At 34.4% G+C, this 62,348-nt stretch overlaps 5 protein-coding genes and 2 long non-coding RNA genes across 16 annotated transcripts; 5 read left to right on the top strand and 2 right to left on the bottom strand.

Annotated features, from left to right (window-relative positions):
* The first annotated feature begins 399 nt into the window (after positions 1 to 399).
* LOC132618143 (uncharacterized) lies at positions 400 to 3,805 on the top strand. Of its 2 annotated transcripts, XR_009574001.1 has the most exons (6): positions 400 to 628; positions 1,188 to 1,317; positions 1,452 to 1,608; positions 1,995 to 2,064; positions 2,635 to 3,102; positions 3,197 to 3,804. It is a non-coding gene; the product is annotated as an uncharacterized LOC132618143 (long non-coding RNA). The 2 variants fall into 2 exon arrangements; XR_009574000.1 differs by having other exon boundaries at positions 2,635 to 3,805.
* Positions 3,806 to 4,944: 1,139 nt separating this feature from the next.
* LOC132616640 (scarecrow-like protein 21) lies at positions 4,945 to 8,161 on the top strand. Of its 2 annotated transcripts, none has more exons than XM_060331187.1 (3): positions 4,945 to 5,213; positions 5,989 to 6,975; positions 7,317 to 8,161. In XM_060331187.1, the coding sequence occupies exons 2-3, from the start codon at positions 6,117 to 6,119 to the stop codon at positions 8,003 to 8,005; spliced, it is 1,548 nt and encodes a 515-aa protein (XP_060187170.1). In that variant the 5' UTR covers positions 4,945 to 5,213; positions 5,989 to 6,116; the 3' UTR covers positions 8,006 to 8,161. The 2 variants fall into 2 exon arrangements, with proteins under 2 accessions (XP_060187170.1, XP_060187171.1); XM_060331188.1 differs by having other exon boundaries at positions 5,994 to 6,975.
* Positions 8,162 to 19,716: 11,555 nt separating this feature from the next.
* Positions 19,717 to 25,675, bottom strand: LOC132617816 (uncharacterized). Of its 3 annotated transcripts, none has more exons than XR_009573844.1 (6): positions 24,885 to 25,157; positions 23,216 to 23,380; positions 22,105 to 22,324; positions 21,941 to 22,017; positions 20,255 to 20,357; positions 19,719 to 20,063 (listed from the first exon to the last, which is right to left on the bottom strand). It is a non-coding gene; the product is annotated as an uncharacterized LOC132617816 (long non-coding RNA). The 3 variants fall into 3 exon arrangements; XR_009573842.1 differs by having other exon boundaries at positions 19,720 to 20,063; positions 21,941 to 22,012; XR_009573843.1 differs by lacking the exons at positions 21,941 to 22,017; positions 24,885 to 25,157 and adding an exon at positions 25,492 to 25,675 and having other exon boundaries at positions 19,717 to 21,403.
* A 10-nt stretch (positions 25,676 to 25,685) lies between these two features.
* LOC132617514 (uncharacterized) lies at positions 25,686 to 28,095 on the top strand. The gene is made up of 7 exons (XM_060332526.1): positions 25,686 to 25,740; positions 26,055 to 26,246; positions 26,572 to 26,654; positions 27,499 to 27,589; positions 27,678 to 27,761; positions 27,856 to 27,986; positions 28,075 to 28,095. The coding sequence occupies exons 1-7, from the start codon at positions 25,686 to 25,688 to the stop codon at positions 28,093 to 28,095; spliced, it is 657 nt and encodes a 218-aa protein (XP_060188509.1).
* LOC132617815 (importin subunit alpha-like) lies at positions 25,789 to 29,786 on the top strand. 6 transcript variants are annotated; one of them, XM_060332887.1, is made up of 10 exons: positions 25,789 to 26,654; positions 26,796 to 26,868; positions 27,499 to 27,589; positions 27,728 to 27,761; positions 27,849 to 27,986; positions 28,075 to 28,252; positions 28,386 to 28,621; positions 28,713 to 28,806; positions 29,150 to 29,274; positions 29,367 to 29,786. In XM_060332887.1, exons 6-10 carry the CDS (start codon positions 28,184 to 28,186, stop codon positions 29,593 to 29,595), a joined length of 753 nt encoding a protein of 250 aa, XP_060188870.1. In that variant the 5' UTR covers positions 25,789 to 26,654; positions 26,796 to 26,868; positions 27,499 to 27,589; positions 27,728 to 27,761; positions 27,849 to 27,986; positions 28,075 to 28,183; the 3' UTR covers positions 29,596 to 29,786. The 6 variants fall into 6 exon arrangements, with proteins under 6 accessions (XP_060188870.1, XP_060188871.1, XP_060188872.1 ...); XM_060332888.1 differs by having other exon boundaries at positions 27,499 to 27,761; XM_060332889.1 differs by lacking the exon at positions 27,728 to 27,761.
* A 2,721-nt stretch (positions 29,787 to 32,507) lies between these two features.
* On the bottom strand, positions 32,508 to 38,704 carry LOC132617136 (probable WRKY transcription factor 20). The gene is made up of 6 exons (XM_060332063.1): positions 38,357 to 38,704; positions 36,122 to 36,316; positions 34,487 to 35,036; positions 34,212 to 34,380; positions 33,987 to 34,142; positions 32,508 to 33,373 (listed from the first exon to the last, which is right to left on the bottom strand). Exons 1-6 carry the CDS (start codon positions 38,585 to 38,587, stop codon positions 32,932 to 32,934), a joined length of 1,743 nt encoding a protein of 580 aa, XP_060188046.1. The 5' UTR covers positions 38,588 to 38,704; the 3' UTR covers positions 32,508 to 32,931.
* Positions 38,705 to 51,260: 12,556 nt separating this feature from the next.
* Positions 51,261 to 54,252, top strand: LOC132618545 (probable serine/threonine-protein kinase WNK11). Its single transcript, XM_060333578.1, has 3 exons — positions 51,261 to 51,450; positions 52,266 to 52,766; positions 53,597 to 54,252. The coding sequence occupies exons 1-3, from the start codon at positions 51,448 to 51,450 to the stop codon at positions 54,011 to 54,013; spliced, it is 921 nt and encodes a 306-aa protein (XP_060189561.1). The 5' UTR covers positions 51,261 to 51,447; the 3' UTR covers positions 54,014 to 54,252.
* The last annotated feature ends 8,096 nt before the right edge of the window (positions 54,253 to 62,348 follow it).

The raw sequence follows: 62,348 nt of genomic DNA on the forward strand, positions 1-62,348 counted from the left end.
AAATTTATTTCTCCGTGGGCCATGTCGCCCCTGCCGTGATTTGCTCCAGCAGAAGCTGGAAAGAGGAGCTGGGATTGTTTTCCTTGCACAACTTTAGTTGTGGCTTAGTTGATTAGTTTTGCTCCAACATAATTTGTTTTTACGATTTTATTATTCCGTATGCAGGTTCTACTGGCACACTGAAACAGAAGTTTACTATCCACGAGAAAGAAAACACCAAGCGGTTCATTTCCAAATCATAATTGTACAAGATGAAAAGGTAAGTTTACTATTGTTGTACCTCCATGATAACAACGTCCAACATCTACTAAAATATTTAAGATATTTACCATTCTAATCAACTGCAGGAAGATCAAGTTTGCACACTACTGTATGGTGATGACATCGGCAAATGTCAATATGTCATAAACTGTTCAAACTTGTTGACACATATCTGATTTCAACTGCGAAGGTTAGGGAACCCCGAGCTTACTCAATACGGGTAAACAAGTTAGAATGGGTTGTCGATACGTTCACTATTGTCGAGCATAACAACAGACTTGCTAGCGGTGGTGGCAAATTGTGGCGCAATGCAGTACACCGCCAACCAAACTAAGAGATTTCGGGAGGTCAGAGTTATGGACGACAAGTAAGCCATTTAATTTCACCCATATAAGAATAACAAAATATATAGTTGAGACTCATATATGTGCAGAAAGAAACCTTTTATGTTTATTGTATGGGAAGATCTTGCCGACAATGAAGGAGCTAAGTTACTAAGACAGTTGCACGAACACCCCGTTATTCTTGCATCACGGATAGCTATTACTGACTGCCGTGGTGGTATGATCATGCTACTTCTTGTTCCCCGCAAGTGCACAACTCTTTCCCTTTACTTATTTTCCCCACCCATCAATAACTTTGTCATTTTATTTATTAATGGTATGATCATGCTACTTATTTTCCTCCACAAGTGCCCAACTCTTTCCCATTATTTATTTTCCCCACCCATCAATAACTTTTTCATTTTTATTTATCAATAAATTCTGGAAACGTAGTTTCAATTGTCAAAAAGGTACAACTCAACAATTTTAATCGATCCTCTCTACGTGCAAGCAACTACATTAACAAACTGGTGCGAAACAATCTTACCGTCTGTTACTTATATGTAAAATATATATTCATAATATTTACCGTGGCCTTTACAGGGCAAAGGCCAATGAGAAAATGCTAATGGCATACACTTTGAGAAGCTCCTCGGCCTGACCTTCATCGCTGAATCTTAATTCTTAACCTATTGACGATGAAATAGTATTCATTGCTTCGCAATCTTCTACGGTGAGTATTAAATAATATGATCTTATGTAATAATAGCGACTTGCAGCTCCTTTGTGATGTTTTCCTATATTTCTGTATTTAGCTAGTGCTATATTTTTGTATTTAGCTAATATCATCGCGTGTTTCTACCATAGGTGCAAAATTTTTCTGTAGAAGGCGAAATATCATTTCCCGACCATTTCCAGTTTTTTACATGCTTGCGTGTTCGGAATGCAAACATCTTGGGCGAAGTAAAGCAAAAAGAGAGGTTCAATGCCTGAAATGCAACGTACACAGAATGTAGGTCCCAAGGTAACAACAACTCCTGAATAAATGATTTTAGTACGATTTTTGTTCCAAGACTTAAAATACTTATTGTTAGACCTAAAATCTATCATATTGAACTACCGGTCGGCTATTCGATTTCTGGTTTGGATACCTAACAGCCTTGACATTTTGATTTGAAATATGGAAGCTGAGCCTTTCCGCAAACAGAATAGCCTCTTTCTCTGACTACATGTATCTTTAAATTTTGCATCCTGACAATTATACATTCTTAGGCATAACGAAGGACCAATTATTTTGTTGCAATGTAACACTAATTTAATGGAAAAGCACCACATTTACCAATCTTCCAAACTAGATCTTTTTAATAATATATCTGCAGGCACTTATTTGTAATTATGTTCTCATCGCAGATGCTACTTTGAGCTTGCCATTACAGACGGCGGCGGCACAGCCACAACAACAGTGTCAGAAACCTTGCTTGTAAGAATGCTGTCCATGATAGCTGAATATATACGATTTTTGTTATAAGACCTAAAATACTTGTCTCTAGACCTAAAATCTATCATATTGAACTACCGATCGCCTATTCGATTTCTGGTTTGGATACCTAACAGCAGGGGCGGAGCCACATTGGCTCCAGGGGGTTCCTCGGCGAAAAATTACAGTGTATTTTCAAAGTTAAAATTATTTTATTATGTATATATAGTGGATGTTGAATCCCCTGACTTCTTCGTGTATTTACCTTTTAGAATTTTTGAACCCCCTAGATGAAAATCCTGGCTCCGCCGCTGCCTAACAGCCTTGACATTTTGATTTGAAATATGGAAGATGAGCCTTTCCGAAAAGAAAGTAGCCTCTTTCTCTGACTACATGTATCTTTAAATTTTGCATCCTGGCAATAATACGCTCTTAAGCATAACGAAGGACCAATTATTTTGTTGCAATGTCATACTAATTTAATGGAAAAGTACCACAGTTACCAATCTTCCAAATTAGATCTTTTTAATAATATATCTGCAGTACTTATTTGTAAATCTGTTCCCATCACAGATGCCACTTTGAGCTTGACATTACAGATGGCAGGGGCAGTCACAACAACAGTGTCAGAAACCTTTGCTGTAAGAATGTTGTCCATGACAGCTGAACAGATAACTCTCACTATTAAGGTGCACACATTTATACTGAAATAAATATAACATATTATCCTCCTTTATCATTATATTAGTACAACATCTTATTATGTAGATCCTATCAGTGTGCTCTGTTTTTGACCTTATCCTTATACTGAATCATTGCCTATCGCTCATATCAAGCGACAGTTTGCTCATAAACTATTCAGCCTTCACCTTCAAAAGTCACTATTCAGAACGCCATACAAAAATGCTGGCACACTGGTCGTCTGATCTTGCACTGAAAAACAACCCATGTTTTCCCCAGAATGTCCAAAGTCTGTGCTTCCCGGTGAAGGAAGTAAGAAACAAAAAATGGCAGCCCCACTCATACGAAGAAACAGTGAAGGTTAGAAACACAAACTAAGCATTCCAAGTACTTGAAATAACATATTCTCTATAATATGTTTATTCTCTTGCAATACTTATTTTAATTTACATAGGTAGCAGAAACCAAAGCTTGAGGGTGGTCAACGCTCAGTCATGTCGTGTGGCATGTATAGCTGGATTTTGATAGCAATTCCGACCTCATATAATCGACTGCCTCAATGAAGTATTTCTCTTCTTGTGTAATGATTGTGAGTAGTGCGTACGTCTATGCTGTGGCATGTACAACTGGACTTTGACAGCCCACACCAACCGCAGATATCGGCCGCCTCAGCAAACTGTCCAAATTTTTTATTTAAATACCTGTGAATAGTGTGCCTGTCTTTTATGTAAAGTCACTGTGGTCACTACTTTGCATGTTGAAAATGTTTGTTTCAGTGAGGTATGTTCTTCAGTATATTTTACCTTTTTGCTTCCACTTGCGATAATTGTAGGAGAACTCTTCAAAATAGAAATGAACACCTCTATTGTGATACAACCTACATATCATGTACATATGTATTATTTAAGAGTGAAAAATATTGAAGACATTTCACATCTTTCACAAACATTGCACCAACAACTTTGGATCCAAATGTGTGTTCATACTTCAAAATTAACATCTCTCAACTACTGTATGTTCAATTTCTCAACATAAATACAGAACAATTCATTGGGTATGCACGGGCAGCTGCCCACTAGTATATATATAAATAAGAAAAGCAGAAAGAAACTGGTAACTTCTTATTTATTTTTTGTCGAACTTTAAATGTAGTACTCTCTGCATTCAATTAAAGTGATTTCGTAGTTTACATACCATCACTGAAAAGAAAAAACAAAAGTGAAGACTTTTTTTTTTTGTTTGGAGTAATTTGAGTGTTGCTTAAACAAAACTACAATAGTAGGTGCAATGTAATTCTTAGATTATAGATTATAGAGTAACACAAATTACAAGTGTGCAAAAAAGTCTTTTTTCTTTACAAAGGGCCAAATTATTTTTTTGGCACTTGCAATGACAAACATGAGACGTCATAAAAAAGAGCTAAGCTTTTAAGATATCTTAGAAGAGAAATTAAGATGGTCAATTATGGACAACAAAAGGTAGGTTGTTTAACTTAGACGTTATTTAATGTAGGGATTAGGGAATGGCCAAAAGGTTGGCATTAATTTGCTAGGAATAAATGCAATATTTATCCTTTGGCCGTGGAGTTAGGTATATGGAGCTTCCCTATAACAGTCAAAACTAAAAAGTCTCCAACATTTATAATTGTTTCATATCCAAAATATTCCCGCAAGATTAATTTAAAGGAAAGCACTCTCTGGCAGAGATTTCGTCATTGTTCGAACTCGAGACCATCTCATTCATGTCACTACACCCTTGATAGTCTCCAATAGTTTACTTAGTGTTGCACTGACGTACCTCATTATTGGATGATGTTTGACTGGACATAAATTTTTATATATATATAAATGGTAAAGTTGCTATCATGTGACGAGGAGGTCACAAATTCAAGCAGTGGAAACAGCCTCTTGCAGAAATGCAGGGTAAGAGTGCGTACAATAGACCCTTGTGTCCGGCCCTTTCTTGGACTCCGCACACAGTGGGAGCTTAATTCACTCCGGGCTGCCTTTTAGACCTCACCTGATGGGATTTTACTAGTAGTATAAAAAAGAAAGATTACTGAGATTTTAAATATGCTACACAGTTTTTTATGACAAATTTAAAATGAAATTATTTTTAAATATAAAAGAGTATTAATTCCTTTTTAAAAGGAAAGAGTATAATATGGTCAAATGGTCAATGATGCTTGTAATCCCATCAACACGTTTAATACTGACTACAAATATCTTCCCAACCCAAGTCAAGCGACAAAATCAGCGTTAACTTTTTTTTCTGATTTTTATTACAATGTTGAAAATCAAGATTTGATAACTTTCATTTAGTCATTTTTTCAGCTGGCTTCTTGACCACTAGTGGCCAAGAGAGATAAGGTCTTCTCAAAATAGAATATGCCTTGTTTAAAGTTAGCATTTTTTATGATTAATTCACTTATGTTCTTGAATTTCTGCTTAAGATTTCTTCTCTGATATCAGGTATGTTTTCTTTTTCACTTTATTTCATAATCTGAAGAGTTGGGTAGATTTAATTCTTGGAAAATTCGAATCTTTTTGTATAAACTTGAAGCCCCTTTTTAATTCTTGAAAAAATTGGATCTTTTTGTATAAACTTGATACCCCTTTTTAATTCTTAAAAAATTGAATCTTTTTGTATAAACTTGAAACCCCTTTTGCTTTCTTTGTGTTTTTTTTTTTTTGTGTGTGTGTGGGGGGGGGGGGGGGGGTTATTTTCTTCATGTTTAGCTAATTTCTGGTGTAAGGATGCAAGTGGTGAGGTTCAGTTTTTTTTTTGGGTTCTGTGGATGGGAGTTTTTTATTTGCCAGTAAATCAGAGATGAATTTAATGAATTTCTTTGATAATTAAGGTTTTCAGTCTCTATATGGAAGATCTACAGGACCAAAGGCAGTGGGGACCGAATCCTTTACCCTAGACTTTTTTTTAAAAAAATTGTGAAAAGGAAAGGTTGCAATTTTGGTTAAAGTTCTTTTATTTGATATGATGATGATATGAGTTGAGCTTAAATGAAGCAGTGGAGATTCATATAGCCGACGACTGAGGTGTAGTTTTATTGGTTAAAGTATTGGGACTGAGGCGTAGTTGTTATATTGGTTAAAGTGTTTTTTAGGACTATGAACAATAAACATTTGTTCAACACTCTACTAAATTAAGTTCAAGCTGTTCTTTATAATATGTTCTTCTGATTTCGCATTTGTGACAATTGAAATGTTTTTTGTTAAACTTCTCCCACAGGACAGTCTGATCATTGAAAATGTGTTATGGGTGTGAATGCTAAAGTTGGAGCTGGAGGACTTTTTAACGTAAGTGAACAAGGTGTATGCTGGAATTTATTGTGCTAAACCGGTTGAGAATATTTCACAATGAGGCCTTCTCAAAACCCTGAGGATATGAATAAGCTCAACATGTTCTATAACCAGCCCGGAGAGGATCAAGAATCATTTTCCCTGCCTTCCATTAACAATCCAAACAACAGCCAGTCGTTCTATGCTGATCTTGGTCAGCGGACACAGTTCTCTGCCTTAAAACCCGATCAAATCTGCTATGTTGACTCATCGACTGGAAATTCAAGTGAATTTGTTTCTGATATATGTCCTTCAGAAATGCATCATTCTCCTGATGATACGTATCACTCTTCAGGTAACAGTTCGTGTTTCACTAGTGATGTTACTGACCTGAAGCACAAGTTAAGGGAACTTGAAAATGCCATGCTGGGGCCCGATTTAGAAAGCTTGGAATCATATAATACTACACCATTGGCTGCAGCCAATCAAATTTCATCGGAGTCCGATAAATTGGTTGAAATGCTAATTGCTTGTGCTAAAGCAATAGAGGAGAATAATTTGATAACAGCTGAATGGTTAATGTCGGAACTACGCTTGGTGGTATCAGTTTGTGGGTCCCCAATACAACGTTTAGGAGCCTATATGCTGGAAGGTTTAGTTGCAAGATTGGCCTCCTCGGGTAGCTCCATCTACAAGGCCTTAAGGTGCAAAGAGCCTACTAGCGTTGAGTTATTCTCGTACATGCACTTCCTTTATGAAATCTGCCCGTACTTCAAGTTTGGATATTTGTCAGCAAATGGTGCAATTGTTGATGCCATGAAAGATGAGAACTCGATTCATATAATCGATTTCCAGATCGCCCAGGGTAGCCAGTGGATCACATTAATCCATGCTCTTGCAGCCCGGCCTGGTGGACCCCCACGAATCTGCATCACAGGTATGGGTGTCAAATGGGTGGTTTGGACTGAATGGGCGGGTCATAACCCAACAATACCCAATTCTTACTAAGTTTTAATTTCTTTGTTTGTTTTTTTCAATTTTTTCGCACCTAATCATTTTTTAGTACCTAATATAACTATCTTTTTTCTTTATTATAGCTATATATAACATATCAAATAAAAACAAGTCAAAAATATTTTGACAAGATTTCTCGTGATCAATTTGGGCTGCATATCAGCCCAAATTTTGATGAGCTGATGAATGGGCGAGTCAATGACTAACCCAAACTTGGGCGGTCATGTTTTCATTAGCTAATTTTTGCCACCCCTAAATTCACAGGGATTGATGATTCCACATCGGCTTACGCCAGAGGGGGAGGGATAGAAATTGTCGGTCAGAGGTTATCGAGTGTTGCTGCATCTTGCAATGTACCTTTCGAATTTCATCCCGTGGCTGCTTCTTGTTCCGACGTTGAGATCGAGCATCTTAAGGTTCGGCGGGGGGAACCGTTGGCTGTGAATTTTGCACTCGTCCTGCATCATATGCCCGATGAGAGTGTGGGCACTCAAAATCACAGAGACCGGCTTCTAAGGATGGTTAAAAGTTTATCTCCCAAGATTGTGACCTTAGTCGAGCAAGAGTCCAACACTAATACAGCTCAGTTCTTTCCAAGGTTTTTGGAGACATTGAACTACTACCTATCCGTATTCGAATCGATAGATGTGGCTCTACCTAGGGACCATAAACAACGAATCAACGTCGAGCAACATTGCTTGGCCCGGGAAATTGTGAACATATTAGCATGTGAAGGGGCAGAAAGAGTGGAGCGTCATGAGCTTCTTGAAAGGTGGAGGTCACGATTTTTTATGGCTGGGTTTAAACCGTATCCGTTAAGCTCTTCAGTAAATGCTACTATCAAGACCTTGCTGGATAATTATGACAAGAGTTATACGCTTGATGAGAGAAATGGCGCTCTTTATCTTGGCTGGATGACTCGAGATTTAGTTGCCTCTTGTGCTTGGAAATAGTAGTCTCCTACCGTGATTCGGTGCATGTAACTTGTAGCTTGATAATGGTAAGAGATAGTAGACCTTTTTTTTCTGTTCGTGTTAAGTTAAAAGCACTTTAATTTAATCTTGTTAGGATATGTTCTATCAGAAACTGATCAGTTTGTTTATCTTTCACATCGTGCATTTTATTGATCTTCTTAGCTCAAAAGTTGGTTCATTATGACAAAGTACTCAAAATTGATTATATTTCAGGAAATTCACATAGACAAGCTGAACGTATGCTCATTTATGAAATTTGTAATTCAGTTTAAATTATTCTGAAGCAGGTTAATACAACAGTTGAATGGATCCCTAACAATGTAAATATTTAATTATCAAGTGAATTTACAACAAAATCATATTGATTAAGCCCACTATTATCGATGTTTCCAGTAAAAAATGATATCGGGTAGCCACCTTTAGGGCCGCTTGTTGAAATATAACTAGCTTGCTAAGTATTTGAAAAATAGCCACAACTTAAAAAAAGAGAGGTGAAGACCGCTTCTTCTCCGCCTTTTCTCTTTAATTTCAGGACATTGTTACGGAGTTTCATCATGTAGAAGTGTCTAACGGTGTATAAATTTTTAATAACATCAGGTTAAGGTGACCTGCAACAATAACTACCTCTTTGTAGGCCATAGCAAATCTAATATGATAACCTACTATGATCGATTAGGTTGTACCGATGGTTGTGAAAATCATTACATATAAAGCTTTATACATTTCTACTTAATCCTAAACGTTTAGCAAAAACCACTTGTACGATATAAAACAACCCCGTTTAGGATGCGTAGCCGGATCATTTGCACTTTTTCCCCTATTTTGTGCTAGTCTATAATTTTTGACCCTCAAGAATAATTTTTTCGCGGACAAAGTATAAACTTATGTCCCATTAGAGGACAAAAATTAAAGACCAGCATATTGATCCTATCAAGCCCAGTACAGATACAATCAAGCAAATCATTATGAAACCTTCAAGAAGTAGCCATTTTTTCGTCCAAGCTCCAATTTTCCTTTGTACAATGTACATTTCCACAGGAAAATAAACGGGTCATTGGCCAAAAGCTCAATGAGTCAATGACCAACTAAACCGTAAATTGAACACTTTGCCCAAACCATTTTCTTTGAAACAAACAATAATACCACTTTGCTCAAATCCTTTTCTCTCACCCTTATAAACCCTAACCCATTCCTCTCTCTTCTTCATCAGATCTTCAAAATGGTGCTTCAACAAATTTGCAAGCACATGTATGAGTCCTTCTCTAAAAGAATTGCTAAACAAATTAAAAAGAGGCCGCTTCTCATCCAGGTTTCAGATCAACCATTAAATCATTAGCACACAAGTACAATGAAGGTGTTGTTTAGATCAGTATTTTAAAAGACAGTTTCAAAACGCCTCGGGGCGAGGCACTGACAAAACGCCCCTGGGCTCACGTGCGGGGCTTAGTTCCTGTGAGACTTACGCCCTAAGCGCCCGACTGTACGCCCTAAAAATGCCTAACGCCCAACGCTCGGGGCTCACCTAACAATTCTTACACAAATTATATGTTAAATTCTTTAATTAAGATCGTTGAGCCTCATAATTCTGTAACAAATGAATGATACTTAATAATTTTTCATCTATATAAATAAGAAAATTGGGTGTAACTCAAATAACAAGTCGTGGAATTGCATATTTACTATTTGAGAACACCGTGGGAGTGAATATCACTTAATATTTCTTTTTAAAAATACATAACCAATTTGTACATTTTCCCTTGTCATTGGTCTTTTTCCTATGTATCAAAATTATCATATTTTATTATTTCACTATTTGAAAGTAATTTTAATCTTATTCATGAAAAAGTTACGTTTCAATCATAATACTGATAAAGTTTATTGATATAAAATAAACAGTATGATAGTAATATTGTTTTAAGAAATTGTGGTTTTTTCACTGTTTCAAAGTTAAGATGTTAGAGTTGATTGGTATTCCATAATAGCTTTTGTTTTATTGCATTATTTATACTTGTATAATTATGTTATATATGATTACAAGTTGTAAGCAGGGGTGGCTAGAGGTTGAGGCTAGTAAAGCTTTTGCTATAGGCCCCCAAACTTTTAAGGCCTCAAAAATTTTTACCAATGAATTTTATGATTTAAGTTTATCTTAGATAATATTGAATATTGTAAAAAGAAGCACAAAATATCTATAACAAAAGAAAGAAAAAACACTATCCATATTTTAAGAGCAATATTTTAAAACTTTGAACTAAACTACTCAAATCTTCATATTATTAAATAAAGTTTTTATAATAAAATCCTAGGTAATGTTTTTAAAACACATGGCTAATATCTTATTGACTTGAATTGATCCTCACTAATATAAATACTAATGTTACTATATGAAATAATAGATAACAAGTATGAAAAATAAAAAAGGCAACACTATATATATATATATATATATATATATATATATATATATATATATATATATATATATATATATATATATATATATATATATATATATATATATATATATATATACATATTTATTTATTTAGTTTTCTTTTATTTTTTTTATGTAATTTGACCTATTTAAAAATATTTATTGTAATTATATTATTTTATAAAATACTAAAAATTAAATACCAATGGGGCTTATGCCTCGCTGAGGCAAATGTAAAGCGTTTCGCCTTAGGCCCCTGCCTTTGGGTTAAGGAGGTGAAACCCGATTCCAAAATTAAGATCTTGAGTGAATCCGAAGTAATAGATAAGCTTTGGACTTGATCGTCGATTTGTTCATTCTTCTGGTAAGCTTTGTCCACAATTTCCAATTTTAGCTTTCATTTTTTTCATTATTTCGATTTGTGATTGTTGTGTATATAGCTATGATAATTTTCTCTCTAAAATTTGTAATTTGTGATCCAAAACTACTTTTTAAGACCGACTAAGGTGTCGTGAGCCCGTGAATGGCATATATGAGGGTCAAGCCGACCGAATAACCTTGGATTAAGGAGGTGAAACCCAATTTCAAAGTTCAGATGATCAGTGAAACCCAAGCTTCAGATAGAGCTTCAAGTTTAATTGCGAATGTGTTCATTCTGCTGGTAAGACAAAACTTCCAATTTTACTTTCATTTTTTCAATTTGTTTGTAGTGTATATAGCTATTGTTGATTTGTGAATCATATCTGATTTCATTTTTTCGATTTGTTTGTTGTGTATATAGCTATTGTTGATTTGTGAATCAGATCTGGTTTTGCAGGATCTACATTGATCTAACACAATCAGATCTGATATGATATGATCATTTTCTCTCTAAAATTTGTAATTTGTGATCCAAATCTACTTTTTAAGACTCGAGTAAGGCGTCGTTAAGGATGGCGAAGGGGAAGGGACGGGGGACTTTTTAAAGGGGGATCAAGGGGGACCAGCACTGTGGGGGGACGGGATTATAAGGGATTTTTTGGGGTCCTCGTCCCATCCCAATTCAAGGGGAAACGGGATGGGCCTGGGGGACGGGGAAGGGGGGTGATTTTTTTAATTTATTTAAATATTTAATTTTAAAGTACTAAATAGACACAAATTTAATATAAAACTTCAAACTTAACATTTAAGAACTATTTATTTTTTATAACTTTTAACTCTTAAGAACTATTTATTTTTCTAAGGGCTATTTTTTGAACTTCTAAGGGATATTATTTTTAATTTATTACAAAATATTAAATATAATTTCAAGTCTTCATAAAATTTATAAGAACTACATTTTTTTTAGTACTTATGTGAAACAAAAAAATCAAGTAAGAACTTTATGTTTATTTATTCAAAATAGATCTTTTAAATTTCATAAAACTTGATTCAAAGTCTCAAGTACAAGAAGAGCACCTAATCTAAACAACCACCTTCTAGGAAGGGTTCTGTTTCAGTTAGGCCTCTAAGTTATAATAAGATCACCTAATCTACACAGCCACCTTCTAGGAAGGGTTCTGTTTTAACGAGGCATCTAAGTAGTTAATTATAAATTATCCACTAAAACTTGAACGGATCTATGTACATTTTTTTCTAAATGTAGTATCGCTTTCGTTGCATCCAATTCTGGAATTAGCACTGTTGCTTGACCGTCCATAAGTTCCATGCCATCATCACTGTTAGTGTTGATTATCTCTTCATATTCTTCTTCTTCTTGACGGGTTAATTTTGGTAGCCCACAATTTCTTCTTTCTGCGCTGATCCAATCCCTGAATAAGACAGAAATCTCCAATCTATCTTGTGCTAATGAATGTCTATGATGTCCGAGTTGAAATCTTGCAGTGCTAAAAGTTGCCTCCGAAGCTACTGATGATGATTGACTAGTTAGGATATCTCGAGCCATTTTTTAGAGTAATGGAAATGACTTGTCACGCTCCCTCCACCATCCTAAAATATCTTCATTGTCGTCGTTGTCCACAATGATGCTTTCCAATCCCTGATTAAGATAAGATTCAAGATCACTTTCATTTTGAGTAGAAGCAATACCAAGCCATGCAACATCCATTGATTTATCAAATTTTCTATTGCCAAATTTAACCTTTTTTTTTTTTAAGGACGTTGATTTCCACTTCTATTTTCCAAAGATTTATAATTATTATATATTATTTTAGCTTTTAATTCTATGCTACGTTTACACTCTTCAACATTTGGATGTTCGTTAGGAGGAATTTCTAACTGCAAATAAACTTTGTCAGCAAGTCCCTGAGCACCTCTTAATTTTAAAGACGGGTCAAGTATACAAGCAATCAAATAAACATCGGGAATAGGAAAAAATACTTTTTAAATTTGAGAATCATTTCATCAACGGCTTCCTCATGTTCGTTTGATTCTCTATATTCCGCAAATAGTTTTGTAAGTCCATAAATATAAAATAACATTTGTGCAATTGTAGGATAGTATTGACAGGCAAATGGTTTTTTTGCAATATAAAAAATTTCTAAAAAAATACATTGCCCTTCAATTTCATTCCAATCACTATCTTGTATTTGTTCATTGGGATGATAATGATGTGCATTAAAAACATATTGAAGCGGTTTTTGATATTGGTGAGCAACAAGTAGCATTTCATATAAAGAATTCCACCTAGTACAAATTTCTTTTGGAATTTTTCTAACAGGCAAATTTTGCTCAACACAATATTTTTTAAACAAACTAATTCTACTTTATTTATGACAAGCATATCGTATTTTTTTTAGATAACCTTCAAATAAATCAAGACCGCCTTTTACAACTAAATTAAAAACATGGCATGCACATCGGACATGAAAAATATCAAGGTTAATTGGGAAAAAATTTATAGCCATAAGTTCAGCACTCTTAGTCATGGAAGAAGCATTATCAAATGTAACAGTTAATACTTTGTCAAGAAGACCATATAATTGCAAAACGTCTTGAACATTTGTAGAAATATAAGAACCTGTTTTTTTCTCATCAATATATTTATAACTAAGTATACGCTTTTGCATATTCCAATTATGATCAATCCAATGTGCTGTAACACATAAATAATCATTGCCATTAACACTGCGACCTATATCAGAAGTGACAGACACTCTAGTATCTAAGTGATGGAACACACAACACATATATTGACAATAATCACTTTGAAATTTAAAAACATCGGCTCTAACAGTGAATCTAGGAATACCTTGAAAAATAGGGTTATACATAGCTCTAATATAATGCACAGAACCGGGGTAGAAGAAAAACTAAAAGGCAAGCCACAAACCGCAACCATTTTAGCTAGTTCTTCACGATCTCTATCTTTATTATAAGCAATTTGAGTGACGCGCGATTAGAAGGATTTAAAGTTTGTTGGACCATATTAGGTCCCCCAACGGATCCACCGGGAGCGACACTACTAGCGCCGGTCGGTATGTTTCTAAGTATGGTTTTCCAACATATGTTCTCAAGTGTCTATCTAAACCACCAGTCCCACCCGCCCCTCCACCGCTTCCGTGTTTTTTAACTTCTTTACATTTGTGACAAGTAGCATATTGTTTAGCTTTATCTAAAGTCATGAATTTCCATACGGGAGTATTTCTAGGACGTTCGCCTTAGTCGTACCTGGGTAGGAGGTTTCGGGGGAAGACCAGCTCCAGACTGAGATGTAGTCCGAGTTGGAGCTTTGATAACAGGACTAGTAGGTGTCTCATTTAAATCTAATTCCTCTCCTTCTCCTTCTCCTTCTTCTTCTTCTTCTTCTTCTTCTTCTTCTTCTTCTTCTTCTTCTTCTTCTTCTTCTTCTAATTTTTCAAATTCATCAAAATCTAAATTACCATAAGCTCTATCTAAGGCTTCATTTTGTAATTCTAAATCTTCTGGAATAGGAGGAAAACCGGGGGGAGAATTAAAATCAATTTCATCAACATGAGTGAAATCGTCCGTATTGTTTCTAAATTGAATTTTGAATTTACTAGAAGAACCACATTTACCCTTACTACTACGGCTAAAAGGGTTAGGGATATCGACAGTTTTACCTATGATAGGGATCTTAATTTTTTTAGACATATTTTCAAAGTATAATAAAATAAAATATGAAAATTAATTGAAAAAAAGATGCAAATAAAATGCAAGAATTAAATAATTAAAGGATGGAATGAGTGTACCAAACGTCTGTGTAAAAGCAGACGTAACCGTAAACGTTGAAATTGAAATTTTGTTGCTAGAAGCTTGAAAGTTGCTCCAAAATTCAAATATTGCCCAATTCACCAAAATAATAATAATAATACTTCACCAAATATTAGAGAGAGATATAATTGATAACAAATATTAGAGAGAGAGAGAGAGAGAGAGAGAGAGAGAGAGAGAATTGATGGATGATTTGTGTAAAAATGAAAAAGAATGAAGAGGTATTTATAGTTTAGAATTTGGATTAAAATGCAATTTATTAAACTATGGGGGTGATATTTTTTTTTTTTTGGGAAGGGGGACTCCAAACAGTATGATTTTGGACTCAGTCGTTGGAGTCCCATCGTTCATATTCTTGGGAAGGCCCCCTTTAAACGGTCAGATTCAACTAAAAAAAAACCAGAGGGTCGGGACCGAGTCAACCGGTCCGGTACCGGGACTGACCGAGATTTTTCCACCCTTCCGTCCCACTACCCTTCCCCCTACCCCCTCTGCCCGATCCCCCTAAAGTGACCAGGATCGGGACGGGACCGACCCGGCCCCACTGACACCTTTAGGTGCCTTGAGCTCGTAACTGGCATATGAGGGTCAACCGACTGAATAACTATACACTAATAAAGACACTTAATAGTATTTTGGGAAATTTTACTAGTACATGTATAAGTTAGAAAGGAATCTATTGTAACCCTTTGAAATAATTTTCCAATTATATAAAGATTAGGTCAACTCGACCTCTATACAATAAAATGTGTATATAGCTATTGTTGAATTCGATGGTATAGAGCTCACAACGTATCATCCTCTAGTTGCACATTTAGCCTATGATGCAAACCACAAGTAGAAATGGTCTAGGAGCTGCCTCAACTTGATGACAATCAAGATTAGGGAGATAGCTCCAACACGACTAGCTGTACACCACAAAAGCACACTTTTAATTCAAGTTACTTTATTGAAAGCACACTCTTAATTCAAGTTACTTTATTGAACAGGCTAGTAAAGCAGAATGGGATTATCAACAATTTAAAGCTAAATTAGAGACATCGGAAAGAGAGGTAAAAATCATGGGAGAATATCTAGAACATATCATCATGATATATGAGACAGCTAAAAGACTTGATGACGTGGAGGAACAAATGATGACCGAGTCCAACATGATGTTTCCAATGTCCACAATAGAAGAATTCATTGATAAGTTGAAATTTATTTTGCCTTACAAGCCTACATATGAAAAACGGGGAGTTCCGCTAGACATACATGATTGGAACAAGCCTAAATTTGAAATGGCTGACATCTATGCTTGGATGAAGATGAAGCAAAAGAAGATCCGTTTTCAGATTTACTAGTTATTTAATTCTGGCATTATCTTTTGTTTAATTAGTTTTTAAATGTTTCCTTTGTCCCGAGACTTTTGTAGTGGGATTTCCATGTTATGTTATATTATATGTTCTATATCACAACATTTCTCTATTGGAAAAAACGTTGCTATTTATAGAGAGAAATGTTGTCACATATAAATTTTGTCAAGTCAGCCATAGAGGTTGTCACATATAAATTTTGTCAAGTCAGCCATAGAGGTTGTCACGTATAAATTTTGTCACATATAAATTTTGTCAAGTCAGCCATGTCAGAAATAAAAGTTATCACAACCTATATGGCTGACTTGACAAAATTTATATGAAAAATTTAGGATTCGAAATGCCTGAAGCATATACAAGTTTTTCAAAAATTTATTTATAATCCTTAATATGAATTAAATGAATCAAGGTCAATATACTGGAATCACCTTAATGAATATTCATTGACGAAGGGTACAAAGATGACTCTGTATACCCTTGTCTCTTTATAATAATCAAAATCTTTCATATTGTTCTGCAAGTTGATGACTTGAATATTATTGAGCTCTTGAAAAGTTTCTAAAAGCAGTAGATTATCTGCTAATTGAACTAGAAAATTAAATTGGTCCTGAAGTATTATATCTTTGTGCAATTAATGCATTTAAATATCTTGCTATAACTATGGACATGATATAGTTTTTTACTTCTACATGGAGATATTGAAGTAAGATCAATTGCATCTTGCAAATGAAAGCCCCAACATGAATGTGTTTATCCTAACACATATTGTCAAGCATTTGAATATACGGGTTATTCATATGATCGGCGTAAATGTTTGATCCAAACATGTTATTTATGCCCATACGGGGTTACTTTCATACCATGTTCCACATGATAAGATAACAACAGTTTATAAAGCAAGCCAGGAATGGTTTTGATGTGGTTCCTGTCACACCCCATTCTAACCCGGATGGGATTTAAGGGTACGACGTATTGGTGATTCCTGTTTTTTTTGTTTTAAGGAGTCGCCACCTAATTGATTTAACGGTGAATTAGGACACCTGAATGTTAACTAAGGCAAAGTTAAAACTAAACCTCAATTAGTAGTCTGCTTAACCAGTGTGATTCTAGGTAAGGGCTCTATATTATCCTAAAGGGAAGGGGTTAGGCATCCTTTAGAATCCGTTAACTTACGGTTATCCGACCAAACTTAGGTTAATTAATTAGTGATTAAATACAATGCTTAAATTTTAGAAAATGACTTAAAAAAATATTGCTAAAGTTTTAAAAGAAAATAATGTTAGTTAAAATAAAATTTACAGAAAATACAATAATTTGTATAAAAGAGACTTTAAATGCCATTTTGAAAACACGACTTATGAATATTGTTAAGGTTTTAGACGAAAGTATAATAGTGTTGTTTAAAATAATACTTGTAGAAAACATAATAATTTGCGTAAAAGAAGATTCTAAATATTAAATGAGACTTGAAAATATTGATAAAGCCTTAAATGAAAGATACTATTTAGTAAGATTTATAGGAAATGTGATAATTTGCATGAAATAAAACTTACAAGCATTGTTAAGATAAAATGTCATTTAAAGAGACTTATAAATGTGGCTAAACTTTTAAATAAAATGCTATTTGACATAAGATTTGTATAAAATATGATAATTTGCCCATAAATAATAGCTATTGAGAAGAGATTTGACAATTTTAAATAAATCATGTTATACTAATGTAATCATGTAGAAAATCTTGGCTTATAAATAGAATTCAAAAGGAAACGAGTTTTCTTATTAATTATGCTTACCTGAAAATATACGTGATTGGCTCCAAACTTGAAGAGTTATTTATAAAATATGCTTGAATTTATGTTTGCGTTTTAGTGGCGTTTTGAAACAATTACGATAAAATATTATTCATTTTTTACTTTAAGATATAATAAATACTGTAAATAATTTTAACATAAAAGGGAATGAAGCTTATAGAACTAATATTGATATCTCTCTTAGAGTTGCTACCCATTATACTAGAGCTAAACCCACTAAATTCGCTAAGGTTCACCTAAATTAAGAAAATAAAACAAAAATAAAAGTTAGTCACATAATACAAGTTAAATGCAACAACATAAAACAAATGCGTGAAAGAAAAAAAATGTAATGAGATGGGCTTAGCCCCTTTTGGGGCTGCTGTGAACAGTAGCGCAGCCCACTTTAGACCACTGAGAACTGTTAATTCTATTGGGCCTTGGCCCAGAATTTCTGTTCCCTTTTGTTTTGCTGCGGATAAAGGCTGACAAGGTTGACTCGAGAGAAGTACGTTGGGCTTCTTCGGGTGCAGCGAAGTGGGTACGGGCTTTCGATCTATGCTCGAAACACTATCAAAAATCCGAGCTTGAATCCTCTCCGACCCGAAACGATAGTAAAAGCTAAAAATAAAAAAAGGACGATTTTGGTATTTCGACTGAATCTTAAGAAATATTAAAAATTTGATTACGACGACTAGTTTCTGGAGAAATTGAGGCGATTCAAGAACTCCTTTTTCTTGTAAGTCGATTTTTGGGGGTTTTAAATCCTGTTTTAGAACCTTAATTTTTCCAGGGGATTCTGTGATTCACAAAAAAAAAGCTACAAAATAGGGGCTGTTTTGGGGTTCGAGAACCGTGATTCTTCCTCCATTTCTGCGATTCTAACCCTACTATTTATGGGGATTTGGGGGGTTCTTTTGTGTTGAAGAAAAAACAGGGGGAGAGGAGCGGGGGAAAAAGGAAGAGGAGCGTGGTGGGGTAGCGGTGTGGGGGTCGTCGGCGAGGTGGGGACGAGGAGCGTGGGAGTGGGGTAGCGGTGTGGTGGCGGGGAACAGGGAATAGTGGGTGACAGCGCAGGCGGCGGTGGTGGGGTTGGGAGAGGCGAAGAAGGGGCGAAGAGAGAGAGAAAGAGGAAGGGAGCGGCGGAGGAAAAAAAATGAGGGGAACCCTTTTTAGGTTTCCCTTATTTTGATGAAAATATATCGGACCCGGTCCATTTGTGGACCGGGTTTTAAAAAGATGGACTAGTGAATTAAAACATGTACTGGTCTAAAAATTGAGATAAAAAACATGGTCTAGTCCAAAAAATATTAGGAGTTAATCGGACTTTGATTTGGGGTCCGGTAAGTCAAAAATACAGACTACGTGCACAAAAAATAGTTTGGTTTCTAAATTTAAATAAAGACCTGTTTAAATAACTTGTGTTAAAATATTGCTCAATATGAGATATGCAATCATTAATGCTCAGATATAAAAAAAAATGGCGTTGTAATAGCCGTGCAATAATATTTTGAAAATCCACAGTAAAATAAATACTATTATTTAATTACACAAAAAAGATAAATGCGATGCGTGTGCGTAAGCTGGTAAAAAATACTAAAAAAAATGATAAAATTGTGAATTATAATAATAGTAATAAATAATAATAATAATAATAATAATAATAATAATAATAATAATAATAATTGCAACAGAATAATAAAGTGCCGGTATTGATGAGAAGTTGATAATTTAGTAAAAAATGACTATATATATATTTTAATTTTTCTAAAAATATTAGAGGCGTAAATAGGTATTTTGGAAGAGAGGCGGGACAAAATTGGGTGTCAACAGTTCCAACAACATTATATGACAACGATGCAACTCTATCAAGAGATGTGGCATAGGTGATCAACCAGTTCGTTCAAATGATGATTTGACAGATTTGATCATAAAGGTACTGCCAACCTCAACATACAATAAGTTGATATTCAAGATAACAATACATCATCGTCAAGGATCAAGCAATGCTTTAATCAGGAGGAGTAAAATACACGTTGCACTCTTTTTGTCTTACCAAGGTTTTGTCCCTCCTGGTAAGGTTTTCAATGAGGCAGCCGGAAATGTGTATTAACAGATATGTGTACTCTTTTTCCCTGCGATGACTGGCTGTCGAGATCATAACCTTGTACTATAAATATGTATAAGGTTTGTTGAGTGTGATCCAATGCTTCACCATGTCATGCCTCTGAATATGTTGCGAAGTCCTGCTTACAATAAGGTAGATGAGTTCATATTAAAGTTACAACAATTTCAAGCAACCTTCATTAACTCCTAAGCAAGATTTCCCTCGCCTCTCCATTTATGTAAAACATGAACGGATCATGATCACCTTATTGTTAGCAGATGAACACCAGATTGAGAAATCAAATTACTAAGTTATAGAATGAGAATATACCTGTCTGCAGTTGTCTTTCCTAGAAACCATCTTCAAAATTCGAGGTTCTCAACTCTTAGTGCAGTATTCAACAACATAATTCTTTAGTCATTGTTGTATTTCCCTGCAATTGAATAATTCATTATAGCCTGTAGAATTCCCTGTTAAATAATTTCATCTCCCATTTTCTGTATGCCCATAGTTGAAGTGGCTTAGCATTTACATTAAAAGGAGATGCTTGAAGTAAGTAACACTACATCAAATATAAGCAAACAAATGAACCCAATTAACTGTCATCTGGGGTAAGTTTATATCAATTCACGAAGATATAATTTTTCCTCTTTATTTATATGACATTAGAGTAACGGCAGTTCAAATGCTAACAAGTAGAATGAAGTTGTGCATGTTGTCAGTTCTACTGTACATCACTATAAAATTCTTATCACCAATTTCATTATTCATTTCCCACACAGTTATTTACAAATCCATTGTACTTAAGCCCACTGTAATTCATGCATCTTTACGTTGTACATAAAGCGACTTTGATATACGTGAAAGAGTAAGAATACAAATACAAATGCTTAGAGAAGTCACAACACGCCAACCGCAAAATATTCCAATACATGGAAGACAAATCTTTACAAAATCAGCTGAACCCGTAAAAAAGTCTCTAAGAACTAAAAAAGACAACCCCAAAAGAGGATCAAGATTTGAGCATAGAGACACAGTAGTAGCGCAATTTGGGGCAACAAAAGAATGTATGTGCCTTCATTAAGCAAAGGAGGAATAATTTAGCTTCACGCAACTTTAAGGTGAGAGAGTAACAACTTAAAAGTGCTGGCCCAGTAAAATTCAATACATATATGTAACATATCAGTAGCCTCAGTAACCTCTCAACTAGCAATTGAGAGCAGTAATGCAGCTTTGACTTTTCCACATTCCTATTTTTGTCGTGGTCTTGGATGCTTCTTCTCTTCAGATTAGTACTGGAAAGAAAGCATGAAGACAGGAAAGAATAAAGTAGAAAATGTTTGCTTCAAGCTGCATAGCTAGAAGCAATTCCATTCACGCAGTATCATGTAAAAGGGCCTGATATAACAGTATTGATCTTATATCATTTTCCATGCCCCATTCCTTAGCAAAATTTTTATTGAATGCATCAAAAACAACCTGGAGAGAGAGAGAGAGTACACGAACAAAAAAGAAAATTAGATGGAAGAATTATTTTCAAGATTGCATATCGTTTGAGTGACCCGACAATGCAAAAAATTCTTTACACTTCCGGTGTATACAACTTAAAAATCTATTGCCAAAAGAAACAAATACCTATATCAAGCCCATTTTGACATCAATAGAGCTGAAAAGGAATTAATAAAGTCCCCAGCTTTCATAACCAAGAATCTGGAAAGAGGAAATCTTTAATAAATTGTGTTCATTCTTTACCTGAGTTCTGCTTAAATAGTGCTTTATTATCTGTTTTTCATTTTCAATTCAGAAACCTACATTTCAAGAAAATCCAAATGATAGAACTTGAACCTCACACAGACTACTCTTATTTCAATTTTTCCTGCTGAGTGAAAATAACTTACACTACGAAAGAACACTATGCTAAAAACCAAGAAGATAGCAACTGAACTGCCCAAGATTGCAAGGCCTACACTTGGAACCAAATTCCAAAAGAAAGACAAAACAATTAGTATCACTTACGTCTGATGTTAATCCTTAGATTAGAAGTGGAACCTCTAATAACTTTTAGCAAAACTGAGCCTCAATTTTAGCCTATCCTACAGCAGAAATTTTTACCAGATGAGCAGAAAACACATTAAGTTAATTTCAAGAATCGCGTAGCATATGACAATTGAAAAGCTCACCTTCTAAAGTAAATGTTTTACATCACCATTGACCATCAACTCTTGCAGGTAGCGGTGGCGCTGTACGATGAGTGCCACATGGAGGGACGAACCATACCCTTCCTCTCAATTTCATCTCTTCGTTTCTCACTGAAAATTCTTTCCGTTTGAATAGTGTGCCAGTTGCACTGGTAAGATGCAGTGACATGTTCTAAAATTTGATTTACCTTCCATCAGCATCCTATTCCATTTACATAATGTCAACATAAAACATATCAATTGAATTGAACACAACATTTCACTTGTTGGACCATTTGCCTTTCCCTAGGAAAAATGAGAGTTCAACAAAACGCAAAAACTTTGTAGAACTTTAAGTGATTAACTGCATTAGGGGCGACAATCTAACAATTAAAAGTTTTATCACGTGCAGAAGCCGTGATAATAACGCGACTTATTCTCCACAATTGAACTCTTCATATATTACTTAGTCCATTTAAACTTAATATTTCCTAAGATAGTTATGAAATTCCTGAGAAGTCTTGGCCTAGCAGCTCCTTTTATACCATTTTCACCTCTATTCTGGACTCCATGAATTAGCACTAAAATCCAACAATCAAATTAGCTAAACTAATAATAGAGCAAAAGAAAGCAAAAAATAATTACAGATAAGTTCATGACAGAAATTCAATATTATTTGCAAATCAGGTAGAGACAGACTATTACTTCACACTGATTTTTAACATAAAACACATTGCAACTTTGCAAGTATAAAAGCTGCCACTCTGATAGCGGAATCATTTTCATGGTGAACTATTTTCTAGCTTGTAGTTGCAAAATATTTGAAAATTATTTCCACTCCATTCATATTCTGTAATGCTTACTCCTATAACATGTGAATATCATTTCCATAATTTACTGTTTGTGATTATTAATGCTTGAATTTCATTTACTATATGTTCAACCAAATGAATGACGGGGGAAGTAATATCCTTAAGAAAAAAATATTTTACACGCACACACTCTGTCAAGCCATATTGATAGGGCTCTGTGTGTGTGCCTATAGGAATGTATCTCAATCAAAAGCTATGTAAAACTCAAAGTACATAATTAGACATTCAATGTTCGTCGATACCTAATTAATGTTCTGCAATCAAGTCCGCATCACCTTGGCAACAATTGTCTTATTTTGATTGTCTTTCTTCGATTTCCATGTCCCCTCTTCTTTTTCTTTGTACGTAGATTAGGATCAGTGTTTGTTCTACTGCTTTAGATTTCTCCTCGACTCCATACTTTGTCCCTGTATGCATGGGAACTGTCAGTTTTGCATCTCGATAAATCAAACAATACAGAGGGAAGAAAGAAGTCAAGGGCAAATAAGCTGGGGGAAGAAAGAAAGACTAATGATTATAAGTAAAGAAAAATAGCTAAACATTAAAATTACACTTTTACCCCCGTTCGTCCCATGTTCGTCCTCCAAATTCTCATTTCTAATATAGTAGAGATAAACGAAGGCAAGTGATAATAAAAAATAGGTTCATAGTGACAACGGCGACCAATATCCACCTCAAAAACCTCCACTTTCTTCCTTACAACAAAATTGATCCACGATCGATTTTTTTCAACTATCTTTCCTGACTCTAAACCCGAGTTATAGATGGTACGGCCAAATTTGAGTCGGAATTGAGTTACAGTTGGCGCGTCATGATGAAGTAAGACATGATCAACAAATGAGAACCACCCTTCATAGGAGGTGTTGTAGGCAGCTCCTCAAACAGACATACATAAAATCAAGATTGCTCCTAGTCGTCCACAACTTTCCAAATGGCTTAAGAAGCATAGTCTTCACTACGTCCTTTGTGGTCAAGAAAGGCATGATGTGAGCAGGGACAGGGTCACGCAGGCGGCTGATCCTATCTTATCCCCCAAATTCAGAAACTTTACACTTCTTAACTGCAGTACTACAAACACCCACATCTAGTAGCTCCATGGTACTCTGAAAAAATTACAAAATTCTCTGATATAAAATGCCTATTTGATAGCTAAGAAAATAAAAGGGCTTAATATATCGACAACCCCTTAAACTTATAGCAAATTTCATTTAGACACTTGAACTATATGACTTGTTCCTATTGAACACCTTAACACATAATAAAGTGTTTCTATTAGACACTTACAACTTTTGAACGTATTCTCAAGTGTCTATTACATAGATAAGTTAACTACTTAAAATATGTCACCTCCTTTAATTATTATATGTATAAGTCTTAATAAGCCGTAAAACATTAGGCCTGCCCTATTTGAGACTAATGTGTATAACTAAAGGAGATGCCAAAATTTACGTGGTTAACTTAACTACCTAATAGACGCTTGAGCACAAGCATATAAAAAAATTCACAATTTGAACCGAAAGTGTCTAATAGGAATACTTGATCATGTGTTAAGTGCTCAATCGGAATAATTCGAGTGTCAATGAGCAGACAGCTATAAGGGGCGGTAAATATATTAAGACAAATGAAAATCAAAGCAAAGTTTGACGCATTAACAACATTACAATAATGGAATGAAGCTGGAAAAAGAATCGAAACAGACAACCAAGAATGAGAAACCAATAATGGGGTTTGGAGATAACAAATGAAAAATAGAGAAATTCAGTTTGGAATGAAGAATTTGAATGAGTTGTAAGCTTGTAACGTTGTTTTATTGATTAATAAACTAATACGAGCAGTAAGGTTAGAATATGAATGGGGAATCAATTACACATCATCATTGTAGATGAAGCCAAAGAGGAATAAGGAAATTACCGTGCTTTTGGTACCAACTTTTGCTTCTTGTTGAATACGTTAGTGGAGAAGGGTAGCTTTTTCTTTCAATGGAGTGAATGCATGCGTATTAGGAACAAAACTGCATGTTAAATTAGTAGAAGATGCATGTGTTTATCATTTTTTTCTTATAGATTGGCATTTCATTTGTTCATTCGTTTTTGGGATGTCAGATTCTACCAAGACAAATTGATTGTTTTACTTGTCGTTTTAAATTATTAAAAGAGGGAGAATGAGCGGTTTGTCGATGAAAAAACCTAGTAAAAAACGGTGGTGAATGATTAAAAGTGATGAAAGCAAAAGTTGCTATTTGAACTTTCATATTAGGGAAAAAAAAAGAAAGAAAAAAATTTAAGTATCTCCCCACCGCACACGCTTAAGAGATGTGAAAAATACTATTTTTAACCAACAATTTAACTAAAGTACTCTTTAAGCCTTGAAGTTAAAAATTGTGACTTTGACTTGATCAACTCAGATTAAATGAAATATGGGCCTAACTATAACAATTAAGAACTTGGGGGTAAGATTCAAAAATTTTAAAAAGGCTTCCCTTCTACTTTTCAATTTCAAAATATAAATTCTCCCTCACCTTTTTATTGTTTCATATCATTTTCTCTTCTTCTTCTTCTTCTTCATCTTCTTCTTCCTCCTCTTCTTCTTCTTCTTCTTCTTTTTTCCTTCTTCTTTCTGTCAGCCATTTTTTCTACTCTCCTCCTTCTTCTTCTTCTTCTCTTCTTTTGCTGCTTCTTTTTCTTCTTGTTCGTCGTCATCTTCATCTTTTTCATGGCATATTCTTCTCGTTCTCCTCTTTTTCTTATTTTATGGACTGTTTTGCTTTGTTAGTAAGGATATTGTGGACAAAATTTGATTATTTTTTTGGCAGAAAATCCAACAATTTTAGAAGTTGTTGCAACAATTACTAAAATTTGTTGCAACAACTATTGATATTTGCCGCAACAACTTCGGAATTTGTTGCAGCAACTATTGATATTTGCTGCAACAACTACGAAATTTATTGCAGCAACTCAGTATTTTTGTAGTTGTTGCAACAATTATTGAACTTGTTGCAGCAACTATGGAAATTTGTTGCAACAATTTACCGAAGTTGTTGAATTTTCTGTAGAAGGTGAAGTGGAAAGTGAGGTGAAGAAGGTGGACGAGAAGACAGAGCAGAGGGAAAGGAGATAAACAAAAGTGGTGGCGGAGAAGAAGCCGAAGATAATGATAGTGGAGGAGGGAGAAGAGGAGGAGGTGGTGGTGGCAGCGGCAGCGATGGACTAGGTGGCAGTGGTGGTAGAGGAGGTGGTGGCAGTGATAGCGGAGACAGAGGAGGGAGGGGGTGGGGTAAGGGGGAGAGGGGAGGTAGTGACATTGTGTAAATAATAAAATTTGGGGGCTTTTAAAATATGTGTCATTAACACTAATCTCAAAAGAGTCACCCCTACCTAATAAAAAAAAGTATAAAATAGAAGTTAGAGTGTGAAATAGATAAAGTTGAGGCGTGTAAATAGAATTTGGTAATAACTTTAAGAAGCCTGCCCGCTTGTATATGTAAATATTTGGGCAAACCATCAAAGCCCTAATTTCGGAAGTAGAATTGAAGGACTCCCAGTTTGGGTTACTCTCTAAGTAAGAATTTTAGTTGTATAATTCATCATCCTTTTTGCAGTTTTCCACTTTTTAAAAGGAGGATGTCGGAGGATACATATTTCAGAAAGAGGAGGAAGAGTTTTGAGAGCTTGTGAAAAGAAGGTTAGTGTACTTGTTATTTTTCTCTTGGTTTTTTATCAGTATATTATTGACTATCCATCCATGTGTTTGTTCAAGTCTTTTGTTTTCGATTACTTCTTTAGTTAGTGTATTGTGGTTGTGAAGCTTTATTTGTCTTCACAGACTAAACCAAACAATCATTCTTCTTCTGGTGGTGGTGGTATCTCTCAACAACTCCAAAATTTGCTCTCTCAAAGTATGACTAAGCCTGATTTTATTTTATTTTATGTCGATTTCTTTTTTCCATATTCACTTATGTGCAAAGTTTTATATTCACAGAACTAGGTGATATCTCTAGTCGTTTTGTTCGTCAACTCGAGGAAGGTAGATGATTGTATTTTGTTTCCCAAAACAATAAATAGGCTGAATGTGGGGTTTTAATTGTAACTGGTTTGTTAGAGCCTGCTTATGTTTTTGCTAGCTATCTAGGGACCAAACAAGACATTGAAATTTTCTGCTGATTTTATTCAACTTGCATATCATTTAACTGCAAATTTTTATTCACAAAATTCAGTCGTGTTAAAGAAGATGTATCTTATGAATTTCTTCACATTCTACGGACAAAGTATTCCACTCCGTTGTTCGAGGTAGAGATTGACTTCTTTGTGTATTCTTTAGTGTGTTGTGGTTATAGCTTCACACTTTCTTTATCCTTATGGTTTTACGTTCATAGCCTAAGCAAAAATTTCAAATTCAGGAGGTTGGTCTGGTGTGTTTTAGACCCCTTATGTTGCATAGACTGAAGCAATATTGATTAGCTCTGGCTGATTATATTTTCTTACCAAACTATAGGCTAAATTTGTGTAACTCAATTGTTGGTTTACAGTTTGATATTCAATCAATGGTTTCTCATCTTGAGTCTGCTGATAGCGATATGCAGTTGTGGTTGATCAAGAAACTCAGAGAATTCTTCTCAGGTATGACTAAGACTGCGCAGGCTGATTTTGTTTAACTTGCATATCACTTACTTGCAAATTTTTATTCACAGTTTCATTTCTAAAATAGATAATCTAGAATCTGCTGACGTTTATCTTCTACTTAAAAATATTAAACAGACAAATGAGACATCGGGTTCAAAAGATCTCAAAGGTAGAGAGTGATGTGTTGATTACTTCTCTACTGTCTTGTGGTCGTAGCTTTCACACTTGCTTTATCCTTATGGTTTTGCGTTCATAGTCTGAAGCTGATATGACGTTCATACACATTATATCTGACTACTTATCACGCTACAAGCTGCAACCTGTTTTCGTGATTAAGCATGAGGTGCTGCAAGTTCTTTTAGACCTTCTGGAAACAGATAGTGTTTGTGAGAAGGTATGTTTTAAAATTGGCAGACCCCTATGCTGTATAGACTGAAACTATGTTAATTAGCAGACTGATTGTATTTTCTTTCCAACTATAGGTTGTGGAGGAACTGGGATAGGTTGCTGTAAATGGTTTAAGCCATGATAATGCTCTTCGGCATGGGGCTTTGGATACTTTGCTGAATAAGTTGGAAACTGCCTGTTCTAATGCAGAGAAAACTCACATTCACTGTATCAAAGCTTTGTGGAGGCACAAGAGAACCTCCTTTTAAGTTGGTCAGTTAATGACTAATGAAATATTTTTAGGCCTGTAATTATGTGATGCAACGATATTGGTTTTCTTTAAGCACTCAAAATACGTCGAACTTAATGGATGCTTTTACATTACTGATTACAATTCAATTGTCAGGTGAGACAAGCAATCAAAGCTCTTCGTAAACTTATCGATGAAAATGCTAATCAAAAGGTGCTACGTAATGCATGCAGGGCGCTTTCTTACCTTTCTGGTGCAAAAGATGTGTCCTCCGGTTCATTTGGTTGGGGTTCTGATGAAGAGTTCCTCGATTTTGATTTTGCAAGCCCCAGTGAGATTCTTGATGCCTTCCATAAGGCGAATGTTCTTCCGGTGTTAGTCAAGCTCCTCATGTGAGTGGGGATGTTTTAGTTTCTCATTTAACCCACTTCTTCTAATCTGACTTACGATTGAATCTGTTATATGCGTTAATTGATGTTTCAGGACATGCAGCACTTATTCAATAACCTGCCCTGCCATCCTTACTGTTCAATTTCTTATCATAGATGTCGACAAAGAGGAGATTTGCATACATGAGGTACGAAAAGGGAAATTGAGTTTGTAAAATAGCCAGTGCCTTAGATTGGTTTGCTGGAGATGGTCATTTATTTTTCTTTCTTTCTTTTCTGTCCTGTTAAACTATTATAACATAGTCCTTCCTTATATGTGCTAAAATAATTCCACACTTGAAAATGGACTTTTTATTTTGTTATTTATTTCAATCTTCTGCTGAAGTGTAACTACATCATATAAAGTGATATGATGTGGTGATGAGTTGTTGATTTAGGTATATGAGTTTCAAGTTTAACCTCAAGCTGGAACTTCGGATGAATTTAAATCTAAAATCATGTATCCTTGTGGTTGGTGTTTGAATTTCTCAGGCTGTATTTGAGGCTGGTTTAATAGATTGTCTGGGCAAATTGGTTGAAAAGGAAGGAATAACAATGGGTATTGCCGTTGTTGCAATTGCAAGTGCTATTGATGGTATTGTAGATGATGAACAGGAGTATGTAACCTCTTTTCCTGGATAAATCATCTATGATATATTGATATTTTACTGAACTATCTCTCAATGTTTTCTTGTGCTTTTGGCTTTAGGTCCTGGGCAAAGCGCTACATAGGTCCTCTGTGTGATTGTGTTGAGGCCAATAATAAATTATGGGTTGCGGAGGGTGTAACAGGAATAGAAAAAATATTAAAGCTTGGGGAAGCAAAAAAGGCAAATACTGTTGGCGGGAATGTTTATGCTCAGATGATCAAAGAGTTGGGGGAGTTCAAAAAATTGAATGATGAGAAATTTCATTACGAGTTAGAAAATAGAGAGTAGGGGCGTAGGCAGAAGGTTAAGTAACTTGCATTATGTTTCTAGTAACCTTTTCCTTGACATACTTTCCATCTTTACATGACAAGAGATAGCAGAAAAAGGAAAGAGACAATTTTTGACAAATCTCTCTATTATTATATTCATATTTCTACTTCTATCGTATAAATGAGAAACAACCACAAGATGCTTACTAACCACGAGGGTACCCTTTGGAATTTTACATTGTTTGTTTTGTGCTAGCGCATTCATGTGTACTTTGGGTTAAAATGGATTGAAGAAATCAGTTTATTGGCATTTAATGCCTTTTGTGTTCCGGCCTAGTTTTCGTGAATCCACTGTGAGCCCGTTTTGGTAAATCCTCCTGGGATTATAATTCTTGCACTAATTCTTCCCACATAAAATAATCTCAAGTTTGATGGAATAATTCAGGATTAAGTTTGGGATTAAATTTATAATGTACTTGGTTGACGGTAGTGTAAATTTAATCCCCAAACGATCCCTAACCAGCCTATATAAAAGGTAGGATAACTAATCCCACTATCTTATCCTACCAGAACGACCCCTTAACCATGTACTACATTTCAATATATACAATTTTCCAAATAAATTAAAGACTTATTCAATCGTAGAAAACCAAACTAGTCAGAGCGGTTCTTTCACTTTAACTTGCACATGAGCTTCAACATGTGATAGTTTTCATTTTTTTAATTTTCTTTAGTCACTTATGGATAATAGAATAAGCCCAACCAAACAGTACGATTGTAACATTATTATATATTAGAGAAAGAGAATAATACAATCAACTGTTATTATCATAACAATAATATAATGAAATTATAGTACGGATGAAAATTATTTAAAAAACGTAATAGGATTAATTAGGTTGGCTTATGGAGCCAAAAAAACTAACTGAGAATTTGAGTGTTTATTGGAGTAATTTTTTTCATTTGGGAAGATATTATATAATCCCCAAATGAAAGGAACTTATGATCAAAACTCCCATAATATCCTAGTAAGCAATTTTTTTTTCAATTAAATCTTGAATTGTCAGTTGCTTATTGCAGTTTTTTTTTTTTTTTTTTATTTGGGAGATTTTCACTAATTGACGAAAAGGAAAAGACAAATATTCACTTCCCAATAAAAACAAGCAAAGAAATGGTAATAAAGATTACTGCACATGAGGTCATAGTACCATAACCTCTTGTAAATTAGTACCTGTTGCGGAGACATATTCGGCTATACAACATGTAAATAAAACTTCGGCTACAACAGTTTTTTTTTTTTTCTTTTCTTTTCTCCGGCAGGTATATCTACGTAAGAAGTCCATTATTTATTGCATTAACAAATTAAATATCATTTCGTGATCAAAGCAAAATTGTTATTTATGGATTATTGTATGGATCCAACATAAGAGCCTAGCCCAAGTGGGCCCTGACATTTGACGGACTGGGCCGGCCGGTCCACCATTTCGATAGGCCTTAAAATGATTAGCCCAGCCCAGTTCTAGGTGGGCCGTGGGCTCCAACGGGCCGGCCCATCATTAATTTAATATTTTTTTGTAGTTTTTAAGTTCTAACCTCAAAATTGGGGGGGGGGGGGGGGGGGGGGGGGGGGGGAGGAAACAATTAAATTATTCCTTTTGTCTCAATTTATGTGACGGTATTTAATTGGATACGGGTTTAAAAAAGAGAGACAGACTTTTAAAATTTGTAGTCTAAAATAAATTATAGATATTTGTGTGGAATGAACATTAAGTTAAATTGTTACTAAATATAGAAATGTGTCATTTTCTTTAGGACTAGTTTTAAAAAAAAAATATCACGTATACTTACTAATTAATTATCTTATGCTTCATGTCATTGTCTTAAAGGTCATCTGTTACGTATTCGAAATCTTTACCACTTGGGTATAGGAAAATGAATCGAGATTTAGTTTCCTCTTGTGCGTGGAAATAGTATCCTACCGTAAGAACAGGTGCATAATTTAGTCTTGTTAGAATCTGTTCCATGAGAAACTAGATTTTTAACAATGCATGAAATTTGCGACTGTAGTATTCAGTTTAAAATTATATCAAAGAACACATCAGTTGAATCCTTAACAATTTAATTAGGTGTAATTTTCACACAAGGAGTTCGAAAAAAATAACAAAAGCTAAATATAAAAAACTATGTTGTCCTGGGGATCGAACCTAGGACACTAGAGACAATTTTGAACACCCTGGACCGCTTGAGCTAATCTTTTGTATTTGTTTAGGGTGTTCAAAAGTCAATATATGTACATAAACACGAAAAATTTACCTTATATATACACTGTAATTTTTTGCCGAAAGTGTTCGGGTGAACACCTCACCGCCATGTAAATCCGCCCCTATTCGTCCATCACCGATGTTATATGTTCTGTTCAGTAAGCGATATCGGCATCAAGTAACTTTGCAGAATCATATTCATCAAGACCACTATTATCAGAGGCGGATCCAGAATTTAAACTTTAAGGGTTCAACTTTTTAAGATTCTTAGCGTCGAACTCATTATATTTTAAAAGTTATGGGTTCATGTCTACTATTTATTGCGATCGGATAAATTTTTACATATAAATTTATGCTCCCGCTGAAAGTGAGGGTTTCAATTGAACCCCCACACAATATGCTACATATTATCCATGTTTTCAGCAAAAATGATATCTGGTAGCCACTTTTAGGACCGCTTGTTGAAATATAACTATGCTCTTGTAAAGTACTCGAAAAATACTAACTTAAAAAATGTGGAGCGACAAATTATCATGGTGTAACAATATTAAGCAAAAGATTTTACGATATCAGGTTAAGTTGACTTGCAAAAGGGATCCTGCAATCACTATTGTACGGTATAAAACAACCACGTTTAGGATGCGTATCAAATGAAAATGTAGAAACAAACTTCTCGCAAAAATGCATTCTCATATTATATTGACCATAATATTTTCAGAAAATACATTAGCCAAGTGCCCTCGTCCTAATTACAGAAAATATAATACATTGAAAAAGTTCATTATAATTCCTCGAAAATGCCATTGATCCGTATTCATGGGAGAAAGATATTGGAGATCGACATTTGCTCAGTCATCCACTGTTGTTCCATTTCCTAATATACTCTAGGTATATGTACAAAGATACAGGGATAACTTTTTGGTAATTATGTTAAGAACACTAGGTGAAGGTGTATTACACAGCATTATGAATCCTAGAAGTATATGGGAAAGTATCTATACTTCAACTAGAGATATCTTTGTAATCCACCAAGATGCAGGAAAAAATAGATGGTGGCTTCTTATTGCTAAGCTTATACTTGATGGTAGATACGATCACGGGCCAAGGAGTATCTTTCCATAGTTTTGGTGACATCGAGTAGAAGGTTGTAAAGGCAAAGTTTCAAAACTAGGTCCTTGAAAATGATTATCTATAGCTCCAAATCGGCTCATGCCACTATGTACTAGCATCATACCTGAACGTGAAGATTGAACTTGGCTATGGAGGGCGTGAAGTTGCCCGTTGTTCCCATTCTCCAGACGATATCCAGTACCAACGCCTAGATCCAGACTAAGTGAGTTGGTCTCTACTGCCCTGATCCTTGAACCGCCAGTTACAGACATGGATCCTGCCATTTCATGGTTATTATTCCTTGCAGTAGGTACATCGTGATTATGTTTTCCTTCATATGTGGTGATAACAGCTTTGGGATCATGAGAAGCCCTCTCCACGTGTTTCCTGACAGGGCATCCAGCATTGGTGCACTTGTAATAGCTCCTGCATGACATGAAAATAAGGAGAAACGATTGAATATTCTGATTAGAGAATATTAAAGAAAACTCAAAGCTGGATGATGAATTTTGGATATGCTTTGACTTCACAGGTTAAATGGGGAAAGAAAATGGGCGAAACACTTAGCTTCCATCAATTTCTACCATAGAGCATCCTTCTAAGCAAGGAAATGGTTACAAAAGCTTATCATATGTGAATGTTTGATGAACTTCATGATAAATTTTCTCTAATTCCTCTTAAATGCCCAACTACGACATGTTGGCTTACAAGAAAGAAGATCTTGAAGATTGATCATTGATGGATTAAGGATCCAGCATTCCTACTTCCAAGAGACCTTATTGTCTCCTTTAGGCCTTATCTCTCATCAGGAGGACATGATATCAAAAGTGTCATATTTCTTAGGGCACATTACAACCAAATACCAAATTGTTTTAAAATGACTACTTTAGAGACTAGGCAACACAACAACCAACCAAAGTTTATTTGATCCTTGTCAGATACTTGTTACATATCAAAATTTATCTGATCAGTAAACACGACAACCATGTAACATGAGGTCACATGTTTAGATAACTACAAACCATAAAGTGTTGCATACCTGGGATTTGGATTGCCTCGGACCACCTTCTGTCCATACTTGCGCCACTTGTACCCATCATCCAATATATCAACTTCACTGACCGTTTGAACAACAACGCGTGGTTCACGGATAGGCTTAATCACCGGTGTTATATCCATCCCACCATCCATTTTCCTGCTTAAAATTTTAACCATTTATCAGATCTATCGCAGGAAGAAATTGAAGGCATTCCGTTAATTTTACCTTCTTTTCGCATATAGATCATCCTCATCCATATCATCATTAGTGCCCTGCATCTGTGACACTGCTCCTTCAAGACCATCAGTGTCCGCTTGCTGAGGTGATACGGGAGTACTACCGGGCTCAATTTTGCTGGTCTGGGCATTGTCGTTGAACTTGTCTTCAACATAGACTGAGAATTGATAAAGATCGACTCAGAATATTACGAAAACTTCTTCAGAATAAACACTTTATGTGCAACCGATAGGGAAACAATATTAAAAGAGGTATTTGTTTACCTTCTTGACCTCTGAAACACGCTTCCTTCTCACATTTATCTTCTTGGATGGACATGAGAGCACCAGGAGAAAATCGACGGCTCAGTTGGGGTTTAGGATGACCATGCGAACCTTTATAAACTATCTCTGTTATTTGGCCTTCAGGTGACTGCTCAAATATTTTTTTCACTTCACAGTTTGGGTATGTACATTTGTAATAGCTCCTTGGAAATTCACTTCCTTTAACAAGTTTCTGGCCATACTTTCGCCAGTTATACCCATCATCTGATGATCTCTCAGGGATTACTGCTGACAACTCTTTATGATCAGCATGTGAACCTTGCATGCTATTAGATTGACCTCTCGGATTCATGGCATCAACATTAATAGGTGCAGATAGACTCTCTTCTTTTGATGAAGCATCAACATTAATAGGTGAAGATATACTCAGTTCTGTTGATGTTGCCATCTCATGTTTAGCTAGAGATGAAGGTGCTAACAATTGAGGATGACTTAGATCTTGAACTTCTTTCAGTGGCTCATTTTGTTGTTGGTTGAGACCTGTAGAAATCTTGATTACAGAAGCATATTAGGAATGTAGGACCCGACTACTAGTAAACTGACATCTTTTTCTATAAATAAATTATTCAATAAGCTAATAGAAATTAATCCTAGATATTTATTTTTAAAGATCTACAAGAAGAGAAAACTCATCAGAAGAGGGCCCCTAAAAAAAAGTGCAAACATTTATACTCCCTGGAACCTTTAAGATATACAGGGAAATAGATGCTTGTGAACTAGATGTGTCAGTAAATAAAGGAAGCATGTCATCAAACCCATCCACCTTGCAAAATAATACAAGAAGGAAGATATGGGAAAATAGTCACTAGATGTCTATCCTCACAACTTAAATAAAGCAATTGTGTGATACATCTTTTCTAAAAGTTCAAAAGAATTACTTTGACTAACAGACTGGTTATTTATAACGTACATTCTAACATGATTTAACGGTCGCAGAAGAATAGATTTAAGTTAGTTATTGTACATTCCCTGAAAAGAAAATTAGATGGACACATCATCAATCATTTCTGTGATTTTTAATTGTAATGACTTCAAATCCTGGAATTTGTTAACTGAATATCATATTTTTTGAATAGTAATGTGTTAAATCATAAAAGAGGTAAGGAGGATAATCAACAACACATAGTAGATGAAAGGTCACATTCACTGGTTTAACAATTCATTTCTTGACATTATGCATGAACAAACTCAAACTACTGTTCAGGGTGCTGTCAATTTACCGACATAACCAAATTAATGTTGCTCTACTTGTTTGAAAAGGACTGCAGTGCTGCCTCTTAAGAAACATGAGTCTCTTCGATATGAAAAAGAAACAGATGAGCAAATCAAAGCTACTTTACTTCCGGATAGCATGTCACTGCACCATTTAAAACCTGCACAATTGACATTAACTGCAAATAGATGCCATATCAAGAGAAAGACACAAGACCAGGAACCTCAAGAGTTAAATTTTAATGTTTTTCTAAGTTAAACATCGGTCAGTTGTTAAAGAGGGCTACTGCTAATAAAAGAGCTCTTGTTTTGTTTGTTCTTTGGTTCTAATCCAACATCAATAATATTTCAATAGAGCATTACCACATGTTCAGTCGCTAATGATCCTGATGTAGAACTAGGTCCACCGGCATATTTGAACTCAAAGCAGCTGGATTTTCTTTCAATGTATGTATTGCCAGTAGAATAACCTCTCGTCAATAAGAATGGAGCAGCCCCACCAGAGCCTTGCACTGTTTGGTATTTGGAGAAGGAACCTGTAGTCGGAGATGGCTCAGCCTGCAGGTTATAAGTGAAATAGACTTAAGTGTTTTGATAGGTAAATGAAATAGACTTAAGTGTTTTGATAGGTAAATGAAATAGGCTTAAGTTATTGATCACAATTTTCTTTTGCAAAGGGAAACGCATTTATGCATAGACAGACATGATACTACATATTATATACTTTTCTTTCTCAATTTCCAACTTCTCAGATCGAGGAGAAGAGTTTTTCTTTTCACTCGTCACTTCCTCACTTATCTTTTCATTTGGGTGGAGGAAGATAGATGCTACTTATAGTAGTGCAAAAGGTTACTTTTCTGCAACAGTCACTTAAGTCAGAACATTAGCATTTATGTCTTTTACGCCCGAATAAGACAAAAATTTAGGTAAGCTTAAAATATATACAGTATAAGTTAGAAGAACAACGTAGGGTACTTTACTGATACCATTATCAGGACAGAACATTAAAACATAAACATCTTTTTCCTCAGGGAACAACATAGTGGAAAAGCTGAGCACCTTCCATAAAGGAAGATTCATCATGCGAAAAAACAACACTGAGGCCTAACTAAGAATATGTATTCTGGTAAAAGCCAGAGGCATAATTCTGTTAAAGAACACTATACAAACCAATATAGTACATTGTTCATGTAAGCATCAGAACCAACGGTTGCAATTTGCACAGAAAAGCATACTTATATTTATAGATAAGTATTATATTCTTAAATGAGCACTCAGATGGAAGAGAATCAAATGAAAAAGTAGCAAATTGCAATGCCAATGAAATGAACCAAATATCTAATGAATAATTCAAACCGTACTTTAATAAAGCATCGATCACAGCAACAAAATTCCTCAAATCCTCCACGAAGAGTATATTATGACATAAGCAAAGCACAATTGGAGAAGGAAAAAAGTTCTATTAGCACTAATAGTTTGCATTGCACTCAATTGAAGACAGCACAACTATACACCTTACTCTTTAACAACACTTAAACTAATTAAGATTATCCTAATAGTGGTTAAGATTCTCTAATTATTTTTCTTATCGCTTGTCCTTCATTTCCTTATCATTAGCTAATTAGTGTCACAATCTCCTTACGTCCTCAATCTACTGAGATTCAGTCCTAATGCGCTCCGATTAAACAAATTCAAAAAAAGTACTGCAATCTAACTAATTTCAAAAACTACACAATACAACACATTTCTAACAAAACAACCTTAAATCTGCTCCGATTAAATTTTTTTTAAAAGTACCGCAGCCTAACTAATTTCCAAAATTACACAACACAACACATTTCTAACAAAACAACCTTAAATTTCCTCCGATTAAAAAGTACTGCAGCCTAACTAATTATCAAAATTACACAATACAAAACATTTCTAACAAAACAAGCTTAAATTTGCTCCGATTAAAAAAGTTTACAAAAAGTACCGCAGCCTAACTAATTATCTTTCATATCGCTTGTCCTTGTTTTCTTATCAATCAATACTAACAACAGCTAATTTTAGTGCTCACAATCTCCTCAAGTCCTCGAACTACTGAGATTCAGTCCTATGTAACTCCGATTAAACAAAAATTATAATTAAAAAAAAAAATAGTGACCTAAATAACACATTTCTTCAGCTAATGCAGAACATTCTAACAAAACAAGCTTAAATAAGCTCCAACTAAGAAAATTAAAAAAAACTAACGTAGCCTAACTAATTTCAAAAATTACACAATACAACACATTTCTAACAAACAAGCTTAAATTTGCTCCGATTTAAAAAAAAAAAATGTACCGCAGCCTAATTAAGTTCAAAAATTACACAATTACAACACATTTCTAACAAATCAAGCTTAAATTTGCTCCGATAACAGTAAATGTGAAGTAACTTTGATGTTAGAAAGGAGCACAGGAGATTCTCGATCTACTTAGATTCAGTACTATGTCGCTCCGATTTAAAAAAAAAAAAAGTAGCGCAGCCTAACTAATTTAAAAAATTAGACAATTACAACACATTGCTTAAGCTAATGCGTAAGATTTTAACAAAACAAAGTCTAAAATTACTCACTTTGATGTTAGAGAGAAGAACAGGAGATTCGAGGAATGAGGAAGGACTAAGACCGGGAGGTATAGTGATACAGGTTGACCTAGAGATAGGGAGCATAGCTGGAGTCATGAGTTTGTACTTTGCACTACCACCGCCGTTAGATCCGCCGGTGTTGTGGCTGAATCCGACGGTGGATATTCTTCCATCTGTGAGTTGAGAGTGTTGCTGCTGCTGAGAGTGAGAGTCTTCCATTGACGATCCAGAAGAGTTTTTTCTGTTTTGGGGTGGAGGAGAAGACAACAGTCAACAAGGAGTCCGACTCCAACTGAGTGACCGGGGGCACTGGGGCAGGGGGAATTTGGGTTATTTAGGTAACGGTTACTTTGGTAACTTTCTGTAAGCAGGGCCGGGGAGCGGGGGGGGGGGGGGGGGGGTGTAAGAGTACCCTTTTTTTCTTTAAAATTTTTTCTACGTATTTTCCTGTGTTGTGTTTGTATGCAAATTGGAATATATCATTATAAGAGCATTTGCGTATATTTAAAACAAAATACACAGATGTTTTTAAATTTGAAGTGCAATTTTTGGTGGTGAGGATAGGCGGGGTGGGAGGTGGGGTAGGAAGGCGTAAGGGGAAGGCGGGGATGGGGTAGGGTGGGGTATGTGGGGGTAGGGCGGGTTGTGTTCCTACCTATTAAGGGGTCGTGGTATGCAGACTAAATTATCCCGGAATTATAATTTTGGGACTAATTTATCTCATCTGAAGGTGGGATAAAATAATTCAAAGTTTGATGAGATATGTACCACCTTATTCGCATACCAAAACGACCCCAATAGGATTTTGATTTGCAGGATTTGTTGCGGCAAATGCTTGTAAAAAACGGTTTGTAACTAATCGTGGTGGTGGTGGTGGTGGTGGTGGAGATATAGGTGGGCTTGGGGTAGGTGGAGTGGGGGTGATTGGGGTTGACAAGTAGTTTGGGATGTGTTGAGGGTTGCGTTGGTGTATTTATTGATCCGGAAATATTCTCGTGAAATTTTTTAAGGAAAATAGTTTCTCTTATTTTGAGGAAAATATTTTTAAAAATATTCAATGCAACCAAACAAGGGGAAAAAAATTCAAAAAACATTTTTTATCATACCAAACACACCCTTCATTTAAAATTTTGTGTGGTTAAAAATTTACCGCATCAAGTGTTTACCTCCACTGAATAAATCTATGATACTATTTATGGGTGAATATCATTTTCACCCCCCCAAATTTTCTTTAAAAATCAAACTTCCCTCTCAACTTTGATCAATAGTCATTCTCCCCCTTTATCCTAATTAACTTTTTAAAATTTCTATTTTACCCTTACATTATTAACTTGTCTTTTTTTCTTTAAAATGATGATATTTTTTTTATCTCCTTAATCTATGTAACAAATTTTCTATAAGAAACTAAATATTATTTTTGAGGCGGAAAAAGAAACCTAAGAAATACTAATTGAGTACATAACTTCGTATCGTTCTATAATGAAATAAATGAGAAGAATAAGAACTTTTTTTTATTAATAATTATCAAAACTCTAAAATATGTATTTATACAAGTAAAAATAAGAGGTAATAATAACTTTATAAATATATTTCAATGCAGACAATATAAAATAATTAATAAAAATAGAGGAATATTTTATAACAAATTCCTAAAATATTATCTATTTATATTATATATAAATTTTAAATTATTATTTAAAAAATATTTCATTAATGACAGTACATACATAATATATACTTAATGCACGTAATATTAAAATATCTGTCATAAAGTAATATCATATTATGTGATATATTCATAAAAGGATTAATAAACTTATAATATGAACTTAAATAAAAATTTATAAATACCTAGGTTAAAAAAATAAATTTTATATAATATAAAAAGGTTAACATAGATGGAGGATTGAAAAATGTCAAGGGTAAAATGAACATTGCATAGGATAAAGGGGGGCAATGTCTATTGTTCATAGTTGAGAGGGAGTTTGATTTTTAAAGCAAAGTTGGGGGTGATAATCATTTTCACCCCTATTTGTATAGATACTTTGATCATTATAATTAATTAATATATATATTTATTATATTAAATTACCTAATAGTAATAAGCCGAATTAAATTGATATAGTGCTCGGTGCAAACATATATTTATGTACAATTTTGTGTGAGTACTTGTGATATTATTATCAGTGAAAGACGGTTCGACGCAAGTTGACTTTGGTACATGGGATCTGGATGTTATTGAGTCATTGACTTGTCTCTAACCAAGTACTGTACTACAGTTTATGTATGTTCTTGCAAGTTATTGAACTATCCATAATTGCCATTTCCAATGTTCCAATATATTCGTTTAAGATTTCATCTATGTGAATATGACTAAGCTTAGTGTACGTATCTAATAAAGAATGCTAGTCTTTAGCAGAAAACATTTAAATAAAAAGCAAAAAGATCCCCTGCAAATCTTTCTTCTTTATTATTATTATTATTATTATTATTATTATTATTATTATTATTATTATTATTATTATTTTGTTTGTGTGGGTGTTGGGCTTTAACAAGTCTCTATGCCTTTTACAATTAATATGTTTGTTGAACTAGTAATAATTCAAACAGGTTTATGAGTTGTACTGTGTAACAATTTTAAATAGTTGATCATTGAAATAGTTTCTATTAATGTTCTCAATAATGATCAACTAAGCTATACTCTACGGATGACCAGAATCTGAATGTCAATCGACGAGACGAGCTTATGAAAAATTTCAAGTTCAAATTGTAATGACCAGCATCCTGAGGCTTGGAGTGGCAATCTTGAAATGGAACATGCTTATAGATAAGCTAATAGTGTTGCATACTTGCATATAGTTTGGGATGCATGGGCATGAATTTTTGTGAAGGCATAGTGATCTATCCATTTTTTTGAGGGCATAGTAATCACGTAGTTTATTTTCTTTGATGTGTATTACTATTTTTTGCACCGTTTGCTTTTTATCTTGATATTTTATTGTCGTATTTCATAATATCATGCTTCAAATTCTTTCCTTTTTTTTTTTTTAGCCTACAGTCTTCGGAAACAGCTTCTTTACCCCCAACAAAGGTAGTTTGTGGGACAGGGTATGTTGTTGTTGTTGGCCATGAGTCCGTGACATAAACGAATTACTTCTATGACACATCAATCTTTTGGGCCAAATAACGGGACTCTTCAGTATTGACATGGGCCTGTAAGACTGCGGCTCAATTTATGGGCCTTAAAGCAAGAAAACAGTAAATTGGGACCAAATTCTCAATCTTTATTCATGTCAAAACATTCCATTTGGGCTGATTGAAAGAGCCATAAATCAGTAAATCACTATGGTCTCTTTTTCAAAGAACAAATTGTGTAGTTTTCTATATTTTTCTGCACGGACTGTCCTTCATTTGGGGCGGTCTTTAATTTTTTTCCTTCAAATTGGTGGTCTTTAAGTTTTACCCTTCGCCTAATATCCCAAGTTTGTGGGTTCGAACCCCAACTCAGTAAAAAAAATAAAAATCGCAAAGTAGAATTTTGCAAATCTGGTCATAAGGCAGAATTTGCATGGACAGAATTCTACCTTAAGGCAGAAATTTGCAATTCTGTCCATGTACAAAATCTGCCTTAAGGTAGAATTTCAATTTCGCTGAAATTCTGCCTGAAGGGCAAAGTTAAAGACCACCATTTTGAGGGGAAAAAATTAAAGACCACCCCCAGCGAAGGGCAATCCTGCAAATTACCCATTTTCTATTGATATGATATTCTCTCAATTACACGTATTTTAGAGAAGAACATTTTATTCCTACGAGTGGTCTATGTCAACATATAAAAGGAATAAGGATTTTGAAAAGTCAAATTTGATATTGCAAATTTAAGCATAAGCGGAGCACACCGGCATGGGGTTCATCTGAAACAACAAGTACTCTCAATGCAAAGCTTAAGTAAAAATTCACGAAAAGTGCAATGTTCCAATTATATTCGTTTACGGTAAGATTTCATCTATGTCTATGTTAATATGACTAAGGTTAATGTACGTATTTAATAGAGAATGCTAGTCTTTAGCAGAAAACATTTAAATAAAAAGCAAAAAGATCCCCTGCAGATCTTTCTTCTTTATAATATATATATTTTTTTTTGTGTGGGTGTTGGGCTTTAATATCATGCTTCAAATTCATTCCTTTTTTTTTTTTAGCCGAAAGTCTGTCGGAAACAGCTTCTTTACCCCACAACAAAGGTAGCTTGTGGGACTGGGTATGTTGTTGTTGTTGGCCATGAGTCCATGACATAAACGAATTACTTCTATGAGTTTATCAATCTTTTGGGCCAAATAACGGGACTCTTCAGTAGGGCTGTACAGGGCAAACCGATAAACCGCACAAAACCGACAAACCGAACCAAACCAGAAAAAAAACCCGACTAGTGGTTTGGTTTGATTTGGTTTGGTGTTTGGAAAAAAAACCCGACCATTATAGGGTTGGTTTGGTTTTAACTAAAAAAAGTCAAACCGAACCCAAACCGACCCGATTATAGATATACTACTTTTAAATTATGTTATACATAAAAATATTTATTAAAATGTAATTTATAAATATTTTCTTAAATTTTTTCATAATTTTTGTTTTCTTTCTTACATTTAGATTTGGACTTAAGAAGCCCATCTAAGTAATATACAAAAAAAGCCCATAAGGAAATGAACACCAGAAGTCCAAAACATGTTATGTAATGCAAATGTATCTAAAAAGCCCCTATTCGGCTACAGAACCCTTCTCCCAAAATCAGATATTCAGATCCCTTTCTCATCTCACAAAAAGCCATTGTTCTCCTTTTCTCATTTCACAAAAAGCCATTATTCTTCCCTCTTTTGCTCTCCTCTCAAATCAACAACCCTACAAGACTCAACTTTACACTGTAAGTCTTTTGTTTTTCCTAATTAGCTTTAAGGTTTTACAAATTTATTTATATTGCTATCAATTTGTTGATTTACAAATTACAACTTTTTTATTATATACAGAAATTGTCTTTCGCGATGGAAGCTACAACTTCTGGAACTAAATCGCTAGTGATTGACAACAACCCTCCAATTGTGCCAACAGAATCTCAACAACAACAAGGTAAGAACATTCCTCATCGACGCACTCCTCCTAAAAAACAAAAAAGAACAACTCCTAAAGAACCTTCTAAATCTGGGAATAGTGGTAGAGAGACTTCCGAGATTTGGGATCACTTCTCCAAATTTAAAGCTAAAGGAGGTCAAATTAGGGCGAAATGCAATTACTGTCCAAAAACGTTTGCTGCCGAAAGCAAGAATGGGACTAATACATTATGGTCACATCTAACTGTTAAATGTAACAAATATCCCTTTAGAATCGTTGATAAGAGACAAACAACATTAAAACCTATTAAAGAAGGGTGGACAGAAGGTCATTCGGGTTCTAATGAAAGGGTAGTGTATAATGCGGATGAAATTAGGAGGGCTATTGCGAAATTTGTAATTACTGATGAGCAGCCATTTAGAGTTGTAGAGGGAGAAGGCTTTAGGAAATTGATGACTAAAGCCTAAATTTTGAACTACCTTCTCGTGTTACTGTTGCAAGGCATTGCTTGAGGATTTATCAAGAAGAGAAAGATAAGCTTAAATATCTTATCAAGGACCAACGCGTTTGCCTTACTAGTGACACGTGGACATCACTCCAAAATTTGAGTTATATGGTTGTCACCGCACATTGGATTGATGACCGATGGAATTTACAAAAGAAAATTCTGAACTTTTTTCCAACACCAGATCACAAAGGCGAGACTATTGCTAAGGGAATTGAGGAATGCTTATTGGGTTGGGGCATTGATAACTTGTTTACAGTAACCTTAGACAATGCGACTGCCAATGATGCTGCCATTAAGCATTTGAATGTGCTAATGGATGATTGGAATGGGGTAATACTTGGAAATGAATTTTTACATGTTAGGTGTAGTGCTCACATATTGAACTTGATTGTAAAAGAAGGGCTAGATGAACAAATTGAACCCATTTCTTGTGTAAGGAGTGCGGTAAAATATGTTAGATCTTCTCCTTCAAGGTTTGCTTCTTTTAAGTCATTTGTTGAAAAAACTAAGATAGACACTCATGGTCTTGTGAGTCTTGATGTTGAAACTAGATGGAACTCGAAATATACAATGTTAGATACAGCTATAAAATTTGAAAAATCCTTTACAAGAATGTATCTGGATGACCATAAATACCAAAAGTATTGTCCAGAAATAAGTGCATTAAGAGGAAATCTATCAGCAAATGACTGGAAGAATGTGAGAGCTTTTGTCAAGTTTTTTGATCTTTTCTACCGGACCACTTTAAAATTTTCAGGGACTTTGTATGTTACTTCCAACTGTTTCTTCCGTGAATTTTTTACTCTTCAAAGTTCTATTAAAAAGTATTCTACATGTGAAGATCTTATTTTGGTTGATATGGCAGACATGATGAAAAGTAAATTTGAGAAGTATTGAGGAAATTTTGAGAATATGAATATATTATTGCTTGTTGTTGTTGTGTTAGATACCAGATATAAGATGAAGTATGTAAACTTCACTCTTTCCAAAGCATATGGTCCTTTGTTGGGAAGATTAAAGTCGGAAGATGTGGCAAGTGTTTTAACGCGTTTGTATGATTCTTGCAGTAACTCTGTTGTTGATGCTTCTTCTAATGACAATATTGGAGGTGATACTAGCATGAGTGAAACCGATGATTTGTTGGAATCTGAGTGGGAGAAACATTTAGCAGACGAGGGAAATATTGCAATAAAATCTGATCTTCAGATATACTTGATGGATGATGTGGTGAAGAATAAAGATTTTGATATCTTGTCTTGGTGGAAAGTTTCATCTAGTAAATATCCAGTTGTTTCAAAAATTGCGAGAGATGTTCTTGCTATTCCTATTTCTACTGTTGCATCTGAGTCAGCATTTAGTACAGGTGGTCGAATTCTTGATTCTTACCGGAGTTCTTTATCGCCAAAAACAGTAGAAGCTCTAATTTGTACTCAACAATGGCTACGATCACCTTCTAAAGAATACAATTTTCACGACAGTTTGGAAGAAGTCCAGAACATTGAGCAAGTTGATGAAGGTATTGTCAAATAGCATCTGATGAATATTTGCATGCATGACCCTATTTTTTGATCCTGCTCATGTCCTGATGGTACTTATGAACTGCAGCAGATATGCATAATACTGCAAATTCATGTCACCAAATGCCAAAAAACAGCACTCCAATCTTGATCCTGCTCATGTCCTGCTCATCTTCAATCTTGAACTTCGTTGAGCCTTTTTTGCCTCACATCATTTCCAGAAACAAGATCAGTGACACATTGTCCCTCAAATCTGAATCCACGCAATAACTTCCTTAAAAAGTGGATATTTGCGAAAATCAGTTGCAGTAGTAGCAGAAGCAAAAAATATTTGGAATCTATGCCCAAATGCATATATGGTTTCTTTTACTTATTTCTCAAATAGTTGTTGGTTTTCTTTTATGAATGGAGAAAGAAATCATGGGTATTTGCGAAAATCAGCTGCAGTAGTAGCAGAAGCAAAAAATATTTGGAATCTATGCCCAAATGCATATATGGTTTCTTTTACTTATTTCTCAAAGAGCTGTTGGGTTTCTTTTATGAATGGAGAAAGAAATCACGGGTATTTGCGAAAATCAGCTGCAGTAGTAGCAGAAGCAAAAAATATTTGGAATCTATGCCCAAATGCATATATGGTTTCTTTTACTTATTTCTCAAAGAGCTGTTGGTTTTATTTTATGAATGGAGAAAGAAATCATGGGTATTTGCGAAAATCAGCTGCAGTAGTAGCAGAAGCAAAAAATATTTGGAATCTATGCCCAAATGCATATATGGTTTCTTTTACTTATTTCTCAAAGAGCCGTTGGTTTTGTTTTATGAATTGAGAGAAATCATGGACATATAGCAGACAGAGGGCAACCACCCTTTACAGAAATCCCATTTTCTCTCTGATGTCTTATTCTTACTTTCTAGGTTAAACTATGGTGAGGGTTCTGCTAAGACACTAATGTATATAGCACAATGCTCAATTCCCAAGTTCTTTTGCTCTTTCCATGGCTGATCAAGGGTACATTAGTGAGGGAAAAAGTAATTTCTTTTAATGGAGAAATTATAGGCCAACCAGAGAGATCAACCACCCTCCAAGAAATCATTTTTCTCTCTGTTGGCCTCATTGTTCCTTTTGGGAAAACTCTCTGTTGAGTATGATGATAATCCCTTTTCCACTTCAAACCACCAGCTTCCATCATGAACTGCACCAGAAAAACTGATTCTATATCATTTCCTGCGAGAGGATCAATGAACCAGTTGCTACAGTTATACATGCACCACCAAGGTATATAGACAACCATCATCAACAAGCCAAACAAGTCTGCAAACTGTTTTCCAAATGTACTTGTAGCCTGCAAGTACAACACCAGTCCTCCAATCTCATATCATTTCCACTTGAACATATATTCAGTTTTTTAGAATCTGGTTATATTTTTATATTATTTATCCAATTTATTAATTTATTCTTTTTTCTTGCAGAGTATCGAGACTCACCTTTGAGCATTGATTAGCCAGTTTTGTTCACGACGCACTATCTGTGTGAGAATTGGTATGTTAATTGATTACACTATTCTTTTACAAAAGTTACAGGCTTCTTCTACAAAAAGTTGTTTTGTACAGCTCATTTTCTTTGATAGTTATGAATTGGCTGGCACTTATTCTCCTATATTATTTCAGTTGGTAAAAGCTAAATTAAATTTCTGCATATTTACATTGCTTTAGTTTCTGCAAGAGAGGCTGATCATTCAAGTATAATCATAAGAAATGAGCAAATAAACCAAGATCATTATAAGCTAATTTGGAAACCTTTATACCTCCTATAGAACTACATTTGACTTCACTTTTTATTTTGCAGATGAAGAAATAGAACCAAATATGTAGATTGCTTCCAACATTATGTTGCTTGAGTTTAATTGAGAGTTGAAACAACTTCAGTTGTAATAGTCTAGATGATTTAGAGTATACTCAGACTATAAGGTGGATTTTTGTTTTTGCGACATCTGACATCCCATTTTGCCTAAAGCTGTAGTTGCTTAATTTTATGGAAGAAACTATATTAGTTTTTGTTTATGTGTGATCAAGTCAATTGGCAGAACATCTGGTTCCATTACGTGCGACATTTACCTCATATTTACATATCAAGCAAATTTTGGATGGTGTTATGAACACCTTTGAGAGTAAAAATATGGCTATTTGACATTTTATGGCTATTTGACATTTTAGCTATTTGACATTTTAGTTATATTATAAAGTTAAAACTTCAAATAGTGTTCTGCCTCCATCTTATATGTTGATATTTTGTACTAGCACTCTTTTTAAGAAGCACTGCTCTGTGCTTTTTATTAGATACTATGAAAAACCCGAGAAACTCGAAAAAACCCGAAAAACCTGAGAAAAATTGATATCGAAAAACCCGACTTTTATTGGTTTGGTTTGGTTTATAGATTTAATAACCCGACACAAATGGCTTGGTTTGATTTGGTTTGTAAAAAATCCGAACCAACCCGGTCCATGTACACCCCTACTCTTCAGCATTGACATGGGCCTGTAAGACTGCGGCTCAATTTACAATTTTTTGCGCGGAGTGCCCTTCTTTTGGGCTGGTCTTTATATTTTGCCCCTCATTTATGTCTTCTTTAAATTTTTCCCTTGCCACCTGTTTAATGAAAGTTTTTTGACAAAATTACCCTTATCCCATTAAAATCCTTTTTATTTCGTCATTTGCCCTTTTCTTTTCTTTTTTTGCTTCTTCTTTCCTCATCTGTTTTGTGTTTGTCTCATCTGTTCTAAAACTTAGGTACGAATTTGGATCTTTTGCTCGTTTCAATATTTATTTTTATGTTAAATTGTTATTTGTTGAATTGATATCCTTGTCTTCATCGTTTTTTATATTTAATTGATCCTTTTTTATTTAAAATTATAGTGTTTTGTTATAGTGTCTGTATGATTTTTTGAACTTTAGTTTCATTCCCCATGTATATATTTTGGTTTTTTGAATGTCGTATTATGAGTGTCGTAATATGTTTTAGTTAATTTTGATATGTGTTTTGGTTTTCTCTTTGTTGAATCGTTGAAGTTTTGCCTGTGAACAACTGTTTTATGTTGTTGCTGCTGTTTTTATTTAATAATCTGGTTTTTGTGAAGAATGTGTTTGTCTGAGGCAACATATGTCGGGTCCAGCAGAGTTCTTGGTTTTTGAAACTGAAGTTATGCCGGTTCCGGCATAAAGTTATGCTTGTTCCGGCATAACTTCATGAATTAAGTTAATTTATGTGTGCTTGGTTTTTTGGTGTTGTCTTGTTAATAATTTTGGTTTTTATGCAATCTTATGTGTTTTTGGTGTTTTGTTAATAATGTTTTGTTTTGGTTATGAAAAATGAAAGTTTGTCTCTCACGGCATACTTTGTAATTTTGTAAACTGAAGTTATGCCGGTTCCGGCATAAAGTTATGCTTGTTCCGACATAACTTCATGAATTAAGTTAATTTATGTGTGCTTAGTTTTTTGGTGTTGTCTTGTTAATAATTTTGGTTTTTATGCAATCTTATGTGTTTTTGGTGTTGTTTTGTTAATAATGTTTTTGTTTTGCTTATGAAAATGAAAGTTGCCTCTAACAGCATACTTTATTCTTTTGTAAAGTGAACTTCTGCCTCCTCCGGCATACTTTTCTAGTTCTTAACACTTGCGTAAATTTTTGTTTTGCTCATGAAAATAAAAGTTTGCCACTAACAGCATACTTTGTTCTTTTGTAACGTGAACTTCTGCCCCCTCCGGCAGACTTGTCTAATTCTTAACACTTGTGTACTTTTTTATTTTGCTTATGAAAATGAAAGTTGCCTCTAAAAGCATACTTTGTTCTTTTGTAAAGTAAACTTCTGCCTCATCCGGCATACTTTTCTAGTTCTTAACATTTGTATACTTGATGTTTTGCTTATGAAAATGAAAGTTTGCCTCTAACAGCATAAATTGTTCTTTTGTAAAGTGAACTTCTGCCTCCTCTGGCAGACTTGTCTAATTCTTAACACTTGTGTACTTTTTTATTTTGCTTATGAAAATGAAAGTTGCCTCTAACAACATACTTTGTTCTTTTGTAAAGTAAACTTCTGCCTCATCCGGCATACTTTTCTAGTTCTTAACACTTGTATACTTGATGTTTTGCTTATGAAAATGAAAGTTTGCCTCTAACAGCATAAATTGTTCTTTTGTAAAGTAAACTTCTGCCTCCTCCGGCATACTTTTCTAGTTCTTAACACTTGTATACTTGATGTTTTGCTTATGAAAATGAAAGTTTGACTCTAGCGGCATACTTTGTTCTTTTGCAAGGTGAACTTCTGCCTCCTCCGGCATACTCGTTCAGAACTTTGCCTGATTATTTTTTATCAACTGAAGTTACTATAATTTCATGTCTAAGTCATTGAGCATTGTATCAAATGGAACGTATAAACTAATCAAAATCAGAACAAAGCAATAAATTTGATCAATTCTATGTTGTTGAGTAAAATTATGATTCGCAATGTTGAATCTCAACTGAATATCAGTTGTTTAGTTCATAGAAGATGATTTGTTGTTATTTTCAAATATTAACAAATCTAAACTTAATAAAGCATCAAATTGAGTTGAATTACGTTCAATTGAAACGCTATATATTATGTATTTATCTTTTCCGATGTTGTAGCAGCAAAATCAATGGAGATTTCTCCGGTGAAATGTTGAAACGATGGAACGATTGAAAGGTTTGTTGTTGGAATGATGGATAGGTTTAATTGGATGTTTGGGGTTCGTTACAGACTTTCAAGTTTTTATATGTGATGGGTAGGGGTAGTAACATCTTTTCTTATTATTTTTTAGCTTAGAAGGGCAAATATTAAAGACCACGCATTACGGGGGCAAAAATTAAAGACCAACGCATTTGAAGGGCATTCGCCCGAATTGCCCCTCAATTTATGGGCCTTAAAGCAAGAAAACAGTAAATTGGGACCAAATTCTCAATCTTTATACATGTCAAAACATTCCATTTGGGCGGATTGAAAGAGCCATAAATCAATAAATCACTATAGTCTCTTTTTCAAAGAACAAATTGTGTAGTTTTCTGCTGACATTGATATGATATTCTCCCAATTACACGTATTTTAGAGAAGAATATTTTATTCTCACGAGTGGTCTTAGTAAATATATATAAGGAATAAGGATTCTGAAAAGTCAAATTTGATATTGCAAATTTAAGCATAGGCAGAGCACACCGACATGGGGTTCATCTGAAACAACAAGTACTCTCAATGCAAACCTTATGTAAAAATTCACTAAAAGTGCAACAAATAGTAGTATGAAATTCATAGCTTTAAAAATACAATGAGTCCGATACTAAAAATTTTAAATATTGAACTATAAAATTTAAATTCTGAATCCGTCTCTGAATTAAGTCAATGTTCTTGATACGAATAAAATTAGGGTGAAATTCGACCCTATCCTAAAATTACGCTATAATTACTAAAGTAAGAATACTTTCAAAACACATCATATTCCCTAAATCTTGACTCCAAAAACAAGCCGTCCTTTATTCTATTTTTTGGATGGTCGGTAAACATAGGAGTCATACGAAATCAATACTATGATTCAGGTTTTACTGGGCCGTATTCTTTTCCAAGATATTTGCCACGTGTACCATATTTATTACCGTATTTAACCAAAAAAAGGATTCATCATACAAATCCCATTTGTTTTCAACCAAATCCGCGTAATTAATTGGCTAACAAAAACTACTAAACCCCATGTTTAATCCACTTTAGTCAACTAAAAGTCTAAACTTAACCATAGTTAACAATCTCCTATAAATACAATGACCCATAAACCCTCAAGCTTTTCTTTTTCCATGCCTTTCGTTACTTTTTTGAGAGAGAAAAAAAGAATTCAGCTTTTTTGTGTTCGTTTATTGAAGAAGTAGAAGACAAATTACCGTAACGTTCGCACTACATGGTAAAAATTCTTTATTTAATTTAAACTTTCTGTTTTTATCGATAAATCCAAAGGTTTAAACAATATTTTTCAACTTTTTATGTTTTTTATTTATCATCTAACAGTCCAAAAACATCATTTTGAGATTTGATTTCCATTCAAATAGCTTGGAATTTAGTTGTTTTTGCTTTAAAAAGTGTTAAAATCGATTTTTTAACTTTTTTAATGTTTTTTTTTTTTCTATTTTGCAATTGTTTTCTATTTGAATAGCTTGGAATTTGGTTGTTTTTGCTATAAAAAAAGTTTTAAAAGTTTAATTTTGAAGAAAATTTCAACTAATTTAAACTATCGATTATTCAACCTTTTTATGTTTTTTTGTTTAAAATCTAAGAGTCCAAAAACATCGTTTTGCAATAGTTTTCTATTTGAATAGCTTGGAATTTAGTTGTTTTTGCTATAAAAAAAAAGGTTTAATTTGGCGAATTCCGATAAAAATTTCAACTTTTTATGTTTTTTTAATCTAAATAGTCCAAAATGATCGTTTTTGCAATTGTTTCCATTCAAATACCTTGGAATTCAGTTGTTTTTGCTATATAAAGTATTAAAAAAAGCTTGATTTTGGTGAATTCTCTAAAAAAAAAAAAAATCAACTAATGTAAACAATCGATTTTTCTATTTTTTATAATCTAACAGTCCAAAAACATCTTTCCAGTTTTATATTCTTTTCAAATACCTTGGATTTTAGTTGTTTTTGCTTAGAAACGTTTAATTTTGGCTAATTCTGAATAAAATCTCAACTAATTTGGTTTTAAAAAATAAATAAATTATGTGTTCAGGTGCAGAGCATGAATGTGGATCCGGATCGGGAATGTGAACCGTTCGTTGAACTTGACCCGACGGGTCGATACGGGCGATACGAGGAGCTATTAGGTTATGGAGCTGTTAAAAAAGTATACAGAGCATTTGATCAAGAAGAAGGTATTGAAGTAGCTTGGAACCAAGTGAAATTACGTCATTTTATGTTCGATCAACCGGTTATAGACCGGTTGTATTCGGAGGTTCGTTTGTTGAAAACCCTAAAACATAAGAATATAATTGCATTGTATTCTGTTTGGAGGGATGAGAATCGCAACACTTTGAATTTTATTACTGAGGTTTGTACTTCAGGGAATTTGAGAGAGTATAGGAATAAACATAAACATGTATCCATCAAGGCGTTGAAGAAGTGGTCTAAACAGATTCTTAAGGGATTGGATTATTTGCACACTCATGAACCTTGTGTTATTCATAGAGATCTCAATTGCAGTAATGTCTTCATTAATGGCAATATTGGTCAGGTACTCACTCTCTTTATCTTCATTGAGAATTATTAATTCTTCAATGTTATACTCCCTCCTCCCTCCGTTTACTTTTACTTGTCCACTTTTGACTTTTCACCCTATTTAAGAAATTATAAATGAAGTGTGTATTTTATCATGATGCCCATATTAATTGGTATATAATGGTATTGGTTTTGGAAATTGATTTGGAATGAGTAATTAATGTTGAAGGTAAAACAGGAAAAAAGAATTTGTCTTATCTTGACAAGTGAAAATAAAAATCTATTTTAGGAATAGTGGACAAGTAAAAGTGAACGGAGGAGTAGTAGCTATTTTGTTCAACCCCCAAAAAGGATAATGTTGATTATTATACCTTTGAGGAAGTATTTATTATATGTGCAAATTAGATGTAGGAGAGCTCATAACATTATTGATTCTTCAATGTCATTGCTAACTTTGTTCAACCCCTAAAAAAGGATGATGTTGATTATTATACCTTTGAGGAAGTATTTATTATATGTGCAAATTAGCTGTAGGGGAGCTCATAGCATTATTCTCGTTGTTTATATGTGGCGCATTCGTTTCACCAATTGTTATTTTGATTTGGAAAGAAAAAGATTTGATTTTTATTTGGTACCTGAGTTGATGGGAGGTAGTCGGTACCCCGTGGAATTAGTTTAGTCCGGACATCGCGCTTATCGAAAAAAGATTTGATTTTTTATTTAATTAATGTTAGTCTTTTTTGTTATCCATGTTTTATTCTTCAGATTAGCTTGTTTGTATCTTTATTATGAGCTTCAGAATTTTAGAAGGAATTACGAGTGATATCGTTCTAAATTTGTGAATAGGTCAAGATTGGTGATTTGGGTTTTGCAACAATAGTAGGGAAGAGTCATCAAGCGCATTCCGTTCTTGGGACCCCAGAGTTCATGGCACCGGAGTTGTATGACGAGGATTACACTGAGCTGATTGATATCTACTCGTTCGGAATGTGTGTTTTGGAGATGGTGACTCTGGAATTACCCTATAGTGAATGTGACAATGTGGTGAAGATTTACAAAAAGGTAATATCCGGAGTGAGGCCTAAGGCCATGGACAAGGTTAAAGATCCCGAGGTCAAGGAGTTCATTGAGAAGTGTCTTGCTCAACCTAGGGTTAGACCCTCTGCTTCTGAGCTCCTTCAAGATCCTTTCTTTGAAGATATTAATGATGATGACGAAAACGATGACGAAGAGTATACTAGAAACAACTATTGGTCTGCCTAGGTTAACCATTGCTAGTATTTGCTAGTATTAGTTAGTATATTAGCTTTTGGTGTGGAGTTTTGGTGCTGATTTGTGGCTATAGGTTTTTGCCTCTTCTTCCAAAAAGAAGAAAAGAATATGGTTTTGCTTTTATGAAAACTATTGCAAAAGGAAAACAATAGAAAGAGTGGATTTTGGTGAAGTGATTTGTACATACAATTGATATCAAATACTATTGGAAGATTGAAAGTTGTCTTGAATTCTTTGCCACTTCACTTGCTTCACCTTCATACCACACGTAATTATCCATCTTGACAAATCTTAAATGATAATGCAAGACAGTGAAAGATTAAATCCTTCAATTATTTCACTTTGTTTACTTCAAATTTCTTGACGAATCTATACACGTTGGAGGAGCCGCCATAGGCAAAGGATGGTCCGGTAAACACCTTTCGCCGGAAAATTACGCAGTGTATGTAGGTTAAATATTCGCTATTACGAGTATATATTTAATTTTGCACACCATTAACATAAATGAGAGGAAAATTTGCACTTTTTTTTTGCGCAGATTGCCCTTTATTTGGGGTGATCTTTAATTTTTGCCCTTCAAATTGGTGGTCTTTAAATTTTACCCCTCGCCTAACACCCCAAGGTTGTGGGTTTGAACCCCAGCTCAGTTAAAAAAAAAAAAATCGCAAGGCAGCCTCAGGCAGAATTTTGCAAATCTGCCGAGCAAAATTTCTGCCTTAAGGTAGAATTTGCATGGCCAGAATTTAAAGACCACCATTTTGAGGGGTAAAAATTAAAGATCACCCCAGCGAAGGACAATTTAAGTTATATAAATTGGCAATATACATTTCTTTTACTCTATCCGTGTACCTTAACCTATTCTAGCATGTCAGTTATCATTTTTATGAGGTTACCAATTTGATGAAAATTGAACTGTAGAATGTCTAACCTTTCATCCACCAGAAGTGGTAGAAGAATTAAGTCTTCATATGGGGCCAGTCAAATATATATAGAATTGGTAAGTGGTAGAAGAATTAAGTCTTCATATGGGGCCAGTCAAATATAGAATTGGTAAAAGGAGTGGGTAATTGTTGCTACAAATATATGCGGGGGGGCGCGGGGGGACGAAGTCAGAGTAGTTGTGTCAAAACTTAGAATGGGATTTATTCAAATTTAGCCTTTGGCATAATGGAATGGCTTATTATTATTTCTTTATTTCGTACAAACATGGTGTGGAAGGAAAGTAAAGAAGCGGTTGACATACTCGAGTTGTCGCCACGCTGTCCCATTCGCTGCTTGTTGGACTAAACAAATCCCATTGCTTAAAGAATTCTAACACTAATAAAGAAGAGAACAATAATATTTGTTGGCGTGTGTTGCGTTTCCATTTCTCACTTTAGCAAATCGAATCAAAACCGAATAAAAGAATAAACATCACCAAAGATTGTTGTGGGCAGTAGCAAGTATTCTTTTCATTTTTAATCAGAAGTTTTGGGTTTAAATTTTAAAATTAAATTTGCTTAGGATAGAAGGTTAGTACTTAGTAGGTAGTCAAGCGTTGTTTAGTTTTCTTACCGATATATTGTTATTAGTATTCTCCTACTAGCTTATTCTTCTATTTTAGTATTACATGTTGTTTCCTTTGCTTCAATTAAAATATTATATGTGGTTGCTACTCTTCTCTTCTCTATTGTTGGCAATATGGTTTCTTCACTACTATATTTATATTACATACTTAATTTTTGATATGCGTTACTTGAGTTGAGGGTTTATCGCAAACATTCTTTCTACCTTCACAGGGTAGCTGTAAGGTTACGTACACACCACCCTCCTAGACTCTATTTGTAAGATTACACTAGATATATTGTTGTTGTTGAATTTGTTTTTAGTAGAGAGCATTTTACCTTTAAAATAAATTTTTTAGTCCAATTCAAATTACTCTAGCTCCAAAATAAATACTGAACCGCGAGTAAAATGTAAATAAAGAAAGAATAAAGAGAAAGAGTATGGCACTATTGACAAAAAAGAAAAAGGCTGAAACGGAAAAGAGGGAAAAGGTCTTATCTAGCTGTTTTTAGATGGCGTAGGGCCATATGCACATAATTTCTTCACAAGCGTGGCCGTTGGGTTGGTTTGAGACTTTGCGCTTTTGTGGGGTCCAAAAACGGTCTTGTTTAAGTTACCACTAGTATTTGTTTTTTTGGGGGGTTCAATAACGGTCTCGTTTCTTTGGTTTTAATTTGAAATAATATATTGATTACCCTTAAATTTATGAGCAAATTTTATTTATATATTCAAACTATAATTTATGTCAATTGAATATGGGAACACATAATAAATGTATTCCTATTAGATATTTTTTGATCAAATTTTAAAAAAAAAATTGTTCATGTTCTCAAGCGTCTATTGGTTAATCAAGTTAACAACATGAAATATGTCATCGTCTTTCAATTATATACATCAGCCTCAATTAGAAAACACATGTGATTCTATGGCTTATTGAGGCGAACGCGTATAATTAAAGAAGGTGGCATGTAGGTCATTTGAAAAAACACACAAGTTTTTTTAAAATTCGAACCAAAAGTGCATAATGATAACACTTTATCATGTATTCAGGTGCTCAATTGAAATATATTCAAGTGGTTAAAGAAAGTTGCTGAAAGGTTTAAGGGACTGTCATGTATTAAGCCGAAATTATATGGGTCGCAAACATTTTATACGGAGATTATAATGTGTGGTTCTAATATAAGGATTAAATAATAACATAGTTTATTATTGTATATACTCCTTTTTGGTTCATATTGGATTAAAAACGAGATATCTAGGATATAATGCAACACGTGCAGATTTAGGATTTTCCCCCTCAACACGTGCGGATTTAGAATTTTCACTGAGGGGGTTCGAAAAATAAAAATGCAGTGATTGAGATTTAAAATGGAACCGGAAGGTGAATTTTGAACATCCTAGACCATTGAACCAAGCTCTTCTCTTGTTTTTAGAGTGTTCAAAATCTATATATGTACATAAAAAATGAAAAAATACCTTATATATACGGTGTAATTTTTTTCCGACCCTCGGCAGGCGCTAGATCTCCCCCGAACAAGTGTTCATTTTATAATAGACAAATTTAGATAAAGTTTTATTTTCATCTTTAATGACAGCCATATAATATATGAGAGTCCGGAGCCAAAATGGCTTGTTTTTGGAGCTAATAGCCCAAAATAGAATGTTTTTTTTTATACCAAAATGGGTATTTCGTTGGTTATCCAACGAAATACCCACAATCAACACTGTTCCGGTCCGGATTGTTGCATTTCGCTACACTTGTAGCGAAATGTAACAATTTTTTTTTCTTTTTTTGCATTTCATTTGTAGTCCAACGAAATAGGATTTTTTTTTTTTGTATTTCGTTTATAAAAAAACGAAATATGATTTTTTTTTATTTCGTTCATATAAAAACGAAATAGGAATATATATATATATATATATATATATATATATATATATATATATATATATATATATATATATATATATTGTATTTCGTTGGTATATGAACGAAATAGGATAATTTTTTTTTTTGTATTTCGTTTATAAAAAAACGAAATAAATATTTTTTTATTTCGTTTATATAAAAACGAAATAGGAAAATATAATTTATTTATTTTTGTATTTCGTTTGTATATGAACGAAATAGGATTTTTTTTTTTGCATTTCGTTTATATTCCAACGAAATAGGAAATTATAATTTATTTATTTTTTGCATTTCGCTTATATTCCAACGAAATAGATTTTTTTTTTAATTTCGTTCATATACCCTTTTTCTGCTATCCACTTTTACCATATATTATTTTACCTTATCCTCTCCATTCTCCATTCTCCATTCTCCATTTTCGCTTTTCCATTCTCCATTCTCCCTTCTCCATTCTCCGTTCTTCCTCTACCTCCATTCTTCCTATTCTTCCGTTCTTCATTCTTTTCTTCTTTTTCTACTAATCCTATCACAACGATTCCTCAACTTTTGCTCCATAATCTTCTTCAAATTGAGGTAATTTATTAATTTTATAAGTTTTTACATATATTTTTTGATTTAGTCATTATAAATTAGTTCACATTTATTGTTTTTGATTTATTTATATCTTATACTTAGTGTTGTAGACTATAATAAAGAAAACAAAAGTTACAAGTTTAATTAATCAATAGTTGGTAATTTCAGTCGTTGCTTCAATTAAAAAAAGCTTTTAAAAATGTTAGTAGAGTTTATTGGTCAACGAACTACAATTAAAATACTAAAAAGATCATCGAAGCTACTGATTAAAAAGGTATAAATTTATATTATAAAATGTTCTTTTAGTTAGTCATTTTCATAGAACAACAATTAAAAAAAAGATGAAGAAATTGTGAGGAAAGTAAGATTGTTAAATATAACATAAAGATATTTGTATCATTTGTTGGGTCATTTTCTATGTTCAAATTGTGACTAGTCGTTGGAGATTATTTTCTGTTGATAAGCATGAAGAATTTTTACTTTTCAAATTAAAAGTATAAGATCAAGAAACTGTGAGGAAGTTGGACTTGTTTTTAAAGCTAATAGACAAAAATAGCATGTCCTTTTTTTTTAATACCAAAATGGGTATTTCGTTGGATAACTAACAAAATACTGTTCCGATCCAGTAAAAAAAAATTTATCTGTCCTTGCATCCGCTCTCCAGTCATATGGTTTGTTTTAAATAGAAAAGAAGTAGTTATTTGTAAGATGAATACTATTATGGCAATTAATTATGAGCTTAACCAAAAGTTTAATTACATTTCGTTGACCACATAGGGAACTGCAATTATTTTTTGACAGTTGTACTCTTATTAATTTTTTTCCTTTTCTCACGTGATAATATATCCTATAGTTTGACCTTTGTTGACTTTCCTATTGAATATATAGTAAACAATTGTGTAATGTGTCGTCAATTATTCTAACAGCAGTGTCTTGGTGTTGCAATGTTATAGATATGGATCGCCCCAAAGTCACTGTACATCCAGGTCCAGAAAACTACGATTTATTAATACTCCAGCTACAGCATCGATCCCAGGCTGTGTGGGATGAAAAATTGACTGGACAGAACGCGTGTTTAACTATACGTCGTGCGAATCATGAATTCTAGAATCATGTGAGGCAATACCCTTTACATAATCGCATCCTTAATTACTTTGAGAGGTGTGGATTTGGGGGAGTTTTAGCAGTAGGTAATGTGCAGTATGATGAAGGAATCATCACTGCACTTATTGAGAGATGGCGTCCAGAGACGCATTGTCACGACCCAACCCCGTGGGCCGCGACCAGTGCCCGAGCTGGGCACTTATACGTACCCGATACCCCAAATTATCATATTAACAGAATAATAATATAATAATAATATTAGTGGTCGCTACAGAATTTAGTAGAAAAGCAGACTTGGCACACATAGGCCGATAAGGCCATCACAGAACAGAATATCCCAAACATATATACAGAACCCACACAGATGTATCCACAGACCTCTACAGAACATATCATAATCATAAGACGGGACAGGGCCCCGTCATACCCTGAACAAAGTACATATCCAGATAGCAGTGACAGACTGTACCAAAAGATGGGCTCTGTAGAAGAGAGCGCCCCAAATAGCAGAAATAGGATCCTAAACGTGTGGATCAGCGAACCTGTCGTCAGTACCTGCGTGGCATGAAAACGCAGCCCCCGAAGAAAGGGGGTCAGTACGAAATATGTACTGAATATGTAAAGCGGAATCACAGAAGTCAAATCATAATGGTTACAGAAAATGAGTACAGAATCCAGAGTGTCAAATGCATATTTCCAAAACAGACAGAATGCGTACAGAAACATATGTCATATCATATCATATCCGGTCCCTGACACGGGACTCGGCAGACAGAATGTGGCCACCCTCCCGACGCTGGTGCCACTATACAGAGGAATCAGAAAAAGGGGCGTGGCCCCGTATCATATAATGTCATATCAAAATGGTCATATAGATCAGATCAGAATAGGCGGACATGGCACATCATACTCCACAGACCCATGTACGCGTATACCTGCCCCCTCACATCGGGACGCGGCGAACAATGCAGAGAATTACGCTTGACAACATATCCTGGCCCGGGCTCAGTGTGGGAAACATTGGGACATCCACGAATGGAGTAGTGAGAGACTAATGCAATTTAAAAATATAATAAATGTTTTCAAAGACTCGATGAAGCGTATCAAAGACAAACAAATCCAATGGGGTCGGACGGAATCATAATAAATGTATTTCGGATATCATAATAAATTACAGAAGTATAACTTTCCCGAAGTCATTCCGAGTGTCAAAATAATTTATAATATTTAACAGAATATTTAAAATAATATTCGTTAAGCGATTAGTAGGGTAATTAAAACATTTCTTTCAAAAATCGCTTAAAAAGGAAGCTTTAACACATTAGGGGCAAAACCGTAAATAGCGAGCCCGCCTTGGGACAAACAAGGCAGCGGGCTCAAATTGTGCCCTCTAAGCATATAGTATCACCTAAAAAGGTTATACAAACATTCTATGATTTTCTGAATAATTTAGAGCAAAATTGCATAATTTCAGAAAAAGCGTATCAAAATGGTTCAATTCTACTGAAGGAAAAACTGAAATTTTGTCTTGCGGATTCCGAGGGCCAAGAGGTCCTTCGAGGCCCGGATCCGACCCTAACACACTAGGGGCATGCCAAGGGAAGAATTGGGGTTGCTTTACATACCTTTCGCGCTCCTTAAGCCTTTCCAAACTCACTTCCCGTTTCGTCGAAAAACTGCAATTGGTCAAGTTTACCAATTGTGAATTATTAATGCCATTATTTCAACTTTAAGCATATTTGGCTACCGAAATTTCGGCAGCACTTCCCCTATACATATGACACCCCGAGAATTCAACTCGGCTATAAATCATCAACAACAACCCAAACGACAACAACAATATCAACAATGAACATTAAAAACACAAATATCCTTCAACTAGTCATTTTTCTCACAAGTTGACATAATCTTCAATTCAACCCAACTTTCAACTAAGATCAATAATTTCATATTCAACAACCATCATGATCATCACCATATAGTTCTAGAAACATTTCATATCGTTTTCCTTAAGATATACACTCGATATACATGATATACAATCTTCCGCCAAAATCATAACTTATGCAAAACATCAAATCTTTGGCATACAACTTCATAACAAGTTTCCAACTTCCAAATTCATCAACCATAATCATAATTCACATCTTAACAACTTCATTTCCATAATATCACAAAATTATTCTAAAGTGACATAATCATCTACATTCCAACTTCAACCAAAATTCATTCAACTTTCATTCTCAATATAATTTCCATCATAACCACAACTAGAATGCAACATAAAATTCAACTCATATATGTATACAACATATATACACCCATGGCTACATATATATATATACATACCCACTTTGCAAACTTCCTTATTTCCATAATTTCTACTCATTTCCACATACCACAACATAAACAAACCTTCATAACATAAGAAAAAGGAATTGATTCTTACCTTTTTCTACAAACTTCTTCACTTGAACAAGTTGTCAACTTGAAGAAATAAGTGCTCCTTCTTCCAAAACAATTACACCAAGTTGTAGAGGACACTTAATTTAGTAGGAATTCAACAAGAAAATAATTTTAGAGGCAAGATTTTGAGGGGTGATTTTTCTATGGCCAAACCCGAAATGCCCTCTTTTTGTTCTTGTTTTTCTCTTGTTTTTCCTCCTATTCTTTCTCTTGAAAGTTCTATGGAATTTGGATGATTAAGTGGTCTTTTATTCATTGACCACATGACTTAATTCCATGGGCTTGGATCCTTTTTATGGACCATGGCCGAATGGCTCCTCACTTGGGCCTGAATTTTTGTTTTTTCAGTTTTTTGGGCCAACTCGGTTGGTCCCGAGTTGGGCCTAGCCCACTGACCTTTCGACCTTAAAACGTTCATATCTCCTTGTACCGACGTCACCTGGGAACCCACGACCTATGGATGGAAAGCTAATTCAATTATCTACAACTTCTATTTCAAGGTATTTTCGAAATTCCAAACTTACAATACAGTTTTTGCCCCCCAAAGTCAGGTCACCCGAAAACGTTTTCTTAAAAATATTCGTTTGGAGGGTTTCCACTTTGATTTGGTCCAAAGGTACTTCATGAGTTGTGTTTAACTTTACATATGTAATTCATATGACTTTTCAGATGTTCCAAAAAAAATCTTGGTATGTGGGCCCCACCCCAGCAGATGCTCCGAGGTTCAAA

The sequence above is a fragment of the Lycium barbarum genome, chromosome 11 (assembly GCF_019175385.1).
Source record: "Lycium barbarum isolate Lr01 chromosome 11, ASM1917538v2, whole genome shotgun sequence".
In the NCBI taxonomy this organism is placed as follows: Eukaryota; Viridiplantae; Streptophyta; class Magnoliopsida; order Solanales; family Solanaceae; genus Lycium; species Lycium barbarum.

Coding starts and splice junctions, on each gene's coding strand:
- LOC132616640 (XM_060331187.1), top strand. CDS start 6,117: ATGAGGCCTTCTCAAAACCCTGAGGATATGAATAAGCTCAACATGTTC. Junction 6,976..7,316: donor CCCACGAATCTGCATCACAG/GTATGGGTGTCA, acceptor CTAAATTCACAG/GGATTGATGATTCCACATCG.
- LOC132617514 (XM_060332526.1), top strand. CDS start 25,686: ATGGCATATTCTTCTCGTTCTCCTCTTTTTCTTATTTTATGGACTGTT. Junction 27,590..27,677: donor ACTCAGAGAATTCTTCTCAG/GTATGACTAAGA, acceptor TTTCTAAAATAG/ATAATCTAGAATCTGCTGAC. Junction 27,987..28,074: donor CAGATAGTGTTTGTGAGAAG/GTATGTTTTAAA, acceptor TTCCAACTATAG/GTTGTGGAGGAACTGGGATA.
- LOC132617815 (XM_060332886.1), top strand. CDS start 28,184: ATGCAGAGAAAACTCACATTCACTGTATCAAAGCTTTGTGGAGGCACA. Junction 28,622..28,712: donor GTGTTAGTCAAGCTCCTCAT/GTGAGTGGGGAT, acceptor TTGATGTTTCAG/GACATGCAGCACTTATTCAA. Junction 29,275..29,366: donor ATTGTAGATGATGAACAGGA/GTATGTAACCTC, acceptor TTTTGGCTTTAG/GTCCTGGGCAAAGCGCTACA.
- LOC132617136 (XM_060332063.1), bottom strand. CDS start 38,587: ATGGAAGACTCTCACTCTCAGCAGCAGCAACACTCTCAACTCACAGAT. Junction 34,381..34,486: donor GTGTTTCAGAGGTCAAGAAG/GTAAACAAATAC, acceptor ATCAATTCTCAG/TCTATGTTGAAGACAAGTTC. Junction 33,374..33,986: donor CGAGGCAATCCAAATCCCAG/GTATGCAACACT, acceptor CATGTCATGCAG/GAGCTATTACAAGTGCACCA.
- LOC132618545 (XM_060333578.1), top strand. Junction 52,767..53,596: donor TTAATGGCAATATTGGTCAG/GTACTCACTCTC, acceptor ATTTGTGAATAG/GTCAAGATTGGTGATTTGGG.